Source organism: Arachis ipaensis, chromosome B2 (assembly GCF_059453495.1).
Source record: "Arachis ipaensis isolate K30076 ecotype BB chromosome B2, ASM5945349v1, whole genome shotgun sequence".
NCBI lineage: Eukaryota > Viridiplantae > Streptophyta > Magnoliopsida > Fabales > Fabaceae > Arachis > Arachis ipaensis.
The window spans coordinates 122,332,241-122,396,174 of NC_142437.1; the positions used below are offsets into that span (position 1 = coordinate 122,332,241).

The 63,934-nt window shown below is 38.2% G+C and overlaps 6 protein-coding genes, 1 non-coding gene and 1 pseudogene across 10 annotated transcripts; 4 read left to right on the plus strand and 4 right to left on the minus strand.

The window, feature by feature from the left end:
* Window positions 1-8,023: 8,023 nt before the first annotated feature.
* LOC148575464 (uncharacterized) lies at window positions 8,024-8,922 on the plus strand (annotated as a pseudogene).
* Window positions 8,923-16,546: 7,624 nt separating this feature from the next.
* On the plus strand, window positions 16,547-19,245 carry LOC107626271 (NAD(P)-linked oxidoreductase superfamily protein). The gene is made up of 5 exons (XM_016329109.3): window positions 16,547-16,863; window positions 16,969-17,197; window positions 17,340-17,639; window positions 18,107-18,235; window positions 18,732-19,245. The coding sequence occupies exons 1-5, from the start codon at window positions 16,703-16,705 to the stop codon at window positions 18,861-18,863; spliced, it is 951 nt and encodes a 316-aa protein (XP_016184595.1). The 5' UTR covers window positions 16,547-16,702; the 3' UTR covers window positions 18,864-19,245.
* LOC107626270 (Ankyrin repeat family protein with DHHC zinc finger domain-containing protein) lies at window positions 19,239-26,976 on the minus strand. The gene is made up of 13 exons (XM_016329108.3): window positions 26,433-26,976; window positions 25,957-26,097; window positions 25,263-25,375; window positions 24,846-24,925; window positions 23,531-23,694; window positions 22,680-22,812; window positions 22,444-22,543; window positions 21,507-21,558; window positions 21,194-21,271; window positions 21,000-21,098; window positions 20,238-20,316; window positions 19,993-20,141; window positions 19,239-19,700 (listed from the first exon to the last, which is right to left on the minus strand). Exons 1-13 carry the CDS (start codon window positions 26,667-26,669, stop codon window positions 19,509-19,511), a joined length of 1,617 nt encoding a protein of 538 aa, XP_016184594.1. The 5' UTR covers window positions 26,670-26,976; the 3' UTR covers window positions 19,239-19,508.
* A 970-nt stretch (window positions 26,977-27,946) lies between these two features.
* LOC107626272 (soluble inorganic pyrophosphatase 6, chloroplastic) lies at window positions 27,947-31,050 on the plus strand. Of its 2 annotated transcripts, XR_015904996.1 has the most exons (7): window positions 27,952-28,252; window positions 29,088-29,248; window positions 29,703-29,803; window positions 29,888-30,069; window positions 30,206-30,304; window positions 30,656-30,953; window positions 30,994-31,050. XR_015904996.1 is itself a non-coding variant. In XM_016329110.3 (6 exons), exons 1-6 carry the CDS (start codon window positions 28,004-28,006, stop codon window positions 30,746-30,748), a joined length of 885 nt encoding a protein of 294 aa, XP_016184596.1. In that variant the 5' UTR covers window positions 27,947-28,003; the 3' UTR covers window positions 30,749-31,050. The 2 variants fall into 2 exon arrangements, 1 of the variants encoding a protein (XP_016184596.1); XM_016329110.3 differs by having other exon boundaries at window positions 27,947-28,252; window positions 30,656-31,050.
* A 220-nt stretch (window positions 31,051-31,270) lies between these two features.
* Window positions 31,271-31,389, plus strand: LOC148575465 (U5 spliceosomal RNA). Its single transcript, XR_015906657.1, has one exon. It is a non-coding gene; the product is annotated as a U5 spliceosomal RNA (small nuclear RNA).
* A 1,078-nt stretch (window positions 31,390-32,467) lies between these two features.
* On the minus strand, window positions 32,468-38,146 carry LOC107626273 (putative sphingolipid transporter spinster homolog 2). Of its 2 annotated transcripts, XM_016329112.3 has the most exons (16): window positions 37,591-38,146; window positions 37,114-37,242; window positions 36,599-36,700; window positions 36,015-36,119; window positions 35,847-35,922; window positions 35,367-35,441; window positions 35,005-35,107; window positions 34,857-34,919; window positions 34,540-34,621; window positions 34,308-34,408; window positions 34,012-34,088; window positions 33,702-33,815; window positions 33,506-33,625; window positions 33,281-33,409; window positions 33,098-33,176; window positions 32,468-32,881 (listed from the first exon to the last, which is right to left on the minus strand). In XM_016329112.3, exons 1-16 carry the CDS (start codon window positions 37,758-37,760, stop codon window positions 32,640-32,642), a joined length of 1,767 nt encoding a protein of 588 aa, XP_016184598.1. In that variant the 5' UTR covers window positions 37,761-38,146; the 3' UTR covers window positions 32,468-32,639. The 2 variants fall into 2 exon arrangements, with proteins under 2 accessions (XP_016184598.1, XP_020972224.1); XM_021116565.2 differs by lacking the exon at window positions 36,015-36,119 and having other exon boundaries at window positions 37,591-38,055.
* Window positions 38,147-39,513: 1,367 nt separating this feature from the next.
* LOC107626274 (K(+) efflux antiporter 3, chloroplastic) lies at window positions 39,514-47,210 on the minus strand. 2 transcript variants are annotated; one of them, XM_021116568.2, is made up of 21 exons: window positions 47,148-47,210; window positions 46,882-47,067; window positions 46,683-46,790; window positions 46,080-46,463; window positions 45,513-45,614; window positions 45,286-45,366; window positions 44,961-45,062; window positions 44,545-44,622; window positions 44,365-44,433; window positions 44,097-44,147; window positions 43,894-44,007; window positions 43,691-43,792; window positions 43,428-43,562; window positions 42,621-42,802; window positions 42,393-42,528; window positions 41,891-41,962; window positions 41,702-41,803; window positions 41,066-41,227; window positions 40,625-40,714; window positions 40,364-40,522; window positions 39,514-39,975 (listed from the first exon to the last, which is right to left on the minus strand). In XM_021116568.2, the coding sequence occupies exons 3-21, from the start codon at window positions 46,716-46,718 to the stop codon at window positions 39,694-39,696; spliced, it is 2,439 nt and encodes an 812-aa protein (XP_020972227.1). In that variant the 5' UTR covers window positions 46,719-46,790; window positions 46,882-47,067; window positions 47,148-47,210; the 3' UTR covers window positions 39,514-39,693. The 2 variants fall into 2 exon arrangements, with proteins under 2 accessions (XP_020972227.1, XP_088360298.1); XM_088504172.1 differs by lacking the exons at window positions 46,882-47,067; window positions 47,148-47,210 and having other exon boundaries at window positions 46,683-46,881.
* Window positions 47,211-47,444: 234 nt separating this feature from the next.
* LOC107626275 (peptide methionine sulfoxide reductase B5) lies at window positions 47,445-49,506 on the minus strand. The gene is made up of 3 exons (XM_016329114.3): window positions 49,128-49,506; window positions 47,911-48,067; window positions 47,445-47,788 (listed from the first exon to the last, which is right to left on the minus strand). The coding sequence occupies exons 1-3, from the start codon at window positions 49,436-49,438 to the stop codon at window positions 47,636-47,638; spliced, it is 621 nt and encodes a 206-aa protein (XP_016184600.1). The 5' UTR covers window positions 49,439-49,506; the 3' UTR covers window positions 47,445-47,635.
* Window positions 49,507-63,934: the final 14,428 nt, after the last annotated feature.

Here is a 63,934-nt window from a genome sequence, read left to right on the forward strand (position 1 = left end):
GAATAATGATTTACAGCACAGGAGCTTTATATCTTACCAGATCAGTTAACCCTCTGAGGGAAGAAATATCCATAAGAAAACAACTCCTGCAATCAAAAGAGCTCTCAAGAAACTATCCTGGAAGAGAAGATTCAGCTAGAGTTGCTGAGGTTTTGGAACTTAAATTTTCAGCAGATGATAGTAAGTTAGTAACATCTGCTAAATACTTAAATGGCCATTAAAGCCTAAAACATTTGAAGAAGGAAAGCCCCTCATACCAAAAACACAACACTCCCATGCACTAGCATTTAAAGCAATTATATTCTTATGCACTTGCAGCTTATATATACTACTAGTGGTGCTTCATAATTTGTATGTTTAATCTTTTTTAAATAAAAAAGATATAGTATGTGAGTTAAAAAAGTAAAAGTTCAGCATCGGAAAGAAAAAATTAGTTTCTTTTTTTTTTTTTTTAAATTACCATTGTGAAATTACCATTGTAAAACACAAAAATTGGATTTGAGAACATGGTATATATATGTATAGATATAGATAAAGATGTACATTAATAATGTGAGTTTGGTGAAAAGCTTACTCATCAACAGATGTGGCAGTTTTTAAGGTTGCTGATCCCCAGTCCTCACAAATAACATGGTATACTATCACACACATAGCAGTTGCAGTTTATATACACACAGATAATTTAGGGAGGGATTTACATTTACCTAGAAACTTGTGGGGGGTTAAGTGCCCCGGTTACAATTTAAAAAACTTTTTATTACTATATAATGATAATATTTATTTGTCTCTACTAAATAATTAAATTTGATCCTATTATATTAAATTATTATAAAATTAGTTGAGATTCGAAAAAATATTATTTATTTATTGGTTTTTTTTTTAGAATATTAGAGATATAACTATTAATGTTGTCTCCTCCTATTAGCTTAACCTTTTGGGATGAGTGGTTTCATAACATGGTATCAGAGCTAATGTATAGCCTTAAATTCTAGACTTTTGAACATAGAGTTTTGATACCGTACGAGAAGTGCTAGGGGTCAGCAATTTTTGTGATTTGTAGCCATCAAATAGTCATCAATGTTTTTAATGGTGTGAGATTTCATCCAATGATGTGGGATTACTCATTTTTCTTTTGCTGGTTATATGTTGGCCAGAATTTAATAAAATTGCTGGCCTAGACTTTTCCATGTATGTATTTCTTGTAATTACTTCAGGCTCTACATGACCCCTTTGTATAATCTCAAGCTAGAAAAGATATGCTCACGGGTTTTTTATGTGAATAGGCTTGGACAACCAGAGATACCTTATTTTTGTAAAAACTGTACATGAGTGAAAGAAAATGATATATATCTCATTTTATATTCAGTTGCTCCGTTCAGCTGAAAAATTAATAGCTTCAGTCTTTGTTGTTTGTAGACTTTTTGAGATGTTATTCACCAACTAATCATTGAAATTTTGAATTAAGTGTTGACAAATCAAATGATCATGTTTGAGAATGTGGTCCCTCACGCACCATGTCCAATGCCTCAAGGTACGTACTTATTTTCCCAATTCCCTAAAGCTACGTTCCTAGCTGCTTCCTTCTTAATTGCCTCTCGTTAATTTTCTTGGTCAAAGATTACTTACAATCATAAGCAAAGAAAATAAAGAAGCAATTCAAGCTTATTAGCCATGGCCAACCAATTCTCTAACAAAATAGCACATAACTATGAGATATTGTGGGATGATATTAGTCACCAATATAATTAATTACTAGTTGGTTGGTTTGAACTTTTTTTTCAAACATGAATCCATAATTCATATTAAGCATAAGGTTATTCATACTGTAATAATTATAAAGCTGAGTTTGCCACATTTAGGTGGAACACAACAGAGTTAATAGTTTCCATTGACGTGTGAAGTTATAAGTCAATTGCCAAGTGGCATTTGTAGTTAGAAAATCTAGCTAGCAATGGTGTGGCACATTGAACAGCCGTACTAGGACCCCACACAGTAACAAAATATAATTGCTACCATAAATTTGAACTCTAATTTGTTAAACATAAAAAATAAAAGAATATTTAATTTAAAAAATATAAAAACAAATAATTTTTAAATATTTGATATATATAATTTAAAATGTAAGTTCGATAAATTTGACATTAAAATAAAAGATAAGAAATTGACCGTATTAAAATTATCATTTGATTCGAAAATTTTTTGCTATACATAAAATTTAAAAAAAAAATTATTTAAATTTAAGACTTGAACGGTAACGTAATATAATATTAGTAGTTTATTCTACAATTTGATCTTTTATAAGATCATACGAAATGATTTAATCTTTTTTTTTCTAAGAATACACCTAATACAAGCCAAAGTATTCTAGAATTGCTAGAGATCTATGAGGGTTTTAGTGGGCAAAAAGTCAATTTAAATAAGTCGGCTATCTTTTTCAGTCATAACACACCTCAGAACACAAAACTAGCAGTTGCTCAGACACTAAATATTGAACATATCGAAACACAAGACAAATACCTGTGACTGCCCTCTATAGTTCAAAAATCAAAGAAAGCAACCTTTGGAGCTATCAAGGATAAAGTTCAGAAGAGGATTATGGGTTGGAAAAGAAATCTATTGTCATCAGGTGGCAGACACACGCTATTGAGAGCGGTGGGGGAGGCGATTCCTATTTATACACTCTCTTGTTTCAAGTTCCCGGACACGCTGTTGAGTGAGATTCATAGCATGCTCTCGCAATTTTGGTGTGGTCAAAAAGGCGCAGAACGAAGAATGGTTTGGATTAAATGGGACACAATGACAAGACCGAAGAAAGATAGAGGGCTGAGGATCAAAGAGCTAAGGGCGCAAAATTTGGCGTTATTGGGCAAGCAATGTTAGCGTCTAATGAAATACTCTAATTCTACTCTATCAAGAATGCTCAAAGCTAAATATTTCAGATATACAGATTTTCTACATGCAGAGATAGGAAGCGTACCGTCGTGGGCTGGAGAAGTGTTCTTGAAGGGCGCAAGGTGATCGAGAAAAGCTTGTTATGGAAAATATGCTCTGGTACTAATGTTCGCATCTTCCATGACCCATGGCTTCCACCACCAGTGCTCCTTAATATCCCTTAAACTGCACTCACAATCCCGCCAAATCTGCAAGTGTATTACATTAGTGCGTTACTAAATCCTTAATAGCCCCGGATGTTAGCTTTCCAACGCAACTAGAACCGCCTCATTTGGACCTCTGTAGCTCAAGTTATGGTCAATTGAGTGCGAAGAGGTCAGGCTTGACAGCTTTACGGTTCCTTCATTTCTTCATGAGTTCTCCCACTTTGCATGCTTTTCTCCTCACTTCTTCCATCCAATACTTGTCTTATGGACCTGAAATCACTCAACAAACATATCAAGGCATCAAATGGAATTAAAGTGAATTAAATTTAGCTATTTTAGGGCCTAAAAAGCATGTTTTCACATTTAAGCACAAATCTAGGGAGAATTACAAAACCATGATATTTCATTGAATAAATGTGAGAAAAGTTGATAAAATCCCCCAAATTAAGCACAAGATAAACCACAAAATCGAGGTTTATCACTTTGCACCGAGTTGCATCTGAGACGTCGGTGAGATACATTCTACTTCTGAAATTGCTGAGATGATGACTGGGATCTGATGTGCCATCGTACAGAGTCATGTCGGGCGGTTTGAAGTCTTTTAGAATTTTGGCCTTCATGATCTCTTTGGTGAATTGGTCTTGGTCCTTGCGGGAGCTATCTTCGTGGTTGGATCGAGTGGTTTTAGTTTTGAGATTGGCTTCGAGTTTTAGGAGTTTGTCCTCTAATTCGTGGCGTCGCCTAGCTTCCCTTCGTAGGTCTCTCGGCCTCTCGTTGATACTCGACCTCTTTTTTGAGTTGTTTTAGTGGATCCTGAAGTGCCTCAATGGCTCCCGTGTTGGGTGAATTCTTGTCTTTGTTAGGTGGAGAAGTATCCTTTGGTGTAGTGTCCGCATTCTTATGCGGCGTCCTATCTTCTAGATCAGAGTCGTGGTCGTTGTCAAGGTTGTCCGCCATGATGATGGGATGACTTCCAGGTCTCCGGCAACGACGCCAATGTTCCGAGGGTTACCTGAAATTGTAGATCGATCTCGGACGAGATCTTCTGTGCTGGTTGGAGATGACGTGCCCGGCTGGTGGGTGGTGGCCGGAGCTGTCGTGTCCGACTTGTTGGACTGGCAATGCTGCTGATCCTTTGTCACCGGAGGGTGGCGGTACTTGCAAGGGACTCCGATACTTAAGTTAGCAAGGATATTAAGCAGGTATTTTTTGTAGAATCAGAGTCTGAGTTATACCTGGGTGCTCCAGTGTATTTATAGTAGTGTGGAGTGACCTTTTTGGAGATAAGATAGTTATCTTATCTTATCTTATCTTTGAGTGGGGTCACCTTATCTTCAAGGGAACCGCCCTTACCTCTATAGGCTTGGGTGCCTTTGGGTTTGGGTCGTATTCCTCTATTTGGGCCCTTTTTGGACTTTCCTGGTGATTTGGCCGAGCTCTTTGAGAAGAGATCGGAGATTCCAGACCTGAACAGGTCGGTCGCTTTGTCGTCGATCATCCCGGGTCGGACATCTCGACCCAGGGTATGAACAAGTGCCTTCAGAGTTTCGGTCCCCAACATACCCAAGCCAACTTTGTTGCTCTTTCCTCATCAAAAGAGTTGCAATTCAACCGCCTAGGAATATAGAAGGCTTTGGTTGAAGAAGATCGAAAGAACCAAGATCTAAATCCTTCTGTCAATTTCTGATTTCTATGAATGAAGGTACACTTCCGTATTATGATATATTTTGTGTGATTCAATATGGATGATCTGGGTTATTGAAATTAATTTATTCCAATAAATACTACTATAATATAAAGAGAAACATCCCTATTTCATAATCTACTATTTAATACTTCAATTTTATGAGTTATTATTGCCTCCAATAACATATTTTTAATGCAATTAATTATTACTAGAGTACCACATACTTAAGGGAATAGATCAGGGTAGCATTTCTTTTCACTTTTGTTTTTAATTACTCTAAGGATCATATGGTATAAAATAGAATAATATGGTGGTCGGTGTTACAAATTCTTGATTGAGAGTTGAAAGCTATCCTATAAAGTATAGAGTGAGGGGCAAAAAGAGTTATTATTGTTGCTGTGACTGAGTCCAGTTTTTGACAAGCTGGTTTGCACATATTTAGTTGTGCTGGAACAACTCACCCCACAGTAACAATTCTATTTTCTTATTTATTATTTATTCATGCATTGCAATGCACAAGAAAGGATATTAACCACGTAGTCAACGCTCTGTTCATGACAATTGCATTGCATGACATTAACGTATAATTCCACCATACATTTAGAATTACAAAGTTCTTTAATTTTTGTCCATTCTCGGAGTCACCAAAATACAAAGAAAAGAAAAGAAAAGAGTATCTCTTCTCACTCTAGATTTTTAGGCCGGTGTTAGCTTGGAATATAAAAGTTAGATAAAAAGTTTTGTTAATAAAATTTATGCTTACTTTTATCCATTAAATTTATTCATAATCAGAGTGAAATTAATCAAAGTTGAAAGCATCTTCATCACTTAATTAATGATCTTGAGTTCAAGTAATAAAAATAACTGCTAAAAGACTTCTACCCTTTTGATGGGAGTTCAACTAATAAGTCGGGTTTCTGATATTAAAACCTAAGTACCAATAGTTCAATCATGACAAAAATAATTATTCTGCAAATTTTTTCTTTTTCATTTTGACCATTCCTACTTTTAAACAAAAAAACAAATTTTATTAACAAGTATAAGAACACTCTTTAAAGAATACAAAATTGAAATATTTATGTTGAAAAAAATATTTTTCCCTTTCTTATTTACGTTAAAGCACTTATGAACAAAATCCAAAAAAAGAAAAAAAAAATACGGACAAAACAATTCCACAAAAGTATGCACCAGTTCAATATTTTAGTCTTTAAGTAAATTTGCTATTGCACATGAGCTATAAAATACGGATATTTTGTTAAGTTGTTATGTTTGTGTATCAGATATATTTTGGATACAATATCGACGTCTGATCTGTTGTTGTTACGATGGGTAACCGGAGATTAATGGGCTGGATGGCGTTGGTTGGCCCAAACGTATGAAGGAGGAGGCTTTCAAGTGGATCTGCAACTCGGTGCCCTCTGTCCGACTTGTGCGTGTGAAAGGATGGGGGGTGGTACCTGCAAAGACACTCCGATGCCTAAGTCAGCAAGGGTGTGAGCAGGTCTAGAGAGTATTGGGACTTAGAGATACCTGAGAAGTGTCAGTGTATTTATAGTGGTGAACCAATAACCACCGTTGGAGTAGTGCCACTTTTTTAGGGTGTTAACCGTCCCTTTATCTTAGGGAAGTTAAGATATGGCTTGTGGAAGTGGTTAGAGAGATTCTAGAGGCAATTACTCATTCAAATGAGTGCTTATCTGCCAGCTAACCCTCGTTCCCGACTTCTTTAGATCAAGTCGTGGCGAGTACCGACTTCCTAAGACGAAGATTGGTACTGGGTGAGGCCCAACCCTTTGGATTAGGCCTTTTCGCTTGGTTCTGGGCCTTTATTATTGGGCCAGGGTATGAACAGTGCCCCTACTCGAGCCCAATTTCTCTTTAAGATTTGGGTTCGAGTATTCTACTCGGGGTTGTAGCCGACTTGTTGGAGGACCGACGTGATGGTCTGAAGCCGACGTGACTTTTCGTGACCTTTTGGTTCTGACAGTTACGTCTAATCAAGTGTCGCGTCCGTTAGGGATGCGCGTAGGGATTAATGGTCTTGGTAACGGTGCGTCTTTATTAATGACTGCTCCATTTTTACCATTGTGCCCCTAACGTATTTATAAATACTTTCCCTCTCTTTCATTGTTTCGTTTCTGCGATTTTTCAAATTTCCTCTTCCTTCGTTCGTGCTGCACCCTCGCGTTTCAAAGGCTTTTGCTTCCTCCAACCCTCATTTTCGGATAAAGGTTAATTCTTTCTGTAACATGCCTTTCTATTTGCATGCCTTTATTTTGTAGATAGGTTGGTTTGTAGACTTTGGTTCTGTATCCCCTCCCTTTAGAGACCGTGTTTTTTATTTTCCTTTTCTTTTTCCCTTGTAGGTTTTCGTCACCTTTTTAAGAAAAAGAAATGGCCTCCGTAGATGTTCTTTCTCAGTGGGTTGATGTCACGGTCCTAGGGGAGGAACCCTCGGTCGATACTGAGTTTATTACCCATCTTCATACTCACCACAGAATTTGTGCTTCTGAGGAAGATGAGCCGAAGTATGAATTGGTAGTTCCGGGTCTAGAAGACCAGGTTTGCTTTGGGAGGGCCAATGAGGCGGCCCCTCATTTTTTCTTTATGTATGAGTGTATGATCACCCGTTTGGGTGTTTTTCTTCCTTTTTCAGACTTTGAGATGTCTGTTTTGCATCACTGTCGGGTTGCCCCTACTCAGCTCCACCCCAATTCTTGGGATTTTTTGAAAATTTATCAATTTATCAGCCAAGCTTTGGAATTCTCGACCTCTTTGAAGATTTTTTTCTATCTTTTTCATATGACCAAACCCTTTAGTGGGCTAAACAATAAGCAACAGTGGGTATCTTTCCGAGCCATACAGGGTCGGAGAGTTTTCACCCTTTTTGACGAATCCTTCCATGACTTTAAAAATTATTTTTTCAAAGTTCAAGCTGTAGAGGGTCACCACCCCTTTTTTCTGGACGAGAGTTCTTCCCCCCGCTTTCCCTTGTAATGGTTGGAGGCCTCCCCCTGTGAGAAGTATGGTCTGGATGACCTAGACGAAGTGGAGGCGGCCGTTGTGGGGTTCCTCTGAAAAGTGTGGGGGAGGGCCCCATATCTGGACACTAAGAAATTCCTCCAGGGGTCTCCGACTTTTATCCAGGCGCAACTAGGTAGCTTTTGTTTTTCTAGTTTACTACCGACTTGCGTTTTATTGTACCGACTTGTTTGACTTTTTGTTACTTTTTGTAGAGATGGCGAAGAAGAATGCTCAGGAGTCTTACCAGAGGGTCCAGGAGGCCAAAGCAAGGTCTCGCGCCAGGACTGGTGGCGCCAAGGTGGTTATCTCTCCTCCTCCTCCTCCTCTTCCTCGGTATGTTGGGACTCCCTCCCAGCCTATTGTGATTTCTTCTTCTGCTTCCTCTCAGCCGCCCCCCTATGCCCGACCTTCTCCTGAGCCAGAGAAGAAGAAGCGCAAGACCTTAGAGTCTGGCTCTTCTGGTGAGGTTAAGGCGGATGCTCTTGCATTCGTCCGAAAGAACATCTACCCCCATGCTCGTATAAGCATGGATGATGTTTCTGTTCGTCACCACCTTACCACTCTGGTTGAGGAGAGTCTCAAGGCGGCAGGGGTTTGTGGCAAACTCTTGGATATTTTTGAGAAGGCTCCTCTCAACTCTTTAGGAATGACCTCAAGGGTCGAGGAGCTGGAAGGAAGGCTTCGTATGTATCAAGAGCATGAGGGGGAGTTGAAGGAGGAAGTCGCCAAGCTGAAGGAGGAGAGAGATAACCTCCGGGAGAAGGAGAGGAAGTTGCAAGCCCAATGCAACATGGAGGTGGACTTGAGGAAAACAGCGCAGGACAGCTACCAAAATTTATTTGAAGATCTCGTGGCTGTGAAGAATGATCTGCTGAATTCTCGGAAGGCATATGCCGAGTTGGAGGACTCTATTGCTGATGGCGCCGAGGAGGCTTGGAGGATCTTTAAGAAGCAGGTCGGAGTCATTGCTCCTGACTTGGACCTTTCTCCTTTAGATCCCGACAAAGTCGTCATTGATGGTGCCATTGTGGATCCTCCTGTCCCCGTGATTGTTTCCGAGTCAGAATTGAAAACTCGGGGACAAAGGATCATAGAGTCCCCTCCTCGCCCTAAGGACGCTCCGAGCTCTTCTACTGTTCCTTCGACTTCCTCTTTACCACCTATGGATGCCTCTCTTCCCGGTCCCAGTGGCGCTCCTCCTGACTCTGGTGGTGGTGATCCGTCTACTCCTCTTCCTAAAAAGTAATTTGTTGGCTATTTGGGGGCCCGGCCTGTGGGTCCCCTCTTTTTTAAACTCTTTATTTGTGTTGGTGATGTTTAAACAGTTTTCTTTGGGCCTTTTGAGGCCGTAAACAAAACGTTAGAAATACCCTTTTTTAATAAGGGTTTAAGTTAAAAAATAAATACCCCTTTTTTGGATAAGGGTTTAAGTTACCTTATGCGTGCATGCTTTTCTGATTGTGTTTTTTCGATTTTTCCTTGATCTTTTCTGAAAAACCTTTTCTTTGGCTTGTCCGTTTTTCTGAACCTTTTGTTTTTAAGGGCTTTAGGACAGCCTTTAAGCTTTTCTTGGGTTTTTTCGATCTCTTTTTGTTATTCCTGGTGCTCAATTGAGCTTTCATGACTTAGGCTACTTTTGTGATTCATTTTTGTTTTACTCGGTTTCCCATTTCGACTTCAAAAGTCGGAATGTCTCCGAGTTTATCATGATCAACTTCTATAACCTCTTTACGCCGACTTGTACCTCGTCGTTTTATCCTGACGACCATCTAGGTCGGTTTCATGGGATTTTCACGTTTTGTCGAGCTTAAGTCGGCGCGTTTCGTCGAAAGAAAGAGAAATCAACAAAGGAATTTAAGAGATATAAAAAAGATCTTTATTAATCAGGGGGTACTTTATTGCTACTAAGGGTTTTTGACAGTCTATTTCCCTTAGTCCCTACTATGATGCCTCGTTAAAAACCCTTCTCCAGAAAAAACCCTTTAATTTTGGGAAAAAATTATGAAGTTGGGAAAAGAGTACATCAGGGAGTAGAGTTCGCTTTTAACTGTAGTACCTTTTCATATTACAAGCATGCCACGACCTCGGTAACTCGGTGCCGTCCAGGTCGGTCACTTTATAATAGCCTTTTCCTAAGACCTCGTTGATTTTGTATGGTCCCTTCCAATTTGCAGCGAGCTTTCCTTCCCCTGATTTGTTGACTCCAATGTCGTTTCTGATCAAGACCAAGTCACTTGGGGTGAATGCTCTTCGAATGACTTTTTTGTTGTATCTTGCAGTCATCCTTTGCTTCAACGCCGCTTCTCTTATCTGGGCTTCTTCTCGGAATTCTGGGAGCAAATTGAGCTCCTCTTTGTGCCCCTGTATATTTCCGATCTCGTCATGAAGAATCACTCTTGGACTTTGCTCGTTGACCTCTATTGGGATCATGGCTTCTACGCCATAAACTAGTCGAAATGGTGTTTCTCCAGTGGCGGATTGGGGGGTCATCCTGTAAGCCCATAGCACTTGTGGGAGCTCCTCAGCCCAAGCTCCTTTTGCATCTTGTAATCTCTTCTTTAGCCCTGCCAATATGACTTTGTTGGCTGCCTCGGCTTGTCCATTGGCTTGTGGGTGCTCCACCGAGGTGAACTGGTGTTTGATTTTCATACTGGCTACTAGGCTTCTAAAGGTAGAGTCAGTGAACTGGGTTCCATTATCTGTAGTAATGGAATGAGGTATCCCATACCTTGTGATGATATTTTTGTAGAGGAACCTCCGACTTCTTTGTGCGGTGATGGTGGCCAATGGTTATGCTTCTATCAACTTTGTGAAATAATCTATTCCCACGATCAGGTATCTGACTTGTCCTGGCGCCTGATGAAAAGGACCTAGCAAATCCATTCCCCATTTTGCAAAGGGCCATGGAGAAGTGATACTGATGAGCTCCTCCGGAGGAGCCACGTGGAAGTTTGCATGCATCTGACATGGTTGGCACTTTTTCACAAATTCTGTGGCATCTTTCTGCAAGGTTGGCCAGTAGAATCCAGCTCGGATCACTTTCCTGGCTAATGACCTCACCCCGAGATGGTTTCTGCAGATCCCACTATGTACCTCCTCTAACACCTCGGTAGTCCTTGAGGTCGGTACGCACTTTAATAATGGTGTTGATATCCCCCTTCTGTAGAGAATATTTCTCACCAAGGTGTAGTGTTGTGCTTCCCTACGGATTTTCTTAGCCTCTTTCTCCTCCTTGGGGAGGATGTCGAATTTCATGTATTCGACCAAGGTGCTCATCCATCCGAGGTTTAGTCCGACTACCTCAAGGACCTCTTGTTTGTCTTCTACTTTTACCACGGAGGGTTCTTAGAGAGTTTCTTGGATCAGGCTTCTATTATTCCCTCCTGGCTTGGAACTTGCTAATTTGGATAGGGCGTCTGCTCTGCTGTTTAGATCCCGAGTTATGTGTCTCACCTCGGTTTTTGCAAAGCGCCCAAGGAGTTCCAGGGTTTTTTCCAAGTACCTCTTCATATTTGGGTCTTTTGCCTGATATTCTCCACTTATTTGGGAGGTCACCACTTGTGAGTCGCTGTATATCATCACCTTTGTAGCACCGACTTCTTCTGCCAGCTTCAATCCTACAATCAAGGCTTCATACTCCGCCTGATTATTTGAAGCTGGGAATTCAAATTTGAGGGAAACCTCTATCTGGGTTCCTCTTTCATCTACTAATATTATGCCTGCACCGCTTCCTGTTTTGTTGGAGGATCCATCTACATAGAGTTTCCATGTAGTTGGTTTTTCCTTTTGATCTCCTGTATATTCTGCAATGAAGTCGGTGAGGCACTGGGCTTTAATTGCTATCCGAGTTTCATATCTCAAATCGAACTCGGAGAGCTCTATTGCCCATTGAACCATTCTCCCTGCAACATCCGTCTTTTGGAGGATTTGCTTCATGGGTTGGTTCGTGTGGACTCTTATTGTGTGAGCTTGAAAGTAAGGCCGTAGCCTTCGTGATGCTACTACTAAGGAGTAGGCAAACTTCTCTAGTTTGTTGTACCTTAGCTCGGGGCCTTGCAAAACTTTGCTGATGAAATATACTGGGTGCTGGCCGACCTCGTCTTCTCTTATCAGGGCTGATGAGACAGCCTTGTCTGCTACAGATAAGTATAGGACGAGATCTTTTCCAGCTACAGGTCGGGTCAGAATAGGAGGTTAGCTCAAGAACCTTTTGAACTCCTGGAACGCCTCCTCGCATTCAGGAGTCCATTCGAACTGACATACCTTTCTCAGTAAGGAGAATAGTGGGAGGGACTTTAATGCTGATCCTGCCAAGAATCTGGAAAGGGCTGCAAGTCGGCCATTTAGCTGCTGGACCTCTCTCAAACAAGTCGGGCTTTTCATCTCCAGGATAGCTCTACACTTATCAGGATTAGCTTCGATCCCTCTTTGTGTTAGCATAAACCCTAGGAATTTCCCTGCCTCTACCGCGAAGGCGCACTTTGCGGGATTTAGTCTCATCCCGTGCAACCTTATGGTGTCAAAGACTTGTGAGAGGTCAGACAAGATGTCGACTTCTTTCTTGGTCTTTACCAGCATGTCGTCGACGTATACTTCCATTAGACTCCCTAGGTGAGAGGCAAACACCTTATTCATCAACCTCTGATATGTGGCCCCTGTATTTTTTAGTCCAAATGGCATGACCACGTAGCAGAAATTAGCTCTGGGTGTGATGAATGATGTCTTCTCTTGGTCTGGCTCATACATCGGGATTTGGTTATACCCCGAGTAGGCGTCCATGAATGATAAGTATTGATACCCCGAGCTGGAGTCTACTAGGGTATCAATGCTTGGCAGCGGATAAGGGTCCTTGGGACATGCCTTATTTAGGTCGGTATAGTTAACACACATTCTCCATTTACCATTTTGTTTTTTGACTAGCACTACATTGGCTAGCCATGTTGGGTACTTGACTTCTCTGATGAAGCCAGCTTCCAGGAGTGCCTGTATTTGCTCTTCTACTACTAGGGCTCGCTCTGGGCCGAGCTTGCGTCTTCTTTGTTGTACAGGTCGGGATCCCGGGTAGACCGAGAGCTTATGGGACATGAGCTCGGGGTCTATCCCAGGCATGTCGGAGGCCTTCCAGGCGAAGAGATCGGAGTTATCTCGTAGGAGCTTAGTCAACCCTTGTTTTAGGGTTTCCCCTAGGTTGGCTCCTATGTGAGTATTTTTTTTCTTCTTCCTCGCCGACCTGTATTTCTTCGGTTTTTCCTCCCGGCTGTGGTCGCAGCTCTTCTCTAGCCCTTGCACCACCGAGCTCTATTGTGTGAATTTCTCTGCCTTTTCCTCTCAGGTTTAGGCTTTCATTGTAGCATTTCCTTGCCAACTTCTGATCTCCCCTTACCGTTGCTATCCCCGCTGAGGTCGGGAATTTCATGCAAAGGTAGGGTGTGGATACCACTGCTCCGAGTCGATTAAGGGTAGCTCTGCCGATTAAAGCATTATATGCTGACCCCACATCGATGACTATGAAGTCTATACTCAGAGTCTTTGATTTTTTCCCCTTTCCAAAAGTGGTGTGGAGGGGCAAAAATCCCAGTGGTTTTATTGGCGTGTCACCTAATCCATACAAGGTGTCGGGGTAGGCTCTTAATTCTTTCTCATCCAACCCTAGTTTGTCAAAAGCGGGCTTAAAAAGGATGTCCGCTGAGCTTCCTTGGTCTACTAGGGTTCTGTGGAGGTGGGCATTTGCCAGGATCATAGTTATTACCACCGGATCATCGTGTCCAGGAATTATTCCTTGCCCATCCTCTTTTGTGAATGAAATGGTAGGGAGGTCGGATGACTCTTCCTCGACCTGGTAGACTCTCTTGAGGTGTCTTTTGCGAGAGGATTTGGTGAGTCCCCCTCCCGCGAATCCCCCTGAGATCATATAGATATGTCTCTCCGGAGTCTGCGGTGGTGGGTCTCTTCTGTCCATATCATCTCGCTTTCTCTTTCCTTGACTGTCCGACCTTTCTATGAGATATCTGTCAAGCCGACCTTCTCTAGCCAGCTTTTCTATCACGTTTTTAAGGTCGTAGTAGTCGTTTGTGGAGTGACCATATATTTTATGGTACTCACAGTAGTCGCTGCGACTCCCCCCTTTTTTATTTTTAATGGGTCTGGGGGGTGGCAGCCTTTCAGTGTTACAAATCTCTCTGTATACATCTACTATGGAAACTTTCAGAGGAGTATAAGAGTGATATTTTCTTGGTCTATCGAGACCGAGTTCTTCCTTTTTCTTGGTTTCCCTCTCCCTCTCTTTTGTTGAGGGAGGGTACCCAGGTCGCCAACTCAGGTCTCTCAGTTTAGCATTTTCCTCCATGTTGATGTACTTTTCAGCTCTTTCCTGTACATCACTTAGAGAGATGGGGTGTCTTTTAGATATGGATTGTGAGAAGGGACCTTCTCTAAGCCCATTGACTAACCCCATTATGACTGCCTCTGTGGGCAGGTCTTGAATCTCTAAACATGCTTTGTTGAACCTTTCCATATAGGCTCGTAAGGACTCTCCGACCTCCTGTTTTATTCCCAGGAGGCTCGGCGCATGTTTCACTTTGTCTTTCTGGATGGAGAACCTCATCAAAAACTTCCTTGAGAGGTCTTCAAAACTGGTGACCGACCTCGGAGGGAGGCTGTCGAACCACTTCATTGCTGCTTTCGATAGAGTGGTCGGGAAAGCTTTGCATCGCGTAGCGTCGGAAGCATCGGCTAGGTACATCCGACTTTTGAAGTTGCTTAAGTGATGCTTCGGATCCGAGGTTCCATCGTAGAGGTCCATATCGGGGCTTTTGAAGTTCCTCGGAACTTTTGCCCTCATTATGTCCTCACTGAAAGGATCCTCCCCTCCTAGGGGCGGTTCTTCTCGCTCGTCACGGGAGTTCCGACATTTGAGGGAGGATTCTAACTTTAAGAGTTTTCTTTCTAACTCTTTTCGTCGCTCCATCTCCTCTTTTAGGTTCTTTTCAGTTTCCTTTTGTCGCTCCCGTTCCTGTTCTAACTGTTCGAGGCGACTGTGGACTAATCCCATGAGCTCAGTTGAATGGGATGGTCCCTCTTTCTCTGATTCGCGCCCTTCTGAAGAATTCACCTTCGGATTTTTTATTCCGGAGGTACCCTCCCTGTGTTGGTCATTGGCTTCCTGGTGAAGGGTCAAGTCTGCATCATTGTTTCCGGTGTCTAGATTCTCTTGTTCAGAATCTGACTCCACATGACCCTCTTTAGGAGATCTATCCGCCATCACTGGTTGATCTCTCGGGTTCCCCGGCAACGGCGCCAATGTTACGATGGGTAACCGGAGATTAATGGGCTGGATGGCGTTGGTTGGCCCAAACGTATGAAGGAGGAGGCTTTCAAGTGGATTTGCAACTCGGTGCCCTCCGTCCGACTTGTGCGTGTGAAAGGATGGGGGGTGGTACCTGCAAAGACACTCCGATGCCTAAGTCAGCAAGGGTGTGAGCAGGTCTAGAGAGTATTGGGACTTAGAGATACCTGAGAAGTGTCAGTGTATTTATAGTGGTGAACCAATAACCACCGTTTGAGTAGTGCCACTTTTTTAGGGTGTTAACTGTCCCTTTATCTTAGGGAAGTTAAGATATGGCTTGTGGAAGTGGTTAGAGAGATTCTAGGGGCAGTTACTCATTCAAATGAGTGCTTATCTGCCAGTTAACCCTCGTTCCCGACTTCTTTAGATCAAGTCGTGGCGAGTACCGACTTCCTAAGACGAAGATTGGTACTGGGTGAGGCCCAACCCTTTGGATTAGGCCTTTTCGCTTGGTTCTGGGCCTTTATTATTGGGTCAGGGTATGAACAGTTGTATTCAATCGTATTTTTATAAAAAATAAAACATTTTTTTGAATACATTTAGATACACTTAAATATTATCACGTATTAGTGTATCTAGCTTTATTCTTAACATGTATTCTTAAAATTTATTTAGAAATATATTATTATTTATTAAAATAAAAAATATTGTAAATACTTTATATAATTGAAAAAAGACATTAATTTAATTATTTTATATTTTAATATTAAAAAAATCAAAATATTATTATAATTTATCTAAAAAAATATTTTATATTTTATATATTAAAAATATTATTTGTACATTAAAATCAGTTACTAAAATCAACCTCTAATATACTTATGTATAAATACAAGTATAATTTAATTTATTTTTAATGTGTTATTTGTATTTTAATATATATTTTATATTAGTGGTTAATTTTAATAATTTTAATATATATATATATATAACATAATTATTTATATATACGTCATGTTTCCATATTTTATTTATTAAATTTTAAAATTAATGTGTTCTAGTGTGTTCAGTATCCGTGTCATGCACCATGGCACATGAGGTATAGCCAAGGTAGAGAAAATCGAGATTTTACGTGAAATCGAAAAAGTAAATAAAAAACGTAAAACGTAAAATCTTAACAAGATTTAAATCGTAAAATCGTCAGACTTAGTACAAATTTCGTAAAATCGATAAACTCATTTAAAATCGTAATATCGAAAGATTTTAAGAGTTAAATCGAGATTCTAGCTATTATGGGTATAGCACAAATGGTAGATTTGTAATTTGATGCCCTTCTTACAGTTGCATTCGAATTTGAAATATGGGGTTTTTTGGACAGGGACTCGGGCCAACAGCGTAACCCAGGTCCAGTCTCTTCAAAACAAATAGAAGCACAAACTTTTCTGGGCCTTTAACAAGAAAAGTCAAAAGAAGGCAATTTCGAGGAAATGTGACTGAACGCTTTGAAATTGGCAGTTTCAGTTGGCGTCGGTTATTGCCCAGTTTCCTTTTTAATAACACGCTCTTTCTTAGTTTCTTACCTATCACACTCACTCACACTCAATTGCGATGGAGCTGAGGCCGTTGGGCAACACTGGCCTCAATCTCAGCTGCGTTGGCTTCGGAGCTTCCCCTCTCGGCAATGTGTTCGGCGATGTTCCCGAGGAAGATGCTATTGCTTCCGTTCGTCTCGCTTTTCAATCCGGCATCAATTTCTTCGACACTTCTCCGTATCCCTCTTTTCTCTCTCTCCTCTCCTCCAAATCTCAACCCTCTAATTTAAGGGATAAACTTTGCGCTTTTTAATTATTATTATTATTTGGATGAATTTGAAGGTATTATGGAGGCACAGTGTCGGAAAAAGTGCTGGGCAAGGCCTTGAAAGCTCTTGGTGCTCCGAGAAATGAATATATTGTATCTACCAAGTGCGGGCGATATAAGGAAGGATTTGATTTCAGTGCAGAAAGAGTTACTAGGAGCATTGAAGAGAGCTTGCAAAGATTGCAGCTTGACTATGTTGACATATTGCAATGCCATGATATTGAATTTGAGTCTTTAGATCAGGTAGGTTGTTTGATTACTCTTATGCTTCTAATTTGTTGGAAAACTATTTTTCTTTGTGCTTTTTATAAGTTATGACTATGATTGAGGCTTGAGGGGTTTGATTCAGCAACAAGTAATTGTTTTGTCTTTCTTCTCAAGATAGATTGTGAATGAAACAATTCCCGCCCTTCAAAAGCTAAAGGAAGCAGGAAAAACTCGTTTCATTGGCATTACGGGACTTCCTTTGAGCATTTTCACTTATGTGCTTGATAGAGTTCCCCCTGGTTCTGTGGATGTAATACTATCATATTGTCATTACTGTATCAATGATTCAACCTTGGAGGATTTGATACCCTACCTGAAGAGCAAAGGTGTTGGTATTATCAATGCTTCTCCACTATCAATGGGGCTCCTCACCGAGAGTGGTCCTCCACAATGGCACCCAGCTTCACCTGAACTTAAGGTTTGATTATTTTCATGAGTATGTGTATTGATTCTGTTGTGTGCTTCTATTGTCATTAAACCATTATTCAGTTCACATTAGGTTATGAAAAAGGATCTTCAATTAGAGCTTATGAATTATGATCTTACCTGAAAACTTCCTTTTAGCAAGCGTCCAATTTGATTTCGTAACTATTGGTACATGTGTGTATTTAGATGGGATGGAGGGAGATAGAATATAGAACTTAATCTGGTCAGCCTAATGATTTTTTCCCTATATGACCTTTTTATAGGATGATAATGCCTTTTCACGTTAGACAGAATAGGGAATTTATCTTATTAGTCTGATCATCCAAGTACTGTCCTAGTAACTCTTCTCAAACTTCTTTGAGCTATATCTCTTCTGAATCTCTGACTTTTGCTTACAATCTTGTACATCTGTTGCCACACCTAAATTGCTTCTATGGCTTCTACCTTGGAACTTTGCAGTCTGCATGTCAAGCTGCTGCTGCTTGTTGTAAAAAGAAGGGAAAAAACATTTCAAAGTTAGCAATGCAGTACAGCTTGTTAAATAAAGACATCACAACAGTGCTTGTTGGCATCAAGTCTGTGGAACAGGTTCTGCTTCATAATCTCCTGAATTCTCATATTTCATTGTATATACCAATATCATGAATGCAAATGTACGGTCAGTATAATGCATGAAACTTGCTGTTTGGATCTTCTAAGGCTTGTTCGAGAAAAATGGGTGCCTCTGTAAAATATGCAAATATGAGCTGACCTGCACACTTAGATGAACATGTTCAAAATTTGATACTTAGTTCAGGAAATTTTCTGTGAACTGTTATTTGTGGATAGATAGTATCCTGGATTTACCTCATCATGCTGTATCAGTAAAATTTGGCTTCTGCTTTAATGATGATGAAGAAAACTAATAACCAGAAGCTTATGAGTAGTTGAAAAAAACAGTAAATTCCTTCCTCCAATGCTGCAACTCGATATTTTTGTGTGCTCATTTTACATGTTAAATGAGCTTAGAATACAATTTATCATGTCAATGAGAACTAGGAACTTTTGTTGACCTGTTCTAACCGGTATAAATCAAACTAATCAGGTGGAACAAAATGTTGCTGCCGCAACAGAACTTGCAACCTCTGGGATTGATCAAGAAGCTCTATCAGAGGTTGAAACCATTCTAAACCATGTTAAAAATCAGACATGGCCTAGTGGGATCCAGAAGAACTGATGTTTTCTCTGACTGACTGGCATTGCCATGAAGAATCCTGCAGTATGCACATTCTCGTTGTTGGGAATGGTCCCTTACCGCTTTTCAGTAAGAGAAATATCTCAGGTAAAGGTCCACCTTGAAAATTATTTGTCATTTATCGTCTAAGTTTCCAAAGCTCTTGATGTCAATTACCAATTACTGGAGAATTATTCCCCATAGGAACCAGTATATGTGTGTGCCTTGTGTGCCTTGCCTTCTCGTAGCTTGTAATTTTTACTTGCAAGATTATCTCTACCTTTCTAGGTTTTATTTTTTTGGTCTTTGCACTTCAATTCAAGACAATTATCTGTGTTAATAACATGGAGTTAAATTTCAGTAATAACCTTAAGTCAATTTAATCAATGATTCTATGATTTCATTCAAACAGTTACAAGGCACACCGGTGAATTCAGTGTAGAACCGTAAATCTTATACAATAACGTAAATGAGACTTGAAACCACGGTTTGCATTTTCTCAAGACCAAAACAGAAACATGGTTTATCCATTTTATGCTTTGCAATCAAATGTACACGTATATCATCCAATGAACAATTTACCCTGCAAATGGACTCTACATATCTACCCATTAAAACTACGGAAATAATATAACAAAGGATGCTCCACTAAGGAGCAGCAATCTGCTGTAACGGACGCCAAGCAATATCATCGTCATTTGTGTGACCTACAAAAACAAAGTCGACACAATTCTTCCAACAGCCGTGGTTATATGGGTTTCTGAACCGTCCATCAGGACCGCGAAGATACTCATAACGCTTCAAATTTGCTATTTCATTTGTCGTCACATTTCGGGCTATCTGCAATATTAGAAATTTATGAACATGAAAAGACATTCATCAACTTGAAAACAATATCTGCCCATGCGTGTGTGATGCCTATATGCAAATTATGTGTATTTCATCAAAGCCTTAACATTTGATAATCATGAAATATGCCCCTTAACTGAATTCCCCAAAAGAATCAAATAAATGAATGAACAGAAAAATGACAAGATACATTGGTTTCCCCACAAATCTCATTTTCTATATGATTACTGATAAAAGACGACAAAAAATAGAGAGATCTAGGGAGTATAGCTTATGCAATCACCATGGAAGCCTGTGTTATCGTCAAACTTGTAGCGGCAAGTAAAATAACAACATCGATCACCAAAAATATGACGACGCCTGGATGGTTAACTAACACATGATGAATCCATGTTTCGTCTGCTGAAAATGCTGGTATAGATGTCCAAATTCCTGTCATGGAAACAACTCAGTTATCTAGTTCAAGTGCAATGATAAATTACAGAACTTCAATGTGTAGGACAGTGCAAAAGGGTTCTTCAAACGTACTCTGAATTGCAATGGCACCAGAAAGTAAAGAAGTCAACGTTCCCATGCAGATGAAAATAAAGAAATCCCTCTTATTACTCTGCAAGATGTATACAATATTAAATCTTGCATGGCTAGTACCAAATTTAAATATTTTTAAAATAAAACAAAATTAAGGAAAAAGAAAATAGCAGCTCAAGGACTATATAATATAAGAAAAAAAATAGTCGTTTACTTAATTGTGATATTTGAAGATATATTACAAGAATGTGATCTCTGAAATGGGAGTGTAATTCAACACCATACAGTTAGAATGCTGACAAATACAAAGGAGGAGCGAGGCCCATGATGCAAACATGTGAAATTATCAACGACATTCTTCTACGTCCGAACACGAGTCCCACTATACCAGTAAACATCACATTTTTGTACCACAATTTAAAAAAAAAAAAAAAAACACTCATGTACTTCACTTTTAATTTTTCTATATACCACTAGAAAATTTGAAAAACAGAAAGCAGGGAAGGGAGAAAAACAAGAGGAACATCTCATTTCCAAATAAAATATGTAACAGTGTATACGTAAAAACATCAATACTTCATTTATCACCTTAAAGTAGGACCCCTCGCCGATACCTCCCAAAAAAAGAAAGTCCGACATAAGAATGCACCCTTTTTGTTTTTGTAAGAGAGAGGCATTTAATCCATAAGAATGCACTTTTGTTCTACTGAGTAAGAATAACCAACCATAAAAAACAGAAAGGAAAAGAATAACACCTCTTACCTTTCCCACACAATTAGATATCCATGGACAATGATGATCAAACTGTTCCACACAACGCTTACATGTAGGGCAATGCTTGGATCGGATAGGCCTTATTATCTGGATACAATTTGATCAAACTGTATAAGTGATAACTTATTTTGAAATAAGGAAAAATAGACTTTAAATTCTCAAAAGCTGCATATCGTGCAAACCTTGCAGGTAGGGCAAAGTTGAGACCAATTTCCTGCCCAAATAGAGGAACTATTCAGATCAATATTCAGCAATGGATCCTGCAGCAAGCATACAAAATGTAACATTCAGAGATTTTACAGTGTAAAGAAAAACAGAAAATACATCTAAATCAAAAGGTAAAATTAAAGCAAAATTATAGGAGTTGTAACAAGCATTGCACTCCCTGCAATGCACAGAAATCATGCTCAACAGATTACCATTGTTTTGGCTCGGGAACAACATTCACTAACAAGAAAAAGATTTTCACATGATAATCATGTAAGGTGTTCATACCTCTGCATTACCACCCAAGTCTCCCACCCGTTTGATGTAACCAGGATCCTTACTGCATACAGTTGAAATTACATTAATGGTTAGTCTAAATGTCACCTGCAGAAAATATTTCTGATATATCGGCATACAGACAGTAATATAGGCAGCAGAGAAAAATTATAAGAAAATTAATCCTACCTAATGGGACAACGCATAGTTGTTGTAGTAGTGTAGTTGTATCAGGATAGTTTAAATGATTTCTCTATGGTAATGATATTAAACTACATCATTCACTGATCAAAGTAACAATCCCACTTAGTTGAAAATGTGTGGTTGTTTATGTTAGGGCAACTACTCAAATGAAGATGGCAAAAACATCTTTCCATGAAGATGCTTTGTTAAAAAATGTGATTTATTTATTTAGCCACACTTTAAACAAAGACAACACTTTTATAACACATCAAAATCTAACTATACAATCCATCATCCAAGGATCAAAAGAAAATATTTTCATATGAAGACAATTATAAAGTCTTCATGGTAGTATCCACCTTATGTTAATGTGTGGTCATAAATAACTAACTGCAATCATTGTATGACAAACATATGGCATGAATATGCACAGCAAACAGTGTCACTAATCCAATGTCACGAGAATAATCGGCATCAAAATGCCAGAAGATCCAAGGAAAGAATGTGAAATAGCCATCTGCTACTTATTTAAACATTAAATATATGAGGAAAAGCACCTCAGAAGTAAAGATCCTAGGTTAAATTCTAATGCTATCATACGACACTTGTAAAAGTTTAGCATATCTGCATCCTACAAAATTTCTTATTTTTACATTCATCACCTTTCAATATGGTTTACTACTCTTCTACATCTTATATCCTAAATGCATCTCATGAGGAAATCATATCACACACAAAAGAAAGATTCCATGACAAAGAAAATTACCTACTACACCTATAAAACATAATCAGGGAACCAACTGCCAGAGAAAGAGCTGTCCACGCCCAAAGTCCAACAACAGCAGTAATCTTTTTAAGACCAGGAGCTGGCACAAATGTGAAAGATTCAGCAAGTCATCTTCATTGAAAAACAAGTAATATATTTGTGCATGTGTGTGTGTGTAATATATGTTTGTGAATTTGCGCCTCTGACACAGCAAAGTGGCACACAATTCAAAGTACCTGTAACAACCGAGTTGATGAAGAGAATCATACAAAAGACTATAACAAACAATAACAAGGGAGCATAACCAACTTCTGTCAACTTCCCACCGCAAATTTTGTCTTGGTTGCTATGTGCCCGTAGTTGATTAGACTGCAAACATAAGCAAATACATAGTCAGTTACAGGGCTTATACAATTATAATTGTACAAACAATGCAACAGGGCAGCATTCCCATGTAATTTTCATAAGCATAATTTGCCAGTTCACACTATTGGCATTTCTCTAATTAATTTGGCAATTTCTGCCAGATGCAACCATCCCGCATCCAGCCAACTTCAGAAAGGATGAAAGAAAAATCCTAGACAATAGAAAAAATTTCAACAATCCGATAGACATTCTTTTTTATTCTATAACACCTTAATACTGAGTTCCTTTCAGTTGGAAAGTAAAACAATATCAAACAAATTCATGATCAAGTGAAGATAAATCAATATCAAACAAATTCATGATCAAGTGAAGATTATTATTCAGGTTTCATATTAAAATCTTCTCTTTCGTTGTATATTTTACTACTTACGAATTCCCGCATTTTAAGATAGAGAAAAGGAAAAGTAGCAAAATTAGCTTTCAGTACTTTCATGTTTTAAAATATAAAATGGAAATTATCTTGAACCAATTAGCAGACAAAATCATGGCAAGGCACCACTCTAGTTGGCATGCACATAAACCTATGTGTACATAGGCCTGTGATCCCCTGCACTCAGCAAAACTAAATTAAATTACTAATTACCACAGTTCTCATAGAGAATGTTCCCAAAGAAATAGCGAAATACACAACCAATGGCCTCATCAATACAATGTTACGTACAAGGAAAAGAGCGACATGCCGATGACCTTTATCATGTGCAAGCTGCACTGGAGTGCTTCCAGCATTGTCCTTCACTGTTAGTTCTTCTTTGGTGCCTGCATGAACAAGCACAGCACACACCTCCGCGTATCCTCTTAATGCAGCCCAGTGCAATGGAGTGCAACCTATACCAGTTTCAACACGTATTAACTTATTTTAAAAGAAAAAAAAAAAAAAAGAAACCTAAAATGCAAACAAAACAGAAGCTAAACCATATAACTAATGATCGGTTAAAAAAACAACAACAAAGCCTTATCCCACTAGATGGAATTGGCTGCATGGATCAAACAATTCCATTGCATCCTATCATGTATCATATTTGCAGTGAGATTGTTCACATAGAGATCTAGCTTGATCACCTCATACAAAGTCTTTTTAGGTCTTCCTCTGCTTGTAAACCCTAGTCCATCTTCCATCTAATCCACCATTCTCACTAGATGCTATACCAGTCTTCTCCATATATGTCCAAATCACATAAGGCGAAATTCCACCATCTTTTCAACAATAGGTTCTACTACAAGACTACAACTTTCTCGCTCATATCCTCATTTTTTATTATGTCCATATGCGCATGACCACTCATCCATCAACATATCCTCGTTTCGGACGCACTAAACTTATATTCATGTTCACCCTTCGTCGTCCAACAATTTGTTCCATGCAACATAGTCAATCTAATGGCGGTGCAATAAAATTTACCTTTAAGTATTAAAGATACTTTTTGTCGCATATAAGCCTGAAGCATTGCGTCATTTTGACTAACTTGCTTGAATCCTATGATTCACATCATCTTCTATTTCTCCATTGTCCTGGATACCATAATCAATATATTTAAATCTCTTTTGGTATGATGTTATCTCCAATCTAAACTTCTGAGTTAGTGTTTCTCCTTCCACCATTAAACTTGCACTCCATATACTCTATCTTAGGACGACTTATTCTCAGACCATGTTCCTCCAAAGCTTGTCTCCACGAAACCTTCTCATTTACTGGTGTTATAATTAATGATAAAAATTCAAACTTGCATTATTATCATCACACATAAAGAACATAACAAAATATTCCCTTTGGTATCAATTAATTGTCCACTTAGGAAACTACTATCCTAGGAAAGACTGTCTACTACACAATACCATAAATGTCGATCTATCATAACAACTGCTGCCTTCATAGGTTATATCTCATCTTGGCATCAAATAGAATGACACCAATATATAGCAATAGACAATTCAGGGTTTACACATGCATATAGCAATGAAAATCCATCTTGGCATACCATCTTTATCTTGTCTCCTTTGACTAGCATCTCTGAAGAGAAGCAATCTTACTGTATCAACAAATCCCTTATATGCAGCCCTGGTCATAAAAATCAAGAATTTGATAAACAAAGTGAAAAAATAATCAGCATCTTCAATGTAATTAGTTTTTTTTTTTTTTTAATTTGCAATCACTTAGAGTAGGCTTCAACAATATGACATATTACACTTACAAACCTAATCAAAACTCAGAAGAAGAAAGATCTCATTCCAACAAATTAATTAGCGCAACAGTAGAATTAGATAAGTAGTTTAATGAGTGTATTGAAATAAAAAACAAGATACTGATGGAAGAACTATAATGCTGACTACCAAGTATCTAACAAGCAATCTTTAAAAAACAAAAAATTATAGCAATCAAAAGCATTACAACATACCAAAGAAGAGGACTCCTTCCATCATTATCAGGCACGTCAAAATCAGCATGGTACTTTACAACAATGTGGTTTAAGAAAGCTGTTTGTCCATATTGTGCTGCAACATGAGCTACCTACACAACACAGATAACTATCAAAATAACACAATACCGGAAACATAGATTTAATTTTACACATTTTGAGGAAAAAAGTGATTGTTTACATAAATTTACATACAGCAATGTCAACCAGGTCTGATCACCCAGACACCCAACTCATATCAGTAGGCTGGATGCAGGGATTTGGTTAAACAGGTATGGATTGTTGATCATTGGTCTTATGCTCAGAGCTCTACCAAAACACGCACTAGTTACACTGTCTCAATAAATACCCTTGAGTAAAGTAAAATAAAAACCCTTCACCGTGCTTCTTTCACCCAATACATAATGCTTAAGATCTAAACTGGCCTCAACAATAATATATAGTTGAAATAAAATTATCACTTTTAACACTTCAGTGAAAAGTACATATCCACATGGGTATTCCGTAGGGGACAAAATCGGGTACACAGGTATTACCAGGGTATAATGATTTGAATATTGACAGCTTTTAGAAAACGGCTGCAGGTGAGTATAAGTCAAGTAACTAATTCAATTTGAATATGAATATGAATGTTAACTTAAAAAATAAATAAATTAAAACATAGAAAATATACCCGATATCCATTTATGTCTGTGGCTTCAACCCGAGCTCCATTCTCCAAGAGCACATCGGCAGATGGAATGGAACCCCGAACTGCTGCCCAATGCAATGCCGTTTGTTGATTGTGGTCAGCAGCATTGACATCAGCCCCGTGCTTCATAAACAAGCAAACACCCACCAAGTAAACTTAGACCTCATCCAACCCAAAATTAAAGCATTTCCAGTTATATTAACTTCACACATAGCCCAGACCCCACCCCCACCCCCATCCCATTCTTTTTCTTTTCTCCTACAGAAAGTTCCACATAAAACCACCAATTTCCCAGAGTAAAAATCCAAACTTGAATGAGAAGGCGAAATCAGCTTATCTTTCCAAAAAATACCCAACTTTGTTATCATAAGACCTAAGCTAAGGCACAAAGAAAATATTATGAAAAAGAAACGAAATGCGATTATTCCCCAGGACACGAAATGGAATATTAGTAATACCTGAATGAGATAGTGGGCAATTTCATGGAAGTTGTTAAGGCAAGCCCATTGAAGAGCGTAATAGCCATTCCCATCGGGAACGGTAACGGAGGCACCGTCATGTTCGACGAAATTCCTCAATTTTTGTAAGTCACCGTAGGTGGAGGCAGTGTAGACGTCGGTAATGGGAGGCTGCTGGTAAGTTTCGTTGGGTTTGGAGTCCGACGATGTTACCACCTCGATCTCCGACGACGCCATTTGGGGTTTGGATTCGGGTTTTTGTCAGCTAAACCTAAACGATGCGGATTCCATTGAGATTGCGGGAAAAAAAAAATAGAAGAATTAGGGCTTGAAAGGGTCAAGATTGGAGTGCGAATCAAAATTGGAGGAATTGGAGTTGGAATTGACGATTTGTTTTTTGGTTGTCTGAGAAATCAAAGGAGAGAGAATCTTGTCCTGTCGAGTTGGGTTAGGATGTTTCAGAAGCTTCTCCGCGCAATGACGGCTAGCCGCCCCCAATTTGCCAAAAACTTCCAAATTCAACTTCTTCCTTTTTTCTCTTTTTCTCTTCTTTTCCTTTTGTATTTGTACCTAATAATAATAATAATAATTAACAAATTCCTTTTGGTAAATATTCATATACATATACAATTCTTTTAATGTGAAATTGAATAATAATTAAAAATTATTAAATAATTTGATATAATTGATTTTATTATTTAAGAATTTTAAATATTAATTTTATACAAATAAGAGTACTCTTATAATTGATTTTATTATTATTATTATTGAGTATATATATATATATATATATATATATATATATATAAGAATTTAATGAATAAATTTATCATTATTTTTATCTAAAAATACAAAAAATTATGGTATAATATTATTATGTAATTAATAATAATAATAATAATAATAATAAATAAATAAATAAATTTATTAGAGATTATTTTACAAGAAATTCAAAGTTAAAACTGTTTGATATTTTGGTATTTAATATAATCAAAAGATGTACTATTTTAAAAAATATGTATTTAATATAAATCTAAATTAAAATATTTTTTTTAATACATATTTTTAATATAAATATATATTTTTTTTATATATAGGACATCTTTTGATTATATTAAATATAAAAATATTAAATAATTTTAATTTTAAATTTTTTGTAAAATAAATTCTAATAATTTTATTATTATTATTATTATTATTATTGAGTTACTATATATATATAAGAATTTAATAAATAAATTTATCATTATTTTTGTCCGAAAAATAAAAAAAAATAGTATAATATTATTGTGCAATTAATAATAATAATAATTTTATTTTATTTTTGGATGGGAGACTATTATGTCTAACAGAGAGAAACGTTGGGGATTGATTTGTATATTAGTTTTTTTTGGACTAAAATGTCCGTTTTTAAAATTTTTGGAGACTGATTTAGTAATTATTCTGTCGGAAAATGAACTGACACTGATTTGTCTGCCGAATAAAACCTTAGAGATTGATTTGTGTATTAAATTTTTTTTAATGAATCAGAAGAAGTACCGAGTCTCACACTGATCGGAACTGAGTTTATTATGGCAGCCGTCACTACAAGAGCTATAACCATGGCTGCCACCAGCTGCAGCTCCAGATTCATAACCAAAAGCCCATTACTGGTGAGGCACAAGCTTCTTGCTCAGAATGCTCTCAACCTTCGTCGTTCCACTTCTAAGAAATCTTACACCTGCAGCGCCATCTACAACCCCGACGTTCTCGTCAAGGAGGAAGGCCAACCTCAGACCCTCGATTATAGGGTTTTCTTCCTTAACAAATCTGGCAAAAAGGTTCTTTTCCCATTCCTTTTTAACTTTGTTCCACAATTCGATTATTTTGTTCTATATCTGTTGTTTTGCAGTATTGTAATTTTCGGATATGGTTGAAACTAGAGAAATGTGATCCTGTGCCTTAACATCTTACTTTCATCCGTGACTCATTTTTGCATTTCATCGAACATTCTTTGATCAGTTGAAACCGTAGGAGAAAAGTAGTGGAAACCCTTTTTCCTTTATGAGAATTTTGCTGGAATGTTGGCATGTGGATCTAGTTTCTGTATTTTGACTTTTGACTGATCAAAATTAAGATGAGCATCTTTTGCTTTAGTTTGCTGTCTAGTATGTTACAAAGTCCAATTGAGCCTGAGTGATTCAGTTTTGTATACACATTGTGTGGGAGTACATGTACTATAAGAGTGTATTGGTGAGTTTCATTTTGGAGGAAAAGAGAGAGAAGGGAAAAGGTTTTGAAAGTAAATTAGACTACTATTACCCTCGCCCCCCCTTTCTCGCGTCCCTTCCCTCTCTTTCCCTTCTAAAATGAGAACTGTAATCTCACCTTAAGTGTTTGCTTTATTAAGGAGTTTGTTGTGGGATAGTGACAACCGATTTTGATGAACTTCAGATTTCAGAAGCTAGTTGAGATTAATGCCATTCATATGTGCTTCTTCTTGGCATCCTTTCCAACTTTTCTGTGTGTAATAAAGAAATCAAGGGCACGTGACATTGAACTGATAGGAATTAGGAAATGTGAAACATCTTGTATGACTAGATATGGAAAGAAGAATGTTGTAAGAATGAGTTGTATCCTTGTAACCACTGAAATGATTTAGTGAAAAATATGCAGGTTTCTCCTTGGCATGATATTCCATTGCGATTAGGTGATGGTGTCTTCAATTATATTGTTGAAATACCAAAAGAATCTAATGCAAAGATGGAGGTCGCAACTGATGAGCTATATACTCCCATAAAGCAGGATACCAAAAAGGGAAAGCTTCGATATTACCCGTAAGATTCAAATTTGGAGTGGTCTTTCTGTTTCAGTTACTGCATAATTTGGTGCTGGTATCCTAGACCTAAATAATCAAAAATTCTGTTGTTTAAAATTGGTCCAATCAGCTGGCACAGACCATGGAAATACCTATCAATATTTAGCAATTATAGCTCCTTCTCAACACCCCCCTTTTCTTTTCTTTTCTTTTTTTTTCATTTTCCTCATAAATTTAAGAGGTTAGCTTAATTTTAATATAAACCTCTTGTCCTCATCCCACTAAGACCTTTTGTAGTACTTTTACCTTTATTAATGGATCATTCGCATTCAAATGTCCTATGGGCTGTCTTCTTCACCAGTTGCTATTTATATATTTCTGTAAATCTATATAGGAGCTTCAACACCCATTCCCCACCTTTTATAATTAGCCCTGCTCCTAAGATGAAGCATATGTTTTTGCATACTCTGCAGCTATAATATACATTGGAACTATGGCTTACTTCCTCAAACCTGGGAAGACCCATCTTTTTCCAACTCCGATGTTGAAGGAGCATTTGGAGATAATGATCCAGGTAGTACATTACTTGCTATCATAAATTGGAGATTTTAACAAATATTTTTCTTAGTCCAAAACATGTAAAAATGTTTATCTGCAGTTGATGTGGTTGAGATTGGTGAACAACGGAGACAGATAGGTGAGGTTCTGAAGGTCAAACCCTTGGCTGCATTAGCCATGATTGACGAGGGAGAACTTGATTGGAAAATAGTTGCAATCTCATTAGATGATCCAAAAGCTTCTCTTGTGAATGATGTTGATGATGTTGAGAAGCATTTTCCTGTGAGTTCTACTGCTAAACTATGTCATGATTTATTTCTTAAGTTTCTTCTCTGTCATTTAGTTGTGTGCAACTGTAACGCAAAATTCCAAAATGTAAAGAGTTTTTGTCAGGATCTAACACAGTGATTGTCTTCAGGGCACACTCACTGCTATTAGGGACTGGTTCAGGGACTACAAGATACCCGATGGAAAGCCTGCTAATAAATTTGGTCTTGGCAACAAGGCAGTGAATAAGGTATTCCATTACTTGAATCACTTGGTGGTGCAAATAACCCTTAAAATTCTGTATACTTTCTTTGAGCTTCAAGTTAGCATTATAATATTTTCCTAAGTGAGCCAGTGGTAGTTGTTTGGGTACTCAATTTAGAAAATTACCTTCTCAACTGTATTTTTTCAAAAATAATGTTTTCATCAAGGACTACTATGTGCATATTCTAAGATTAGTATATGGGTCTGGCAAAATAAATCAGTAACATGAAAGATAAAAGTGCGACATGTAGTAACTGTAGCGTTGTCATAATCGATATACCATGGTAAATGCCCTGTTTTGGTCTAATTCTGTTATAAACTTAAATTTGGCAAACAGGATTATGCGCTTAAGGTAATCAAAGAGACTAATGAGTCATGGAGTAAACTTATCAAGAGATCAATTCCTGCAGGAGAGCTGTCATTGGTGTAAATGCATCGGGGGATTGCAGTTATTCAGTTACATTCTATACAGTTCGATGTATGAGTTTGCAATGCAAGCACTTCTATTTAGCGTCGTCCCCTTTATATCTGTTTCATATCAAATGCCGTTTTCACCAGGCGTTTGTTCAATATCAACCATCTAATGTATTCTACATTTTTCTTTTTGCCTTACTGTATTAATTTTTTGAATTTTAGTGAATAAGATAAATGGTTCTATCGTTCCATAATCAATAGTATGGCCGATTGTGAATGATGAAACAAACCATTGAATTGAATTAGGCTTGGAAGAAACGTATGACAAGATGATTATGTAGCAAGAATAAACATGACCACTGGATGCAAACTTTGCTGGCTAAGGCAAGAATATGATACCTTTTTCTTATTTTATTTTTTGGACATAAGAATATGATACCGTTTTTGAACAAGTTAAGTCCCGCATCGCCCAACACAATCAAATTTCTAGTAATCAAAATATATATAAGGCAACCTTGGTCAGCCTGTTAAACCACGGAGCTGTGCAGTGAGCACAGAACAAACTATTCTTTCGCCTTTTACTAAAGAATACCGTGTGCTCGCTGCAATTAGCAGCATACGCTAATTTTTTGAGAGGAACCTTCGTTTCGAGGGTTCCTACCCAAGTCTAGTGTAAACTTTTTTAAGTTTTAATTTAATTATCGTAGTTGTATAAAAGCATTATCCTTTTAAGCCGAAAACCCAAGTTTAGTTTAACTTTTTAAGTTTTAATTTAATTATGATAGTGGTATAAAGGCATTAGCATGCTAAGCAGAAGCAGATAATCATTACTAACAGCTTCATGGTATTTACATTTTCAACATGAGCGACAACCCTTTTTCCAAAAAGGAGACAGTGTGATTTTTTATCTTTGATTTTTTACTTTGTAAGTGGGACCAGAAATAAATAAGAGAGAGAATAATAAATAGTTAGATTAAGCACATATCATCCAGTTTTTTTTTTTTCACCGGATTCACTCCCCCTTTTTTGGACATTATTATACCTAAGATATAAATTGTGATTCTATCAAATGATAACTGGAAATTAAGGAAAGACATTAGCAGGTGCAGAGTTGAAGCGCTTGATCGAACGTGGTGTTGTCGGAAGCCGCTTTGGGAATGAGATTGCAGTTGAGAAGCCATGTAAGTGCTGAATCTTTGAAGCGTTTGAAAGTAGATGCAGATGGAGAAGAGAAGGGTGGTGGTGGGGTATGTGATTTGGCATTGTAGTGCGAGAGAAAGAGCATTGCGGCGGTAGGTGCCATGGAAAGGATGATGATGAAGCTAAAACCAACGTTGCGTTATTTATAATTTTATTTTATGTATGAAAACTCATTCTGTGGGCACTAATTATCAAAATATCCGAGGGGCCACTAAAACCATGGAAAACCAAGCCTGAGGCTGAAGGCCGCTGATTTCTTCTGCAACCTCTGTTTTAGTCTCATACCAATCCTGAGTGCTGATCTTTATTTTACACGTGCACTGATAAGTGATGGATGTCATTGGATGACCACCACCTTGCTTTTGTACATGGCAACTTCATGCTTGTATCTCATCTCATCAAATATATCATTTTTTATTTTTAAATTATATCTTATTATCTATTTATAGAAAAAGTAATTTTTCTAGTTATTATTTAAGATTCAGATCCAATATTTACCATCTTAACTAAATAGAGTCACTTAACATGGATTGGATGGAGAGAATGCTATTCCTTTATTTCAGCTAATGAAAAGCAAAAACATGCTTACATTAATTATTAAAGAGAAGCAAAAAAATAATAATGCTATATTACTATTTACACTTGCTACAACTATCACTGTGCCAAATAAATTGTGCTTCAATAGGAATGAAGTTAAAGAAAATTCATCATTGGGGTTTAGGAGGAGGTGGTGTTTCTCCACTCTTCTCTTCAACTGATGGTGTAGGAAGTGGTATTTCAGGAAATGGTTTTCCTCTAGTTTTCTCTTCTTCTACTGATGGTGTCGGAAGTGGTGTTTCTCCAGTTTTCTCTTCAGGCAATGGCTGAGGCTGAGACTGAGGTTGAGGCTGAAGCTGAGATTGAGGTTCACTATCTTCATTATACCTATCCACACTATGCATAAATATTCCTGCCACAATATCAAAGTTTTTTTTTGTTATTACACAAATTCGTATTCTTTGCCTACAAGACAAGCTAATGCTCATGTGGCCAACATGCATCCATCATTGATTTGATCATAGAATAATCATACGTATTGCTCTTTTTATAGTAATGATGAGTCAAACAAGTTGGCAATATGAGATGTTTGTAGCAAATCAAGAGAAAGTTGGCAAGATTGACTGACCTACAAACCATATAGCAGCTGCTGGAAAAAATATAGTTGATAGAATCAATGCGGTCGTTCTCCAGTTGTTGATACGATCCTGCATTACAAATATGCAAAGATAAACCACGAGAATAATGTTCATAACTGAAATGGGAAGAAGAAAAAGAAGGAAGAATTGTTGAATGCCTAAAAAAGACTAACCTGGAGAACTCCAACGAGAGGCGAGGAAGGTACATCGCCGAAGATATGTATGGCAACAGTGGACATTGCCATAGATAAGGGCCTCAAGCTTGGTTTGACACAATGGAGACATACATAATTCACAGGACCCTAAATATGTGCAATAATAGATCATTGAGAATGTAATAACATCTTAGTTCTCACCATGAATTTCAATGATCAGTCTAAACAGAAAATGAAAAATACCTGAGTTGCAAAAACAAGAAGTTCGCCAATAGCGAAAAGCGCGAGGAAGCCATACTGGCTTCTGAATAAGAAGGCACCAAAGCAAAATGCTCCACCAACCAATGTTGTCAGCGAGAGAAGCTGCAAACAAAAGTGGAACTCTGGTATGAAGGGCAAGCCACAAACAGGTATGAAGAAGTGCCAGAATCTCACCAACCTTAAATGCATTTGATAGGGAGTTAGTCATGAAATCAAGAGCAAAGCCTCCTGCTAATGTGCCCAATATTCCACATACAACTGTGATTCCTCCAAACATCATATCTGCATTAGTCTGCCAAGGTAAAATGTCCTTAGTTTAACAATAATCATACCAATAATATTATGGTTTAAGCTGTGTATTATCTTAAAATAACACAATCTATATCTCATTTATGCAAGCTAAAATTCACAGTAGAATTGTAGAAAGAAGCAACCGTGTCAATAAAATCGTAAACATACATGTGGTCATTAGACAAACGAAGTCTCACCATATGATATATGCTATAACCAGCTTTCGGGCCCCAATATGAGTAAGCACCTATAACAAAGTTGTATGCTATGTAACCTGCAAATATTCAAGTAATAAAACTGAATGAAGAGACAACACAAAACAAAATGACTCGTAAACTTAGGAGCTGTATAGTTTGAGATGATGGTGCTAAGGTCATAAGTGAGTAAAGTAAGGTGGTTATATAGCAGGCTTCTGACATGAACTTAACAACAATACTATTAAAGTTAAGGAAATAAGTTGATGCATTAGTAAACCAGTAAGCAGAACAAGTACCTAGAACAGTGACGACAAAAATCTTATCAAGCAAAAGTTCTTTCATATCTTGAAAAAATTGTGAGAACTGATCTGATATTGCGGGGGTTCCAGATTTTGACCTGAAATAAGATAAGAATCAACCAATTGTAATTTGAAATACATAATCAATGGCCACTATAGGAGCCAATTAATCATTAATTTACATTAAAGAAACAACTTTATAAATGGAGAATAAGTGTATTGTTCTCACTTGGAAGGTTCATGTGAGATTTTATCTCCAACCTCTGCACTCGAGGACACCGACTCATCTTTGCTATTTGAAGCCTCCACATCTATCCATCACATGAATGAAATGGTTTATGGAAAATTGAAGCAAGCCAAGAGAACAGAAACCTAAATTTTTATTGAAAAATAATAGGTGTGTACCACTTCTACTAGGTCTGCTCTGTGGACAGAACATTGTTTTTAATCTTAAGTTAGAGGAATGGTACTATATGAACTGAAATATATTATTAGAAAATGCATTAATGTTATCTCATATAGCACTACTCCAAAATATAATGGCACCTTGAACTCCTGGCACAACTGTGTCAGCGGCCAGCACCTTTGTTGAACCACCCGGAGCCATACCTGTATCAACAAGTAGAGTTCAGAACTTCAGAGATGTTAATTACATTAGAGAATGACATAATATCAATGCAAGACAAACATGCACCTTTCATTTGCAAAGGTTTCAAAGTGAACCCCAATATAGCAAATGGAAGCATTAAAGCAGCCTCCACCCAAAAAGCACAACGCCAACCAAAATGATTTCCAACCTGTTTATAAACAAAGGTAAAATCAAAGAGAGCAAGAAAATACACTGCTACAGAGAAAGGAGTTCATTTGTCATCCAAGTTTTTATTTATCTACAAGCCTAACATTTTACTTCTTTTTACTTTTTGTAACTGTACTTTTCATTCCCTTTTCAAAATTCAGAAAGAAAATTTTGTTTGTCATCCTAAATATAAAGTCATCTCCCTCATCATCTGTTTCTACTAGTATTTATTACTGGTATCAAAACCAAAGGAAACTTACCACGCCACCATAGACATACCCAATTGCATATCCTGCTGGTATACACATGTAAAATATTGCAAGCCACCTTGTTTTCTGATACACAAAACCAGTATAAGAAAAGATTTCTCCAGAAATAAAATAGTTAACACTGGAACTATCAAGAAGGAGGTTGAAGAAAACATTAGTCAGTTCATTTCAGTTCCATATTAGTATATCTATAAACCATTGAAATGAAATCAGGAAATTAGCCTAACATGCAATTGTCAAGATGAAAATAGCATTACATTTACCAGGTATTTATGACCCATTGAATAATGTACATGATACATTTACAGCAGAATTGTTGATGGTCATTCAATTGACTCAAAATCATCCAGAAGTATTGGTTCACAGTTCAATAACTAGAAATATATCAGGATATATGAGCATAATGGACAATGGAGTTATTCCCAGTCTGAGAACATCAGTCATCAGATTAATCCAAGAGAAAAGACAAACCTGAGCAGGTGGGGCACTGTCATCAATGAAAGGTGCTGCAAGACTTATAAATGAAGCTTCACCAACACCAACCAACCTATAGAGAATAACCAAAGCACAAGGGAACAAAAAAGACATCTTACAATTACTACTATTATAAGAACTCAATACAATAGAAGAAGCACTTACATGCGACAGACTGCAATGGACCAGAAATTAAAAGAAAAACCACATCCTAAGGCAGCAATAGTCCAAATTGACAATCCAACTCCAATAAGTCTAAATGGATTCACACTACAAAATATAATAATTATGTAAGGTTTAATATTTACAAAGTGATAGCACGATTATAAATATCATAATGATATGTGCATGTACATGACTGAAATGGTTAAATTTCACTTTCATGGGGAACAATCATAAGAATTGATAGGCTTTGATGAGTGCAATAGCTTTGTTTATAAATAAAGGACAACTTGGATTTCAATATAGTATATCAAGGATTTTTTAAAGTTTGGTCAGTTGTTCAGCTTTCAGAATTTTCATTCATAAAAATGAAATTTCTGAAGATATTTTAGGCTAAATAAAGCTGAACAAAATATCCCAACTAAGTAAAAATTAGTTTAAGATGTATAAAATACAAGAACAATGAACAAAAAATATTTAAAGCTTATGTGCTAAAAACTATAATATTATATAAACCAGCATATTAAGCTTTAACAACTATGCAACAATATGGAGAAAACTATTTCCAAAACAATAAAACAAATTACCTTTTTGCTAGAGATGCAAATATTGGAGAGGCTACGAGTAGTCCTACCATAAAAGTTGATGATAAAACTCCATCCTCGAAATTGCTCAAGTTGAAATCCCCCCTATTCATGCAAGGTTCGACATTAGAAAATTAAGTCCTGAAATTTTGGTACTTCATATTGAACAAATTGCATTACTAAAGGTAATGGCTTGGAAAAAAAAAAAGGTTTTGCACCATGATCTCAATTCCTGTCTCACTTATATCATAGTAACTAAACTTAATCTTGCAATAGTGATTTTTGCCTATTTCAATCGAAAAAAGAGTCCAATTTCTTTTCTGTTATTCAAGGTCAACCATATAAAGGCAACCAACGCAATTTGAACCCTTGACGAAATCCTCTATTCTTGCCTTGAAACAGGAGGAGGGCATGAAACATTCATAAATTGGGTTTTCTTTGTCATGCATTAAAAACATATCCTTTGAAGACACACTCTTAGAAATAAACCCATAAGAGCTAAGAGAAGCATATCATACTGTATTCCAGTTCCAGACGAGCAGGTACCATTGGTGCAAGTTCCTCTGCTTCCATTAACACCATTGCTTGCTATTGCTCCTCGGTCCAAATAGTTTATCAAACTCATAATACAAAACATAGCAAGTAACCTGCAGAATAGAACAGTACAAAATATATTCAGAATTTCCAAATGCACAAAAACCCGTTGGATTGTCAAGTTTCAACTTAATCTACATCCACAATTGATCAAATAAGATGTACTTCCAAGCACACAACGTATTATGCTAAACCAAAAAACAAAAATAATAAAAAACAGTATTCCCACGAAAATTAAATAAAAGACTCAGACTTGCTACCCGTCCTCCAAATCCAACACATACCCAAATTCAAAATTGCAAAAAAGAACCCAACTTTTGCCCCAGAAGCACACTTTTCTTTTTCAGCTCAGATCTATGAAGCAAAAGCAAGTGAGAGGGTTGAAAAGAAAAAAAAATTACATCTTTGGTGTCAACCATGAAGTTGAAGGAATGGTGGTCGAATTTGTTGACATGTCTGTTTCCACGGAAGGCCTTGTCTCCGTTTTGGCCTCAGCAGTGTTAGAAGAAGAAGAAGAAGAAGAAGAAGGTGGAGGTTCAGCCTTTGCTTCATGTTCATGTGACGCCATCATATTATTATCAAATTTAATAATACATACTTTTGACAGTGACCCCCTTTTTTTTTGTTAAAAAATAGACAAAAATAATTAAAAATTTGAAAGAAAGAGGCCTTGTTTCTCTGAGCTCTGTTCTTCTTCTTCTTCTTTGATTCCTTCACTTTCTAGTTTCATCAAACAATGTGATTGGGATGAACTGATTCAATGATTATGCTGCTTTTTGAATTTTGGGCTTGTGTATTTCTTAACAGAATTTGCTGATAAATAGGAATTTGAAGAAATCCTTTTATTTATTTATTTTTTAATATAGTTCGTTAGGATTAGTTATTTCATATTTGTTTATTTATATGTGCTTGTTACTCAGCTGATTATGCTCTCTGGCTTTGCTTCTTCCAATCAGTGTAGATTTTATTGGGTGACAACTAAATTTATCTGTTTCTTATGCTTTTTCTAATTCCTTATCTTACGCATCATCACTTCTTCTGTTTTTCAATCTGACTTATTTTCACTGTTTCTCAATTCAATCTTCTTAGTACTTAGTATCATATTTTTCTTACCAACAGTATCTCCTATCTTTTGGATTTATCTAGTATATATTATTATGAATAAAAATTTTTAATTTTTTTCTTTTAATAAATATAGTAAATGCATTAAAAACTTAAATTGCACATATTTTTCATAAAAAAATTAATTAATAATTTTTAATATGTATTCTTAAATGATATTTGCTAAACTTACAGTATTTTTTAGCTTACGATGAAGATCTTGTGACTTGTGAGTTTTTGTGCCGAAAAAAATAAAACTCGTGCTTTGGAATTTGGGGTTTATACTGTGGCTTGTTATTTTAATATTTCTCTATAGATTTATTTTTCACGAGAGATTTTAATTGTGAGTAAACAGAATCTGTCGCTGTTTAAGCTTGTTATTCTTCTTATGTAAAGAAATTCACGTGTAGTTCTTCTATTTAAAGAAAGAAAAAATTCGAATTATTGACAATAATGGCGATGTCATATGATGGTAAGATTAGAATTGTAACTTAACTAGTAATGTCATGAACGGGTCCCATGAAATTGACACTAAACATAATAATGTTCTTATAATAATCTAATAATTAATTAATAATATAATAATTAGATTACAATGACAATAATTAAAGAAGAAGTTGACGTGGATTGAAGATAACGATTGAACTTTGAAGCGATGTCAAAGTAAAGATGTAATTATAGGGTCAAAATCGTAGTTTTACTTTTACTTCAAATGTTTATTCTCTGAAAATTTTACTTGATCTTAAGTATAATTTTTTTTTCTATTAATCAGATATGTTAGACTCTACTTTATCAACCAATGACCATGATTTAAAATTAACATGTTTAAGTGAATTTCTTGTTTAACATACTGGACGAATTTCAAGTAAAATCTCCCATGGCAACTTACTTTTGAGACAAACATAGTTAAATGAAAAATTAATTCTCCATTGGCGACTTTGACAAAACCAATTAAAACATAAAATGCACACCTGTGGGTCTTAAAGCATTTTTATCTCTCTTCTTTTTTTCTTATTTTTTTTAAAACCTATATCTAGTTTTAATACATGGTAAACATAAAAATATGTTGCGCTAAACTCGGTATCTATATACATAGATTACTAGGTGGCCAATAACATACAAGACTGTGTACCTTAGTGAAGGAGAGGGATATAATTTGCATGGTGTTATGTTACTATATTATATACACTTGGCTCTTACCAAAGAATTAAATTGAGCATCTCTTTTGGAATAATGATGTTCTAAAAGCTTTGTTGAAATGATAAGTTTCCTATACATAAATTGTTAGCTCTGCAGTAAAATTATAAAAATGACAACTTGCTGAAATATTTCAGTAAGTTATATGGTTAGAGCCTTAAAGGAGCAAAATTAATGGGAAGGGAAGGTCACCTAACATAACATTGTTAGGGTTCCTCCATGGCATTATGGGAAGAGATTGATGATGTGTCCACCATTGCATCTTTGGAACCAACCATTGAGATTTGATCTTCAGTGCCTTGTTTCCCATTTAGAGCACCATTTCCTTGTGAATTCACAGCTTGTCTTAGCTCATAATCTTGTTCTTCAGCAACCACTTCCTCTTGAATTGTACCCAATGAAGCTTGATCTTTCAGGTGCATTTCTGATGGTTCGTGTTCCGGTGAAGCTGTTGGTACGCCTGCCTCCATCAAGTCAGAAACTCTCACCTTACAATGTACACACATCAGTTTATTATAGCACAATATAACAGATTCATATTAGATATTAAAATAAGGAAGATCATATTTACACAAGGAGAATGGTGAATGGAGCGAAAGTCACATGAAATATAGTATCACAGAAAACTTCAATTTCCTTGAAAGTTGATCAAGAAACGGAATTTTCATGTCAAGAGCTACCTAATCAAAGACATGCAACAATTTATGAATCCTCCCACCACTTGCTTTGCCCAAACATTTTTCTAATGCAATGTTAAAAAGAAACATCAGAACAATCTAAGGCTATATGTCACAACACCATAACCATGAAGATGATCACCGAGCATTTATTGAATATTATGTAACTACAATTAATGTTTCGTTGATTTTGAAGTACCTGTAGCGGTTTCATAATATCTAGGTCTCGATCGGATAAACCAACTGCTTCTTGAGCTTGTAGCTCCATGGAATCCCTAATAAGCTGGCTTAGGAATACTACATCATCAGACATAACACCAAGGCCTTTTAGAAGCTTGGAACCCAGCTGTAAGCTAGTCTGCAAGAATGAATTCGATTTAGCTGCAATTTCCAACTAATTACTAACCAGTAGCTATTAAAAGCTCCAACCATAAGGAGAAGATAGAAATTTTGTCAGTACCTCTGCATTTTCCATAATGGCATCTGTTGCACCAGCTTTCTTCAAATCTAAAAGATGCTTGAGATCTTGAGCTCTTGCATATATTGGAATCTGAGGAATTTCATCATACAGTAAGGAATTACCAATTATACAGAAGTGAGATGAGAACAAAATATTGGGGTCTATCATAAGATAGTGTGTGAAACAGAGAGGGTATGCTGTATGCAAGAGATTTCCAATTAGACATAAAGTGATCTTATTTATTCTTCATAATCATAAGATAAATACTGGGGTTCATCACCACTCTTTGTAAACAAAATAAAACAAAGGTATTCAATTCATAGCTTCTGCTTGAAACTCATGAATATCTTTCTCTTATGCATATGCATGCTTTGCCGCATAACACAGTGAGATACGAGATTGGGCTTGCAGTGAGGTTAGGAATGGAAAGTATATTATTACCGCGGGAAAAGACAATCGCAACCTTTGAACAGCTTCAATTGTCCTCTTCTTGCCAGTGTACATAATCATGATAGCTTTAGGAGAAGAGATACCAGCAGATTGAAGAACAGCTGGACGTGATCCGTCTCCATAAAGAATAGGAAAACCAAGTTTTTGAGCTTCCTGCTCAATGGTTGACGATAGAAGAACAAATTAAACAAATGGTGGATAAGAGAGATTCCAATATGAAGGGTAAGAAAATGCAAGAATGCTTTCATTCTCTCAATAGAACAAAAGAAAAGAAAAGAAAATGCTAAAATCATAGAGATTCTAAATGATTAATCAGCCATTTATTGGAATTGCTTTACTCTGATTCTCTTTTAAAAGACAACTGCCACTGGGTGCAGATATAAACTGAAAAATTTTACATATAGAGAAACTTGTTATTATGTTCCGTGCCTCAAGTAAGAAGTAAGAAGGAATTTCCCAGGCCAAAATGCAATTCCCCGTGGCCAAACCAAAAATATCCAAAACACCAGAAATCTACTAAAATTTTAAAACAGCTCCTCAGAAAAAGGAGAAGGGAAAAAAAAAAAAAAAAAAACCCGTACATATACTGGTAGACAATGCCATGCACAGCTCTTAAAATACACTGACCTTTACTACTGTCGGGTTAAGATCAAAAACCACATAAGGCCATCCTACTGAAACACTGTCTACTCCTGAAGCAAATGGACTGCCCAGGAAATTTGCAAGGACCTTTATATCAGGAGCAAAGGGAGAAAGTTTAGATATGAGCAATATTAATATAAATGACAGGTTGTTGCAATATATTGATTGACCTACCTGACCCATTTGTCCAAATCCAAGGATAACAACAGGTTCACTGACATTGTAGTTAACCTTCTCAGAAGCTTTCTGCAAGTAACTTAGTACTCAGCCAGTGTACAGTAGAACTTGATATGAAATCAAATGACATAAAACTTCCACTTATATATCTTTAAGAAAGTTATAATTTATTATTTATATCTCAAAATTTCTTATATAGTGTCCTTTTATAATGTCGTTGATGCATGAAATCATCAGAGCATAAAATTTTTATGAAAAGGACCTGGTCCGCATTATTAGGCTTCTAAGACAATATGTGAATTTTCTTCAACATATTTTCTTATGTAAGATATATAATTTTGTTTCTTTAGTAAAAGAAAATACAATATCTTATAATTCTTATATGTTACATTTTATTTTAAAAGCATTTGTAATCCACAACTTAACAATCCTTACATGCATGCATATTGTGGATGTGCACATAACTTCAAAAATTATAAATCTTATGAGAAAGGCATACATTCTCAGTATTAGATTTTTCTTCAATAAAACTAGCAGCCCTTCTTCCAGCCTCATTCAGAAATGGGGTTAATGCCATTGACAATACAACAACAATTATGAGCAGCTTGTTAAGCTCAAGCGGAAGCACCCCAAGCCTGCTTGCAAGAAGCCATAAATTTTATTATTAAAGACGAACTTATTTTCTCACTCAAATAAAACCATTGCAATAGGTTAAATAAGTAGTTACCTATTTGCTAAAGAGAAAACTACAAATCCAAATTCGCCTCCTTGGGAGAGCAACAACCCTATTCTCACACTTTCTTGTAAAGTAAGTCCAACACGAGGACCAATCGCTGTTATGATCAATGTCTTGATAGTAATTAAACCTGCCAACAGTGAAAGTACATTTGGCCACTCTCGAAAAAGGAGCTGCAACAAAAGAAAAATCATGATAAATATACATGGAAAAACATACTTCCATTTGTAATTTCACAGGGGAACATATAATAATACAAAGTTATAAAGAATATAAGCGCCTAAATTCATAAATCTAACAACACCATAATTAATTATATATTATAATTTCATGTATCTAGTTGTATGTAAACAGTTAAACTACTAAGATTATACATTAGGGTGTGTGGGTGTGATAATGCATGTGTATCCTCTCTTTGCGAAACCCTAGGGGAATTACTCAGGTATATCAAGAGCAAACTTTCATTATGTTGTGGTTCATTAGAATGTAAAATCATAGGTGATGAAATTTTTGTCTAATGAATAGATGTGTTCAAAAAATTCAGTTTAACCAAACTGAACTGAAACTAAACAAAACCATTTTAAATAAACCAGTTTTTTAAACCAAAAAAAAAAAAAAAAAAAAAAACCACGAATGTTTTATAGAAACAAATTTATTAAAATCCACAATAATATATAGTTCGATGAACCAGATAACTAAAGCTTTCATGCATGCCTAGATACAAAAGTCCACGTAATAAATACTCCTTTCTAAACTACAAAATAATTATCGCACGTGTAGCACAAATAATTATAGAACCTGCATGTCAATTGAAGTTCCCGTAGTTACGAAAAATAACCCAAGAAGCAAGCCTCTAAATGGTCTTATATCTGCTTCAATCTGGGTTCTGAAATTTGTCTCAGCTAAGATTGCTCCAGCCAAAAATGCTCCAAGCTGCATTATGACATTGCATACAATTATCAAGCAGATATCAAAATTTAATGGCTCTCCACTATCACACAATGAAGTGAATCAACTGAAAAGTAAGATGCTAATATGCTATAAATTGTAAAGTAGCGGACCGTATCACTGAAGCCCAAATTCTGTGTGCCTAGTGAAATCCCAGCAACGGTCAGCAAGCAAAGAGCAACAAAAGCCTCTGAGCTCCTTGAATCGGCAACAACCTGAATTAACCAACAGTTTAGGATAAGAACACATAAAAAAAATAGTATGGGCACAATTTTTATTTTGGATAAGATGCCTTAAGTATATCTTCCATACAGACCTCGAAAACTCTTCTGAGAATGTACTTTGCCCCAAGAGAAAGCAGACCCAATCCACCTAATGCCTTTAAACTTTCTTGAGCAAGCATGGGCCAAAGACTTTCCTCAGACATATTCTTGAATAATAAAAAAAAAAAAGAAAGAATAGTATGAACAACCGAATCAATGCATAACAGATAGATTTTGTTTACAGTGTACACCTCACCTGGGTCTCTAGTATTGGAAGAATGACTAAAAGAGGAACAACAGCTAAGTCCTGGAGATATCAAGCAGAAAAGAAGACAAGGTTAGTTACATCAGAACTTTTCTTTACTGATACATTCTTGTCGATCTTCTATGGTCTATCAGCAGATATAACAGGATAGCTAATATACATCAAATATTTCTAATGACCACATTATTTTTGGATATCAATAACTTCATATTTGGAAGATGAAGACAGTGCAAGTCAAACAAAGTGTAAAGACAAGAACCTGCAAAAGAAGTATTCCCAGAGTTGCCGAACCAAATCTTGTGGGAAGCTCACCTTTCTCAGCAAGGAGCTACATAAACACATATATATGTTTGATAAGCTACATTATCCATAATGAGAGTTACAAACAACACACATTTTGTCAAAACAATGTGGTGAAATTAATCAAAATCACAAATACCTGAAGAACAAAAGCAGATGATGATAAAGAAAGAGCAGCACCAATCACTACAGCTTCATCAATGCTTCTGATGTTCACCTATGGATATGATCTCCACAATAAATTAATAAAATAAAATGACAGGCTACTCTAGTAACTCAATTCTACATTATTCTTTGCTAACAAAAAAAATCCTAATGCTTAAGCAGTCAGGTATAGGTTCATAAAATGGTTTTTAAACTGAATCTCTCCCATAATATGCATCCTTGAGGATTGATGAATGGACAAAGCACATATTCACTTAACATTGTGCCAAAACTATAACTTAGAATAAAGGATAAGGTAAAATTGACGCCCACAATTGCATTATTTACAAAATTATGATAACTGAAGTAAATAAGCAGAAAAAGATAAATAGTTATAGACAGAATTCTCACTAGATCAGGCCTTGAGTGGAAAAGGAATTCCAAAATTTTCGTTCCAACAGCCCCATTTGGTGGAAGTTCAAAAGCAGTAAATGCTAAAGTACATAGTACAACCTTCAAAAGTGTATAAATAATTAGAATAAGTAAAAGAAGGCCAAAACATAATTTCATAAATGTTAAAGAAAAAATAACACTTTCTTTACAAGCAATTGTAAATAATGCATAAGTAAACAAATAAATAAATAGCAAAAGGCATCATGCTTGTTTCAGTTATAATTTTAAAAATAAAGATTAAGATATTTTCTTTTGATTCCCATTTGGATCATAGACATTATACCTGAGCCAATCCCATCCCAAAGGCATATTTTGCAAGAGCTTTAAGACGTGCAAGTGAAAGCTCTAAACCCATCTCAAATAGCTGAAACAAAACTAGCATATGTCAGACTGATAACATGCTAAATTATAGTGCATATTTCAGAGTTCAAAAGAATTGCAAAATGATAGCAATAGCGACGACAACAAAAAGAGTAGCAGGAACGGCACCTTTGCTGAGATTTATCTTACCAAGAAAAGAATCCCCCATTCAGACAAAATTTTAACATCTGTAAGGTTTCTAATTAAACCAAACTGATTGAGTACCACCCCAGCAAAGAAGAAACCAAGTATCTGCAAATGAGAATCATTGAATTTCTTTCAATTATGAATACAGGACAGTCAAATGGATAAAAATAATTCCACACTTATATGCATGTGAATTTATACAAGCATCTTTAAAAATTTTAAATAGCTTTAGATATAACTTATTTTCCTTATTCAAAATAAATCTAAACAAGTGTCTGCATTACATCCATCAGTTTCAAATTTAACTATTCTACAAATTAGAAAATTTCAAGGCATAGAATGATAATCACAACTTCATACTACATTAAAGCTCACTTCAAATGATAATTGACATAATATGATACTGATAGCTGATGAGAATCATATTGATACATGAACAGAATGTCATCTGATAACCAACACAGAGGAGGGTTATGTGATAATGATTTTGCTTATTGAGGTATGAAGTTAATCATAATTTTGAAGAGCACAATATATTACCGAAAAGATAAAATATCAAGTATTTCTTACAGGACTGGTTTTAACTGATTTGAGTGTGGGTACAATTAAGACAGTCACAGCCAAGAAAGTAAGAGTATCCAATCCTAAATCGTTGATGACTTCAACAGCACCAGCAACATCATATGCTACATTTGTCTGCAGTCTTTGCCAACGCGATGGACTATACTTAAATGAATAGAATCCCTTACTTCCGGAAAACAATGGTACAGAGAGAGGCTTGCTGTTAAAGAAACCTTCTGAGAAAGAACTCCTGTTAACTATCCCATGACTAGCACAGCGTGGTTGCGGCGTGACTTGCTTGCTGACTGAATAAAACATGAACACAGAACTTCTACATATGCGTGAAAGAACATGAGAACATCCTGGACTCTTCTGCTTAGTAAGGTCATATCCCTGCAAGAAAACTCTTTAAATCAGATTATACAATAACATGACACTTCCAGCTTAGCATAATGTATAGTTTGTTTTTCGAGTAAAACAGTGAAATCAACAGAGCAATTGAAGAAACACTATATAGTGATTCCCTCGATGCAAGTTTAAACATGTTGAATTGCCATTTCTTTTCTTGATTCCAAAAATCACAATCCAAGTGAAGAAATGTAAGAACGTTACCTTAAAGCTTTGGCAATAAGCTAGAGATTCCAACATAGCGGTAGTTGGTTACGAAGAAGCAAAAGAACACAACTTGGAGAAGCGCATTTGCATTATTTGTTTGATATTCTGGTCACAGACACCCAGATAGAAGTTGAGAGGAAAACAACATAAAATGAAATTAAAAAAAAAAAATAGAGGTGGATAAGTGAGCACGTACACGTAAGAAAGGGGAAAGTAATTTGGATTTTGGATTAAAGTGCGAGTGATAATGCGTGTGTGTGCAGCGCAACAGATGACCACCACAACTAATATTCAACTGCCGTCCCATTCGTGGTTCACAATAAATGCTCAGATTTTTCTCAGCCCACATACTCAATCTCCAGCCTCCACGTGGCAAATGTTCCTATTTGTTAAAAAAGTAATTTTAATAATCTTTATAATTTTTGGAGCACAATAACATTTTGTCTCATATAAAATAATTACCTTTTACATTATCCACGTGAATAGTCATCTAAAAATACGGGTGTGATTGTACGACTGTGTGTAAAAGGCTTTACACTGCCAGTGCATTAAAATCATCAAAATTACCAGAACAATGAAAGATAGGATGTAATTGGTATTTTGTCTTTCTTTTTGCTAGAAGACTAACGAGATGCATTACCTTCCCCTTGAATGTGCTTTAATGCTTCATGCCTTTATGCATGTTCCTTCATTTGTCACTGATGGTTAGCAATTCCATACACACAATTCATACAGCACAATATTACAACATTCTTAGTCTTAGCATCAGAACTTTCTTATATTGAACATAAACTCAGGATCCATACTACAATCACATAATAGCAATACAAGAATCCAGTACCATTACAGCATGGGAAACACAGGTTACCACTCCATTATCCGTCTTCATTTCAGTGACATAATTATTCCAGCATATCCATAATTCCACATAGTAGAGTTCATTACAAAGACTAAGAATTAGCAGGCACAAACTTCAGTGAAATGCTGTTGACACAATGGCGTTCATCGGTGGGTGTTGGAAATCCTTCGCCTTTAAAGACGTGACCAAGATGCCCTCCACAAGCAGCGCATGTTATTTCAATCCTCCTTCCATCAGGGTCCGGCTGGTGACACAATACATTTTTATCAACTTGTGATTGTAACTCACATTGCCGATGGAGTTTTAATAGTAACATCTAGTACAAAGTGGTGCAGACAAGTCAACATAAGAACAAAGTAAACTCACAGTGCGGTTTATGGCTCCAGGAAGGCCCTCAAAGAAAGCTGGCCAACCGCAACCAGAATTGAATTTTGTAGTGGATTTGTAGAGAGGAGTCCCGCAACCTGCGCAGTTGTACACTCCCTCGCCAAAGAACTTGTCATATTCTCCTGTTCCAGGATACCTGGAAAATGCAAACAATATTTTCTTTTCAGCACGAAAGCAAATCCCCATCTTGAGTATTCTAAGATATCATAATTAATTGTTCATTCAGGTTTATTATGAACTGAACCTTCTATGAATCATTTCCTTACCATCTGTTTTTCTCAGTATCTGTTATCAGAATTCATAAATATTTGTATAGGACACACTACGTCTTTTAGGATGATCATTAACATATTAAGGAATACTTCGACTAGCTGCTGTGATCAAACAACCTAATCAGCATACTTTTGTCTTGAGAATAGTTTAATTTCAATGTATCCCTTAATTAGGCAATAATACCCAAGTAATCCTCATCTTCTTCATGAGCTGCTTCTTTAAGATGATTCAAGTTTTTCATACTGATAATAAAGGTTGTAATGCTCTGTATATGCAATGAAGCAATAAGTAAGAGAGTTAATAGGTGACTGTTAATTTTTATTTAAAAAAATAAAGAAAAAAAATCCATTGCTGGATAAAGGAAGAAAAGATAAAATTGACAACAATTTTGATGAATTTATGCAAAGAAATCAACACCAGTTGGCATGGTTAGATATCAATTATCATACACCTCCTGTTACTAACTCAAGTAAAAGCATTTAGTCTAAATTTCAGGTTAAATCGTGAAACAACAAGAACAGACTTCTTTGTCGCCATCAGTTAAGGCACACTTACATCCTCCATACATAAAACACAGAACTAACTGAAAATCAGGTATCAAGTTCTGAAGATAAAAGATTATTTTACTCAATTGTGTTTACCGTAGTACACGGGTCATAACATTGAGAAAAAAATTTTTTTTTTTCTTGATTCCTATTTTGAGTATCTTCACAGCTCAAAATGAAAAATATTCATCGTTACTACTCAAGTCGCCAAAAAAAAAAAATCATCATTACTACTCCAAAACTGTCCATTAAATTTGAAACTTTTATATCTACCAACTCAGGTAAAAATGCTCACATGAACTAAGCTTTTTAACACAAATTTTCATACAGACAAAACATCAAACACAGCGAAGTGGGTAGAGAGAAAGAATGTCATACTCGGTGCCCTTTTGCCTGAGGATCCGAAACTGTTCAGGGGAGAGAATGGCGCGCCACTCTTCTTCCGATTTCTGGACCGACCCAGGCGCATGTGAAGCCATGGCAACAACCCCAGCACGCAAACGGCGCCTCTGTTGCTGGTGAATTGAAAAGGCAGGAGTAACGGTTTTGGATGGGAGAAGTCTGAAGAGAGAGGTGGGAGGAGAATGAAGGGGTTGAAGGAGGTGGGAGATAATCGGTTTGGTGTTGGAAGAAGAAAGAGAGAGAGGTGTGGTTCTAAGAATATTGTTGAAGCTCATGATCTTGTTCATTCATGTGTCACCTAAACAACCACGGACCTCCATGGACAATACTTGCTATTGCAATGAAATTCAATGGCCCTACCTACACTCTAGAGAATTTATTTTTTTAATCTCTATTTTTTTTTTCATTTTTTTTTTTGCATTATATGGTAGTTAACTGAATAGCCCACTAATATATAGAAACAAAAAATGTATATTTACTTGAGTATCCGGTTGATACAACAAAGTTTGAAAGTAATTTCTTTTACCACAAAAAAAAAGTTTTAAAGTAATTTCTTGGAACATAAGAAGAAGTCCAATGACTAAAATAGAAAGTTTACGAAACAACTAGAATATCAGTCCATTTCTGTCAATTATATTGGGTCACAAAAAAAAGTCCAATAACACAAAAAAAATATTTTTCAAAAAATTATCACACATCTCTCCTTCTTCTCCCACTTTCATTAGTGTTATCTTTCTCTTTCTCTCCCACCCCAACACCCTCCATCGTGATTCACAGCACCATCGACTGTCGTCTTCCCTCCATTGTAACACGCAACCTCCTGCCATCGTAGCTCCCCCACTCGTGACGCACAGCACCTTTAACCATTGTGGCTCCCTCCTCGCATTGTATATTTCAGTCAAATGCTGCAGCTCTCTCTGTCCCGACATACTACAGCTCCCTCCCTCGCAACGCGCCGCTCGGCCGATCACCACAGCTCCTTCTTCATGTCACGCATCCCTGCTGATTCACAGTGTCGTTACCGCCACAACTCCCTCCGTCCCAACATACTGTGGCTCCCTCCTTCGCGTCGCGCATCCTGATGATTCGTAGCGTCGCCGATCACCGCAATGCTTGTCGCAACGCGTTTCTTTTTTTGTTTTTTTTCTTTAACTATTTTTTCGGATTTTTTTATGTGGTTTTAAATTTTTTTTTTATGATTTTTTATGTAGATTATTGGATATTTCTTTCTTAAGTTTTGGGATGTTTCTTTTGGGGGTGTGCTTATGTTTTGTTTTGTTTTTAACTGTTTTTTAGATGGTTTTTTTTATTAATAGATGTTTTTTTATATGGTATTGGATTTTTTTAAGTAAATAGGTAATTTGTTTTATGTGGGATATTGAATTTTTTTTTATATTTTGATTTTTTTTCGTGAAAAAAATAAATGACCCATGTTTCTTAATTTGTTATCTAGCGAGATTGTTTCTAAAATTAATACTATGTGTTCATACCCTGACCCAACGATAAGGCCTAGGTACAAATAAAAGGCCCAATCCGAAGGGTTGAGCCTCACCTAGCACCGACCTTCCTCCTGGGAAGTCGGTTCTTATTACGACTTATCCTAAAGAAGTCGGGGACGAGGTTTAGCTGGCAGATAATCACTCGTTTAAATGAGTAACTGCCCCTAGAATCTCTCTAACCACTTCCAGGAGCCATATCTCAACCTCCCTAAGATAAAGGGACGGTTATCACCCTAAAAAAGTGGCACTACTTCAACGGTGGTTATTGGTTCACCACTATAAATACACTGACACCTCTCAGGTATCTCTAAGTCCCAATACTCTTTAGACCTGCTCACACCCTTGCTGACTTAGGCATCAGAGTGTCTTTGCAGGTACCACCCCCCATTCGTTCATACTCACAAGTCGGACGGAGGCCCTCAAGGCGCAGACCCGCTCAAAGGCTTCCTTCCTCAGACGATTGGGCCAACCCAGTGAGTCCAGCCCAATAATCTCCGGTTACCCATCGTAACATTGGCGCCGTTGCCGGAGAACCGAGAGATCAACTAGTGATGGCGGACAGATCCCCCGAAGAGGGTCATGTGGAATCAAATTCCGAACAAGAGAATCTGGATACCGGAAACAATGACGCAGACCTGACCCTCCACCAGGGAACCAACGATCAGCATAGAGAAGGTACCTCCGGAGTCAAAAATCCGAAGGTGAACTCCTCAGAAGGGCACGAATCGGAGAAGGACGGACAGTCCCATGCAACTGAACTTATGGAACTAGTCCACGTCCACCAAAGCCGCCTGAAACAATTGGAACAGGAGCGGGAGCGACAAAGGGAGACGGAAAAGAACCTAAAGGAGGAGATGGAACGACGAAAGGAGTTAGAAAGAAAACTCTTGAAGTTGGAATCCTCCCTCAAAGGTCGGAACTCCCGCGACGAGCGAGAAGAGTCGCCCCTAGGAGGGGAGGATCCCTTCAGCGAGGACATAATGAGGGCAAAGGTTCCGAGGAACTTTAAAAGCCCTGATATGGACCTCTATGACGGAACCACGGATCTAAAGCATCACTTAAGCAATTTCAAAAGTCGAATGTATCTGGCTGATGCTTCTGACGCTACGCAATGCAAAGCTTTCCCGACAACCTTGTCGAAAGCGGCGATGAAGTGGTTCGACAGCCTCCCTCCGAGGTCTGTCACCAGTTTTGAAGACCTCTCAAGGAAGTTTTAGATGAGGTTCTCTATCCAGAAGGACAAAGTAAAACATGCACCAAGCCTCCTGGGGATAAAGCAGGAGGTCGGAGAATCCTTACGAGCCTATATGGAAAGGTTCAACAAAGCATGTTTAGAAATCCAAGACCTGCCCACCGAGGCAGTCATAATGGGGTTAGTCAATGGGTTTAGGGAAGGTCCCTTCTCACAGTCCATATCTAAAAGACACCCCAGCTCCTTAAGTGATGTACAGGAAAGAGCTGAAAAATATATCAACATGGAAGAAAATGCTAGACTGAGAGATTCGAGTTGGCGACTTGGGCATTTCCCCTCAGCAAAAGAGAGGGAGAGGGAACCCAAGAAGAAGGAAGAACTTGGTCTTGATAAACCAAGGAAATATCACTCTTATACTCCTCTAAAGGTTTCCATAGTGGATGTATACAGAGAGATTTGCAATACTGAAAAGCTGCCACCTCCCAGGCCCATTAAAAATAAAAAAGGGGGGAGTCGCAGCAACTACTGTGAGTACCATAAAATATATGGTCACTCGACAAATGACTGTTACGACCTTAAAAATGTGATAGAAAAGCTGGCTAGAGAAGGCCGGCTCGACAGATATCTCATAGAAAGGTCGGACGGTCATGGGAAGAGAAAGCGAGACGATATGGATAAAAGAGACCCACCACCGCAGACTCCAGAGAGACATATCCATATGATCTCAGGAGGATTCGCGGGAGGGGGACTCACCAAGTCCTCTCGCAAAAGACATCTCAAGCGGGTCTACCAGGTCGGAGGAGAGTCTTCCGACCTCCCCACCATTTCATTCACAAGAGAAGATGGGCAAGGAATAATCCCTGGGCATGATGACCCAGTGGTAATTACTATGACCCTAGCCAATGCCCATCTCCACAGAACCCTAGTAGATCAAAGGAGCTCAGCGGACATCCTTTTCAAGCCCGCTTTTGACAAACTAGGGTTGGAGGAGAAAGAATTAAGAGCCTACCCCGACACTTTGTACGGACTAGGCGACACACCAATAAGACCGCTAGGATTTCTACCCCTACACAGTACCTTTGGAAAAGGGAAAAAATCCAAAACTCTGAGTATAGACTTCATAGTCATCGATGTAGGGTCAGCATATAATGCTTTGATCGGCAGAGCTACCCTTAATCGACTCGGAGCGGTGGTGTCAACTCCGCACCTTTGCATGAAATTTCCGACCCCAGCAGGAATAGCAACGGTGAGGGGAGATCAAAAGTTGGCAAGAAAGTGCTACAATGAAAGCCTGAACCTGAGGGAAAAAGGCAAAGAAGTCCACACCATAGAGTTCGGCGGTACAAGGGCCCGAGAAGAGCTGCGACCACAGCCGGGAGGAAAAACTGAAGAAATACAGGTCGGCAAAGAGGAAGGAAAAAACACCAACATAGGAGCCAACCTAGGGGAAACCCTAAAGCAAGGGTTGATTAAGCTCCTAAGAGATAATTCCGACCTCTTTGCCTGGAAAGCCTTTGACATGCCCGGGATAGACCCCGAGCTTATGTTCCACAAGCTCTCGGTATACCCAGGGTCCTGACCTGTACAACAGAGAAGACGCAAGCTCGGCCCAGAACGAGCCCTAGCAGTGGAAGAGCAAGTGCAGGCACTCCTAGAAGCCGGCTTCATCAAAGAATTCAAATATCCAACATGGCTAGCAAATGTAGTTCTAGTCAAGAAGCAAAACGGCAAATGGAGAATGTGTGTCGACTATACCGACTTAAATAAGGCATGTCCCAAAGACCCTTACCCACTACCAAGTATTGATACCCTAGTAGACTCCAGCTCGGGATATCAATACTTTTCGTTCATGGATGCCTACTCGGGGTATAACCAAATTAAATCCCGATGTATGAGCCAGACCAGGAGAAAACATCATTCATCACGCCCAGAGCAAATTTTTGCTATGTGGTCATGCCATTTGGATTAAAAAATGCGGGAGCCACATACCAAAGGCTGATGAACAAAGTGTTTGCTCCCCACCTTGGGAGCTTAATGAAAGTTTATGTAGACGACATGCTGGTGAAAACCAAGAAAGAGGCCGACCTCTTAACAGACCTCTCGCAAGTATTTGACACCATAAGGTCACACGGGATGAGGCTAAATCCCACAAAGTGTACCTTCGCGGTGGAAGCTGGAAAATTTCTAGGGTTTATGCTGACACAAAGGGGGATCGAAGCAAATCCCGATAAGTGTAGAGCTATCCTGGAAATGAAAAGCCCGACTTGCTTAAGAGAGGTCCAGCAGCTAAACGGCCGACTTGCAGCCCTCTCCAGATTTTTGGCAGGATTAGCACTAAAATCCCTTCCACTGTTCTCCTTATTGAGAAAGGGATGTCAGTTCGAGTGGACTCCTGAATGTGAAGAGGCGTTCCAGGAGTTCAAAAGATTCTTGAGTCAACCTCCGGTTCTGACCCGACCTGTAGTTAGAGAAGACCTCGTCCTATACTTATCTGTAGCGGACAAGGCGGTCGCGTCAGCCCTGATAAGAGAAGACGAGGTCGGTCAGCATCCGGTGTATTTCATCAGTAAAGTTCTACAAGAACCCGAGCTAAGGTACCACAAACTAGAGAAGTTTGCCTACTCCTTAGTGGTAGCCTCACGAAGGCTACGGCCTTACTTTCAAGCTCATACAATAAGAGTCCGCACGAACCAACCCATGAAGCAAATCCTCCAAAAGACGGATATTGTAGGGAGAATGGTTCAATGGGCAATAGAGCTCTCCAAGTTCGACTTAAGGTATGAAACTCGGACGGCAATTAAAGCCCAATGCCTTACCGACTTCCTAGCAGAATGTGCAGGAGAGCAAGAGGAAAAGCCAACTTCATGGGAACTCTATGTAGATGGATCCTCAAATAAGACAGGAAGCAGTGCAGGCATAATATTAGTGGACGGAAGGGGAACCCAAATAGAGGTTTCCCTCAAATTTGAATTCCCAGCTTCAAATAATCAGGCAGAATATGAAGCCCTAATTGCTGGATTAAAGTTGGCAGAAGAAATCGGTGCAACAAAAGTGATGATATATAGCGATTCCCAAGTAGTGACCTCCCAGATAAACGGAGAGTATCAGGCAAAAGACCCAAATATGAAGAGATACTTGGAAAAAATTTTGGAGTACCTCGGGCGCTTTGCAGAAACCGAGGTCAAACACATAACTCGGGATCTCAATAGCAGAGCAGACGCCCTCTCCAAGTTAGCAAGTACCAAGCTAGGAGGGAATAATAGAAGCCTGATCCAGGAAACTCTCCAGGAACCTTCCGTGGTAAAAACAGAAGAAAGGCAAGTGGTCCTTGAGGTAACCGGATTAAACCTCGGATGGATGAACCCCTTGGTCGAATATATGAAATTCGACATCCTCCCCAAGGAGGAAAAAGAGGCTAAGAAAATTCGGAGGAAAGCACAACACTATACTCTGGTGAAAAATATTCTCTATAGAAGAGGGATATCAACACCATTGTTAAAGTGCGTACCGACCTCGAGAACCACCGAGGTATTAGAGGAGGTTCACAGTGGGATTTGCGGAAATCATCTCGGAGCCAGGTCGCTTGCCAGAAAAGTAATCCGAGCTGGATTCTATTGGCCGACCTTGCAGAGAGATGCCAAAGAATTTGTGAAAAAATGTCAACCATGCCAAATGCATGCAAATTTCCACGTGGCTCCCCCTGAAGAACTAATCAGTATAACTTTCCCATGGCCCTTTGCAAAATGGGGGATGGACCTGTTAGGCCCTTTCCCCCAGGCCCCGGGACAAGTCAAATTCTTGATTGTGGGAATAGACTACTTCACAAAATGGATAGAAGCAAAACCACTGGCTACCATCACAGCCCAAAGAAGTCGGAGGTTCCTCTACAAGAATATCATCACAAGATATGGGATACCATATTCCATCACTACAGATAATGGAACCCAGTTCGCCGACTCTACCTTCAGAAGCCTGGTGGCCAGTATGAAGATTAAACACCAGTTCACCTCGGTGGAGCATCCGCAAGCAAATGGACAAGCCGAGGCAGCCAACAAAGTCATACTGGCAGGGTTGAAGAAAAGGCTACAAGATGCAAAAGAAGCCTGGGCTGAGGAGCTCCCACAAGTGTTATGGGCTTACAGGACAACGCCCCAATCCGCCACTGGAGAAACGCCCTTCCGATTAGTCTATGGCGTAGAAGCCATGACACCAATAGAAATCAGCGAACAAAGTCCAAGGGTGATTCTCCACGATGAGATCGGAAACATACAGGGACATAAAGAGGAGCTCGATTTGCTCCCCGAAGTCCGAGAAGAAGCCCAGATAAGAGAAGCAGCGCTGAAGCAAAGGATGACTACAAGATACAACAAAAAAGTCATTCGAAGAACCTTCACCCCAAATGACTTGGTCTTGATCAGAAACGACATTGGAGTTAACAAATCAGGGGAAGAAAAACTCGCTGCTAGTTGGAAGGGACCATACAAAATGAATGAGGTCTTAGGAAAAGGTTATTATAAAGTGACCGACCTGAATGGCACCGAGTTACCAAGGTCGTGGCATGCTTGTAACATGAAAAGGTACTATAGTTAAAAGCGAACTCTACTCCTTGATGTACTCTTTTCCCAGCTTCATGATTTTTTCCCAAAGTCAAAGGGTTTTTTCTAGAGAAGGGTTTTTAACGAGGCATCATAGTAGAGGCTAAGGGAAAATAAGCTGTCAGAAGCCCTTAGTAGCAGTAAGGTACCTCCTCAATAAATAAAGATCTTTTTTACAATATCTCTTATAAATTCCTTCTTGCTTTTTTCTTTCTACGAAACGCGCCGACTTAAGCTCGATAAAACGTGAAAATCCTATGAACCGACCTAGATGGTCGTCAGGATGAAACGACAAGGTACAAGTCGGTGTAAAGAGGTTATAAAAGTCGATGGTAAGAGACTCGGAAATACACCGACTCATAAGTCGAAGTGAAAATCCGAGTAGAAAGGAAAACACATCGCAAAAATAACCTAAGTCATAGGAACTCAACAAATCACAAAGTTGAGTATAAGGAATAGCAAGAGAGATCGAAAACCTATTAAAGCGTAAGTACTGTCCTGAAGCCCTTAGAGAAAAGGAACCCAAAAGGACAGACAGCCAGGAGAAAGGTTTTCAAAACTGAGAAGATCAAAAATGGTTTTTTCCAAAAAAATTAAAATCAGAAAAGCATACACGCAAAAGATAACTAAAAACCCTTATCCAAAAAAAGGGTATTTCTTTTTTCAAAAACTTAAAACCCTTATCCAAAAAAGGGTACTTATAAATATTTTCTTGACGGCCTTAAAAGGCCAGAGAAATGTTAAGTTATCATCACCACCAACAAACAAAAAAGAGTTTAAAAAATGAGGGACCCACAGGCCGGGCCCCTATATAGCTAATAAATCTTTAAAGAGGAGTAGACGGATCACCACCAGAGTCGGGAAGAGAAGTCGGAGCGCCACCAGAACCAGGGAGAGAGGCATCCATAGGAGATGGAGAGGAAGTCGGAGGAACCTTTGAAGAGCTCGGAGCATCCTTTGAGCGAGGAGGGGACTCAATAATCCTCTGCCCCCGAGTCTTCAAGTCTGACTCAGAAATAACTTGGGGGGCAGAAGGAGACACTATAGCATCAATGACGACCTTGTCAGGATACAAAGGAGAGAGATCCAAGCCAGGAGCAATGACTCCGACTTGCTCCTTAAAAATCCTCCAGGCCTCTTCAGATCCCTCGGCAATAGAGTCCTCCAACTCGGCATAGGCAGTCCGAGCATTCAGCAGATCTTTTTTCACAACCACAAGGTCCTCAAAAAGGCTTGAATAGCTCTCCTGCGCTTTCAGCCTTAAACCGACCTCCATGTTGCACTGGGCCTGCAACTTGCTCTCCCTCTCCTGGAGACCCTTCCTCTCCTCCTCTAGTTTGGCGACCTCCTCCTTCAACTTCTTCTCATGTTCTTGATATAAAAGAAGTCTCTCCTCCAACTCTTTAGCCCTGGAGGACGAACCAAGAGAGCTAAGAGGAGTCTTCTCGAAAATATCAAGAAATTTGGTGCACACCGCCGCCGCCCTAATACTCTCCTGAGCCAGAATAGTGAGGTGGTTCTGGATAGAAACATCGTCCAAGCCTATACGGGCATGAGGATAGATGTACTTCTGGATAAATTCAGGGGCATCCACCTTAGCTTCACCCTCGAAAGAAGAGCTAGGCTCTAAAGCCTTGCGCTTCTTCCTTTCAGGCTCAGGGGAGGATCGGGGGGAGGGGACGGCTGAGAAGGAGCAGAAAAGGAGATAACAATAGGTTCAGAAGGGGTCCCCAAACTACGGGAAGAAGAGGAAGGAGGAGGAAGAGAGGAGCTAGTTACCCTGACGCCACCGGTCCTGGCGTGAGACCTTGCCTTAGCCTCCTGAACCCTTTGATAAGACTCATTTGAATTCTTCCTCGCCATCTCTGCAAAAGAGAAACAATTAGTAAAACAAGTCGGTAACTACAAAGTCGGTAACCACAAGTCAGAAACAAAGTGGATAAGTAAAAGCTACCTAGTTGCGACTGGACGAAGGATGGCGCCCCCTGGAGAAATTTTTTAGTGTCCAAATATGGGGCCCTCCCCCACACTTCTCGGAGGAACCCCACAATGGCTGCCTCCACTTCGTCCAGGTCATCCAGACCATATTTCTCACAGGGGGAGGCCTCCAGCCAGTATAGAGGAAAGCGAGGAGAAGAATTCTCATCCAAGAAAAAGGGGTGGTGACCCTCTACAGCTTGCACTTTGAAAAAATAATTTTTGAAGTCATGGAAAGACTCATCAAAAAGGGTGAAGACCCTCCGACCTTGTATAGCCCGGAAGGACACCCATTGTTGTTTATTATTTTGCCCACTGAAGGGCTTAGTCATATGGAAGAGAAAAAAGAAAATCCTCAGGGAAGTCGGAAAGTCTAAAGCATGGCTGACAAATTGATAAATTTTCAGAAAACCCCAGGAATTGGGATGAAGCTGGGTAGGTGCAACACGGCAGTGGCGTAAAACATCAATCTCAAAGTCGGAAAAGGGAAGGAAAACGCCCAGGCGGGTAAGCATGCTCTCATACATGAAAAAGAAATGAGGGGCTGCCTCCGAAGCCCTCCCAAAACAGACCCAGTCTTCTGGACCCGGGGCAAGTAGTTCATACTTCGGCTCATCCTCATCAGAGGTGCAGAGCCGGTGACGAGTGCGAAGATCAGTAAGAAAATCAGTGTCGACCCAAGGTTCCTCCCCCAGGACTGTGACATCAACCCACTGAGCAAGACTTTCAACAGAAGACATTTTCTTTCTTTTAAAAAGGGTTTTGGTAAAGCCTACAAAGGAAAAAGAAAAGAAAATAAAAAACATGGTCTCTAAGGGGGAAGTACGGAATCAAACAGAAACCTACGAATCAACCTATCCACCCAAAAAATAAAAGCATGCAAACTGAAAGCATGTTGCAAAAGAAGAAGAAGAAAAATCTAACCTTTATCTGAAAAAGGTTGGAGGAAGTGAAAGCCTTCAAACGCAAGAATGCTGCACGAACAGGTGAAGAGGAAATTTGAAAAATCGCAGAAACGAAACAATGAAAGAGAGGGAAAGTATTTATAAACACGTTAGGGGCATAATGGTAAAATGGGGCAGTCATTAATGGGTGCACCGTTACCAAGGTAATCAATACCTACGCGAACCTCTAACAGACGCAACGTTTGATTAGACGTAACTGTGAAAAATAAAAAATAACGAAAGTCACGTCGGTTCCAAACAAACACGTCGGTTCCCTCCCAAGTCGGCTACGTTCCCGAGTAGATTACTCGAACCCAAAATCTTAAAAGAAATTGGGCTCGAGTAGGGGCACTGTTCATACCCTGGCCCAACGATAAGGCCCAGGTACAAATAAAAGGCCCAATCCAAAGGGTTGAGCCTCACCTAGCACCGACCTTCCTCCTGGGAAGTCGGTTCTTATTACGACTTATCCTAAAGAAGTCGGGGACGAGGTTTAGCTGGCAGATAATCACTCGTTTAAATGAGTAACTGTCCCTAGAATCTCTCTAACCACTTCCAGGAGCCATATCTCAACCTCCCTAAGATAAAGGGACGGTTATCACCCTAAAAAAGTGGCACTACTTCAACCGTGGTTATTGGTTCACCACTATAAATACACTAACACCTCTCAGGTATCTCTAAGTCCCAATACTCTTTAGACCTGCTCACACCCTTGCTGACTTAGGCATCGGAGTGTCTTTGCAGGTACCACCCCCATTCGTTCATACTCACAAGTCAGACGGAGGCCCTCAAGGCGCAGACCCGCTCAAAGACTTCCTTCCTCAGACGATTAGGCCAACCCAGCGAGTCCAGCCCAATAATCTCCGGTTACCCATCGTATCACTATGTACTAAAATTGTGTTTGAAATTTCTATTATACCAAAAGCATTCTTAAAAATTGGCCAACATGATCTACCTTGGTTCTTGTTTATTTTTTTATTAACGACTTATGATTGTAATTTAATAACGTAGATTGTTAGGATTTAAATGATAGTTAATTAAATAACTCACTAATGTATTATGAAAATTTTATGTTTACTTGAGTATGACATTGATTAGGATAAAGTTTTAAAATAATTTGAAATTTACATCATACACAAAAGTTGTGTTTGTGATTCGCATTACACAAAAAAAAAAAAAAAACATTTTTGAAATTGGTTAACATGACATACTTTAGGTTTTGAATCATTTGTTGGGTATATGAAGATGGTAAAATGACAAAATTTTATATTTATACAGTGATTTTAAAGTATGATTAGATCGCTTTTTTTAGAGAGATATTAGTCCCCACACTTTGTTGCTATAGAATTGATGACAATACTCTCCCAAGATACAATGAAACTTAAGAATTTCTTAATTAGCAATAGTAAAAAATTTTCAACTCTCTTGAACAAAGAAAATCTTTTAATAGTTAATTAAAATGTACACTTAGTACTTGTATATCTGAAATAATGGATAAGGACTTATTTATGCATATTGCTCGTAACAATTATGATTAGTTATGTATACAAATGGTTGTGTCTTTTCTATTGCCAATAGATACAATATTTTGAACATACGCAATTCTTAGGTAGCGTTTGTTATGAGGTACTGAGATAGAGACTAAGAGACTAAGACTCATCATCATGTTTGTTAGTTTAGAGACTGGTACTAAAATTTCTATCTCTGTCCCTAAAATTTTAGTATTTCAGTACCTCCCAAAAAATAGGGACACAGGGGACTAAAATTTTTAGAGATAGAGACTGAAACTTTAATAACATTTTATACCTAAAATATCCTCATTTCAATTAATTAATTCTAATTTTACCCTTTGTACAAATTAAATTAAAGTTTCATTCTTGTTTCAATTTTTGTCCCTCACTTTGCACCAAACGGAATACTGAGATTTATTTCAATCTCTGTCTCTTAGTCTCTATCTCTCAGTCTCAGTTTTTCTATCTCTATCTCTCCACCAAACGCTACCTTAGAGACGATGATATGAATTAAAAAAACATGCATTTTGAAAACTTTAAGGAGAGTTCGGGAGAGAGTAAGGCGAACTCTATAAAAATTATAGAGTTCGGGGGTAAGGCGAACTTGCTATTTTTGATAGAGTTCGCTGGGGTCCGACAAACTTACCAAATACAAAAAAATCGTATTTGGAGAATTAAAGTCCAAAAATCGTGTTTGAGAAAATAATAAAATTTTTTATTTTATTTAAAAAAAAATCAAAATTAAAAGTTATAGTTTATATTTGAAATCTCTGATACAAAAAAAATCATTAGCGTTGATTTTTTTATGAATAATTTTATTATTTTTTAATTTCAGTCGTTGATCGTTAATAAGACGATTTTTAACCTTTTTTTTTACATTCTCCCTCTTCGATTCATTTAAATCGTATATAGTGATTTTAATGTAAATCGTTATTAGTCCTATATGCGTGCATAAAATACTCATATTCTTATTTTTCGTATTATATGTATCTAATAGTCATATTAAAAATATTATTATATTATATATTGTTCATATGCTGGCCCAACGCTAAGACCTAAGTCTAAATAAAATGCTCAATCCAAAGATTAGCTTTTACTCGACACCGACCTCCTCTCAAGAAGTTGGATCTAACACAGACTTGCCCTAAGGAAGTCGGGATCAAAGATTAGCTAGCAGATAACCCTTATTCAAATAAGTAACTGTCCCTAAAATCTCTCAACCCACTTCCAGGGGCTGTATCTCAACTTCCCTAAGATAAAGGGACAGTTATCCACCTAAAAGGGTGGAACTACTCCAGCGGTGGTTATTAGTTCACCACTATAAATACACTGACACCCCTCAGGTATCTCTAAGTTCTAATATTCTATAAACTTGTAAAATCCTTTGCTAACTTAGGCATCGGAGTGTCTTTGCAGGTACCACCCCCCATTCTTTCACATACACAAGTCGGACGGCAGCTCCCAGACGTGAGTCTAGTCAGAGACTACCTCCACTCCACACGTGGGCCAGTCTTACAAGCCCAACCCATTAACTACAGGTTACCTACGTAACATTGGCGCCGTTGCCGTGGACCTGGAGATCAACCCATGATGGCAGACGAATTCAGCGAGGATGGAAACACAGCTTCTGACTCTGAGCAAGAGAATCATGACGTTGGCCATAACGACAGAGCGATAGTCACTTACCAAGGGGTGACCAACCAGAACAAAGAAGACCCCTCAGGGGTAAAAGACCCAAAGGAGAACCCCTCTAAGGGACATGAATCAGGAAAGGAAGGGCAGCCCCATGCGACCGACTTCATGGGTTTGTTCCATGGCCATCAGGGGCGCCTGAAGCAGTTGGAGCAAGAGCTGGAACGACAGCGAGAGGCAGAGAGAAATTTGAGGAACGAGATGGAGTGACGAAAGGAGCTTGAGGAAAAACTCCTAAGGCTAGAATCCGCTATTAAAGCTCGGAACTCTTGCAGTGACTGAGAAGACTCTCGCTTGGGAGGAGAAGATCCGTTCAGTGAGGACATTATGAGGGCAAAAGTACCAAGAAACTTTAAAAGCCCTGATATAGACCTCTACGACGGAACCACGGATCAAAAGCATCATTTAAGTAATTTTAAAAGTCGAACGTACCTAGCCGACGCTTCTGATACTACTCGCTGCAAGGCTTTTCCAACAACCCTTACTAAAGCAGCGATGAAGTGGTTCGATAGCCTCCCCCCAAGGTCGGTCACTAGTTTTGATGACCTCTCGCGTAAGTTCCTCATGCAATTTTCAATCCAAAAGGACAAGGTAAAGCACGCACCGAGCCTCCTGGGAGTAAAACAGGAGGTCGGAGAACCTTTAAGGGATTACATGGAAAGGTTCAACAAAGCATGCTTGGAAATTCAAGACCTGCCCACGGAGGCAGTAATCATGGGCCTAGTGAATGAACTCCGAGAAGGCCCCTTCTCCCAGTCCATCTCGAAAAGGCACCCCACCTCCCTGAGTGATGTACAAGAGAGAGCCGAGAAGTACATCAACATGGAGGAAAACGCCAGGCTCCGAGAGCCAAGTTGGCGACCTGGGCACTTTCACTCATCAAAAGAGAAAGAAAAAGAGTCCAAGAAGAAAGAGGAAGTCGGCCCTGAAAGGCCTAGGAGATATCACTTCTATACTCCTCTCCAAGTATCCCTAGTAGATGTATACAGAAAAATTTGGCATACCGAAAGGCTACCTCCCCCTAGGCCCATCAAAAATAAAAAGGGAGGGAGTCGTGGCGACTACTGTGAGTACCATAAGTTATATGGTCACTCAACAAATGCTTGTTACGACCTCAAAAATGTGGTAGAAAAACTGGCCAGAGAAGGTCGGTTGGACAGATATCTCATGGAAAGGTCGAACTATCATGGCAAAAGGAAGCGAGGTGATGAGGACCGAAGAGACCCATCACCACAAACCCCAGAAAGACATGTACACATGATCTCAGGAGGGTTTGCTGGAGGTGGCCTCACAAAGTCATCTCGAAAAAGACACCTAAAAGAAGTCTACCAAGTCGGGGGTGAAACTCCCGACCTTCCAACCATCTCCTTCAC

Coding starts and splice junctions, on each gene's coding strand:
- LOC107626270 (XM_016329108.3), bottom strand. CDS start 26,669: ATGGCGTCGTCGGAGATCGAGGTGGTAACATCGTCGGACTCCAAACCC. Junction 23,695..24,845: donor AAGGAGACAAGATAAAGATG/GTATGCCAAGAT, acceptor AAACTGGTATAG/GTTGCACTCCATTGCACTGG. Junction 21,099..21,193: donor AACTTTGCCCTACCTGCAAG/GTTTGCACGATA, acceptor AATTGTATCCAG/ATAATAAGGCCTATCCGATC.
- LOC107626272 (XM_016329110.3), top strand. CDS start 28,004: ATGGCAGCCGTCACTACAAGAGCTATAACCATGGCTGCCACCAGCTGC. Junction 28,253..29,087: donor TTAACAAATCTGGCAAAAAG/GTTCTTTTCCCA, acceptor AAAAATATGCAG/GTTTCTCCTTGGCATGATAT. Junction 29,249..29,702: donor GGAAAGCTTCGATATTACCC/GTAAGATTCAAA, acceptor CATACTCTGCAG/CTATAATATACATTGGAACT.
- LOC107626273 (XM_016329112.3), bottom strand. CDS start 37,760: ATGATGGCGTCACATGAACATGAAGCAAAGGCTGAACCTCCACCTTCT. Junction 35,923..36,014: donor TCCATTGCAGTCTGTCGCAT/GTAAGTGCTTCT, acceptor TATTCTCTATAG/GTTGGTTGGTGTTGGTGAAG. Junction 34,622..34,856: donor AGTTGTGCCAGGAGTTCAAG/GTGCCATTATAT, acceptor TGTGATGGATAG/ATGTGGAGGCTTCAAATAGC.
- LOC107626275 (XM_016329114.3), bottom strand. CDS start 49,438: ATGAACAAGATCATGAGCTTCAACAATATTCTTAGAACCACACCTCTC. Junction 48,068..49,127: donor CTCAGGCAAAAGGGCACCGA/GTATGACATTCT, acceptor TGCATTTTCCAG/GTATCCTGGAACAGGAGAAT. Junction 47,789..47,910: donor CTGGAGCCATAAACCGCACT/GTGAGTTTACTT, acceptor TTGTGTCACCAG/CCGGACCCTGATGGAAGGAG.
- LOC107626274 (XM_021116568.2), bottom strand. CDS start 46,718: ATGTTGGAATCTCTAGCTTATTGCCAAAGCTTTAAG. Junction 46,464..46,682: donor CTTATTGCCAAAGCTTTAAG/GTAACGTTCTTA, acceptor GTTTTCTTGCAG/GGATATGACCTTACTAAGCA. Junction 45,367..45,512: donor AATGGGGGATTCTTTTCTTG/GTAAGATAAATC, acceptor GTTTTGTTTCAG/CTATTTGAGATGGGTTTAGA.
- LOC107626271 (XM_016329109.3), top strand. CDS start 16,703: ATGGAGCTGAGGCCGTTGGGCAACACTGGCCTCAATCTCAGCTGCGTT. Junction 17,198..17,339: donor AATTTGAGTCTTTAGATCAG/GTAGGTTGTTTG, acceptor TTCTCAAGATAG/ATTGTGAATGAAACAATTCC. Junction 17,640..18,106: donor CAGCTTCACCTGAACTTAAG/GTTTGATTATTT, acceptor GGAACTTTGCAG/TCTGCATGTCAAGCTGCTGC.